General features: G+C 49.9%; 1 protein-coding gene across 2 annotated transcripts; it reads right to left on the minus strand.

The window, feature by feature from the left end:
• Positions 1 to 6,317: 6,317 nt before the first annotated feature.
• METTL1 (methyltransferase 1, tRNA methylguanosine) lies at positions 6,318 to 47,237 on the minus strand. Of its 2 annotated transcripts, none has more exons than XM_075334483.1 (6): positions 47,190 to 47,237; positions 43,187 to 43,353; positions 40,110 to 40,294; positions 25,674 to 25,787; positions 15,953 to 16,054; positions 6,318 to 6,909 (listed from the first exon to the last, which is right to left on the minus strand). In XM_075334483.1, the coding sequence occupies exons 2-6, from the start codon at positions 43,332 to 43,334 to the stop codon at positions 6,775 to 6,777; spliced, it is 684 nt and encodes a 227-aa protein (XP_075190598.1). In that variant the 5' UTR covers positions 43,335 to 43,353; positions 47,190 to 47,237; the 3' UTR covers positions 6,318 to 6,774. The 2 variants fall into 2 exon arrangements, with proteins under 2 accessions (XP_075190598.1, XP_075190597.1); XM_075334482.1 differs by having other exon boundaries at positions 47,050 to 47,231.
• Between the last annotated feature and the right edge of the window lie 24,681 nt (positions 47,238 to 71,918).

Raw genomic sequence — 71,918 nt, forward strand, 5'->3', positions numbered from 1 at the left:
TGGAGCGACGAGGATGGCGCGACGGCAGTCGGACCTGATCTTGCGTAACACTCTGGGCAGCAGTGCCAGAGGAGGAAACACATAAGGCAGTTGGAACTGCGACCAATCCTGAACTAATGCGTCCGCCGCCAGAGCTCTGTGATCTTGAGACCGTGCCATGAATGCCGGGACCTTGTTGTTGTGCCGTGACGCCATTAGGTCGACGTCCGGCATCCCCCAGCGGCAACAGATCTCTTGAAACACGTCCGGGTGAAGGGACCATTCCCCTGCGTCCATGCCCTGGCGACTGAGAAAGTCTGCTTCCCAGTTTTCTACGCCCGGGATGTGAACTGCGGATATGGTGGAGGCTGTGGCTTCCACCCACAGCAGAATCCGCCGGACTTCCTGGAAGGCTTGCCGACTGTGTGTTCCGCCTTGGTGGTTGATGTATGCCACCGCGGTGGAGTTGTCCGACTGAATTCGGATCTGCTTGCCTTCCAGCCACGGCTGGAACGCCTTCAGGGCAAGATACACTGCCCTTATCTCCAGAACATTGATCTGTAGGGAGGACTCCGGCTGAGTCCAGGTACCCTGAGCTCTGTGGTGGAGAAAGACCGCTCCCCACCCTGACAGACTCGCGTCCGTCGTGACCACCGCCCAGGATGGGGGTAGGAAAGATTTCCCCTTCGACAATGAAGTGGGAAGAAGCCACCACCGAAGGGAGGCTTTGGCTGCCTGAGAAAGGGAGATGTTCCTGTCGAGGGACGTCGACTTCCTGTCCCATTTGCGGAGAATGTCCCACTGAAGTGGACGCAGATGAAACTGCGCAAAAGGAACTGCCTCCATTGCTGCCACCATCTTCCCTAGGAAATGCATGAGGCGCCTCAAGGGGTGTGACTGGCCTTGAAGGAGAGATTGCACCCCTGTCTGTAGTGAACGCTGTTTGTTCAGCGGAAGCTTCACTATCGCTGAGAGAGTATGAAACTCCATGCCAAGATATGTCAGTGATTGGGCCGGTGTCAGATTTGACTTTGGGAAATTGATGATCCACCCGAATCTCTGGAGTGTCTCCAGAGCAATGTCCAGGCTGTGTTGGCATGCCATTCGAGAGGGTGCCTTGACAAGCAGATCGTCTAAGTAAGGGATCACCGAGTGTCCCTGAGAGTGTAGGACTGCTACCACTGTTGCCATGACCTTGGTGAAAACCCGTGGGGCTGTCGCCAGGCCGAAAGGCAGTGCCACGAACTGAAGGTGTTCGTCCCCTATGGCGAAACGCAGGAAGCGCTGATGCTCTGGTGCAATCGGTACGTGGAGATAAGCATCTTTGATGTCGATTGATGCTAGGAAATCTCCTTAGGACATTGAGGCAATGACGGAGCGGAGCGATTCCATCCGGAACCGCCTGGTTTTTACGTGTTTGTTGAGCAGTTTTAGGTCCAGAACAGGATGGAAAGATCCGTCCTTTTTTGGCACCACAAACAAGTTGGAGTAAAAACCGTGACCCTGTTGCTGAAGAGGAACAGGGATCACCACTCCTTCTGCCTTCAGAGTGCTGACTGCCTGAAGAAGAGCATCGGCTCGCTCGGGGGGCGGAGATGTTCTGAAGAAACGAGTCGGAGGACGAGAGCTGAACTCTATCCTGTAACCGTGAGACAGAATGTCTCTCACCCAACGGTCTTGTACCTGTGGCAGCCAGGCGTCGCAAAAGCGGGAGAGCCTGCCACCGACCGAGGATGCGGTTTGAAGAGGCCGAAAGTCATGAGGAAGCCGCTTTGTGAGCGGTTCCTCCGGCGGTCTTTTTAGGACGTGACTTAGACCGCCATGAATCGGAGTCCCTCTGACCCTTCTGTGGCCTGTTGGACGAGGAGAATTGAGACCTGGCCGCGGGCCGAAAGGACCGAAACCTCGCTTGTACCTTCCGTTGTTGAGGTCTGTTTGGTTTGGACTGGGGTAAGGATGAGTCCTTTCCCTTGGATTGCTTAATGATTTCATCCAATCGCTCACCAAACAGGCGGTCGCCAGAAAGTGGCAAACCGGTTAAGAACTTTTTGGAAGCAGAGTATGCCTTCCATTCACGTAGCCACAAGGCCCTGCGGACTGCCACCGAATTGGCGGACGCTACCGCCGTACGGCTCGCAGAGTCCAGGACAGCATTAATAGCGTAGGACGCAAATGCCGACGCCTGAGAGGTTAAGGACACCACTTGTGGAGCAGAGACACGTGTGACTGCATCAATGTGCGAGTGACAAGCTGAGATAGCTTGGAGTGCCCATACGGCTGCGAATGCCGGAGCAAAGGAAGCGCCGATAGCTTCATAGATGGATTTCAGCCAGAGTTCCATCTGTCTGTCAGTGGCATCTTTGAGTGAAGCCCCATCTTCCACTGCAACTATGGATCTGGCCGCCAGTCTGGAGACTGGAGGATCCACCTTGGGACACTGAGCCCAACCCTTGACAACGTCAGGGGGGAAGGGATAACGTGTGTCCTTAAGGCGCTTAGAAAAGCGCTTATCTGGACAAGCTCGGTGTTTCTGTACCGCCTCTCTGAAGTCGGAGTGATCCAGAAACGTACTCATTGTACGTTTGGGAAACCTAAAACGGAATTTCTCCTGCTGAGAAGCTGACTCCTCAATTGGAGGAGCTGGGGGAGAAAGATCCAACACCTGATTGATGGACGCTATAAGGTCATTCACTATGGCGTCTCCCTCAGGTGTATCTAGGTTGAGAGCGACCTCAGGATCAGAATCCTGATCTGCCACCTCCGCTTCATCCTCTAGAGAGTCCTCCTGCTGAGACCCTGAGCAGTGTGATGAGGTCGAGGGAAGCTCCCAGCGAGCCCGCTTAGGTGGTCTGGGACTGCGGTCCGTGTCGGAGACCTCACCTTGGGACCTATGAGTCACCCCAGGAGCACTTTGCCGCTCCAACCGAGGGGGGCCTGGGGTCAATGATTCCACAGTGCCCGGGGCCTGTGTTACCGTTCTGGACTGCAAAGCTTCTAGTATCCTAGCAGACCATTTATCCATAGACTCAGAAAGTTTGTCAGCGAATACTGCAAACTCCGTCCCTGTCACCTGGACAGTGGTAGCAGGTGGTTCCACTTGGGCCACCAGTGGCAGAGGCTCCGGCTGAGTAAGTGCCGCAGGGGCCGAGCATTGTACACAATGAGGGTGGGTGGAACCTGTCGGTAGCATAGCCGCACATGAGGTACAGGTTGCAAAGTAAGCCTGTGCTTTGGCACCCTTGCTATTTGCGGACGACATGCTGTTGTCTCCTCAGAGTACAATCCGGGAGGGTATATAGCCAAAAATCAACAGTGCTACCGTACAGAGTATATGTATAGCCTATAAGCATATATATATATATAAACTTTGGCACCCCGGGGGGCCAGCACCTAGTAACAGGTGCGGCTTACCGACCGCCCAAAGCGGTTGTGTGACCACCAGATCCCTGCCTGGGCCTCCCAGAGCCGTGTCTCTCCTCTCCAGCTTCTGAAGTGCTGACAGGAATGGCTGTCAGCGTTCTGTGAGGAGGAGGGGGCCGTGGGCGTGCCCTAAAAAGTGCGGGAATCTGGTGCCCCACTGTGCTCAGTGAGGGGGGAGGAGGATACAAAGTATGCTCCAGCCCTCAGCGCTGACGTCCAGTGCAGCGTCCCTCCCTTCCCCTGACTGGCAGGCCGGGGGGCGGGAGTATGTGGTACTAGGCCGCAGAAGCCGGGGACTAAAGTTATAAGCGCGGCCGGCAAACAAGCGCGGCCAGCGCGGTAGTCCCGGCGCACAAACACACCCAGCAGCTGCTGCAGCGTGTATAACACAAGCGCGTCCAGCGCGGTAGTCCCGGCGCACCAACACACCCAGCAGTGCTGCAGCGTGTATAACACGGGCGCTCCATGCGCAGTCCCCAAGGGGACACAGAGTACCTCACAGAAGCAGGGCCTTGTCCCTGACGATACCCGGCTCCTGTCCAGCAGATTCCCCAGGGGCTGCGGAGGGAGCACGGTCCCAGTGTCTGGAGACCGATTAGGATCCCACTTCACCCAGAGCCCTTAAGGGATGGGGAAGGAAAACAGCATGTGGCTCTTGCCTATGCACCCGCAATGGGTACCTCAACCTTAACAACACCGCCGACCAGAGTGGGGTGAGAAGGGAGCATGCTGGGGGCCCTGTTATGGGCCCTCTTTTCTTCCATCCGATATAGTCAGCAGCTGCTGCTGACTAAATTGTGGAGCTATGCGTGCATGTGTGCCTCCTTCGCACAAAGCATAAAAACTGAGGAGCCCGTGATGCACGGGGGGGTGTATAGGCAGAAGGGGAGGGGCTTTACACTTTTAAGTGTAATACTTTGTGTGGCCTCCGGAGGCAGAAGCTATACACCCCAATTGTCTGGGTCTCCCAATGGAGCGACAAAGAAATAATAAAATAGATAATTGACATAACTGACAATGCGTTGTGTGACATGTCCAATATTCCAGCTTCTTTCTTCTGCGAATGCCTCAAAGCTGGCATTCTCTCAACATCAGGTGGGAAGAATGCCAGCTTCCAGTCATTTTTCCAGTCAGGAAAAAGAAGAAGCCAGACTGCTGGACTGATGTCATGCATCGCAAGTTCACAATGTAAGTTATTTATTTGATTTTTTTACTGCTAATTACCATTGTTTCAGTCCAGTTGTGGCTTTATACAGCAGGGAGGAGCATTCCTTGCTGTACTAAGTGAACATTGGAGCGATTGATCTGTCAATGGCCCTTTAAACATATTGTACGGCTCTCGCGGAATTATATTTCAAAATATGTGGCGTTTACGGCTCTCTTAGCCAAAAAGGTTCCTGACCCCTGCTCTAAGGGATGGTGAAGGAAAACGGCATGTGGCTCCAGCCTCTGTACCCGCAATGGGTACCTCAACCTTAACAGCACCGCCGACTTAGTGGGGTGAGAAGGGAGCATGCCGGGGGCCCTGTGGGGGCCTTCTTTTCTTCCAACCGATAAAATCAGCAGCTGCTGCTGACTAAAATGGAGATGCCTGAGTGGATGTGTGCCTCCTTCCACACAAACGGACTTGAGTAAACTAAAATTAGGAGAGAGAAGGCGCAATAGGGTATTACCCGATTTACTGGGTAAAAGGTATGAGGAAATGATGCACTCACCTGGTCAGGTTGTGCCAGTCACAACCCCTTTAAAGGCATAGGCGAGTGCTAAGGTGGTCCAGCAGCAGCCCTGTTGTACAAGCAAGACGTCAAATTCGGGACTGGAGAAAACAGGTTTAACACCGCGCTTGAAGACCACGGACATCAGTGTTGAACACACAATTCTTTTATTTTACTTCATTCCTACGCGTTTCGGAGACTACAGCTGCCTCCTTCTTCAGGGAAAAGAATTTTACAGAGACCAAGGAGGAGCCCTTAAAAAGGATATACAGAAAAAAAGAGGAAGAAAAAAAAAAAAGGGAGAAAGGAAGAGGGATCCCTGGCTATGACGTCAGTTCACCGTGTGCTGCAGAGCAATGACTCATTGCCACGTGGAGTAAAGCCGCATTACATGGCCCTTACAAGAATTAAATAAAATATACATTGATACATTTAGCTCAAACAGAAAAATCATAATCAACAATCAAAACAATGAAAAAAAAACAGACAAAATAAATTTAAAGTGAAAACGTGAAAAAAAAGGGGGGGGGGATATATATACAGTTATTAATGATCTTTGACCCGAACTCGGGGTAGAGAGGCCGTGAAATTGACCTTTTTTTCACGTTTTCACTTTAAATTTATTTTGTCTGTTTTTTTTCATTGTTTTGATTGTTGATTATGATTTTTCTGTTTGAGCTAAATGTATCAATGTATATTTTATTTAATTCTTGTAAGGGCCATGTAATGCGGCTTTACGCCACGTGGCAATGAGTCATTGCTCTGCAGCACACGGTGAACCGACGTCATAGCCAGGGATCCCTCTTCCTTTCTCCCTTTTTTTTTTCTTCCTCTTTTTTTCTGTATATCCTTTTTAAGGGCTCCTCCTTGGTCTCTGTAAAATTCTTTTCCCTGAAGAAGGAGGCAGCTGTGGTCTCCGAAACGCGTAGGAATGAAGTAAAATAAAAGAATTGTGTGTTCAACACTGATGTCCGTGGTCTTCAAGCGCGGTGTTAAACCTGTTTTCTCCAGTCCCGAATTTGACGTCCTTCCACACAAAGCATAAAACTGAGGAGCCCGTGATCCACGGGAGGGTGTATAGGCAGAGGGGAGGGGTTACACTTTTTAGTGTAATACTTTGTGTGGCCTCCGGAGGCAGAAGCTATACACCCAATTGTCTGGGTCTCCCAATGGAGCGACAAAGAAAGTTAACTTACTAATAAATAACCATTTCACAACTGGTTTATTAAAAGAACATCACGACATCTGACCAGATGCATATATATAAGAAAGAAAAAAAAAATAATATGACATTGCAGGTATAGCGCTGGCTATAATCACTGTCCATCTTTAAGGAACGCTACACAATTACTTTATGTGTCATCAAATATATAAAAAGTAAAGAATCCGTAAAAAAAATCTGGGAGACTGGAAAATTCCTAAATACAATTATGTTTTTCCTTTGCGGAACCTCAAGCCACACATCTGAGTCACAGAAGATCCCAAGAAGATAAGACTTGGGACAGCAGAGTGTGACAGGCTCCTATGTGCGGTGGCAAATTCATCATTCTCCAGCTTGGCCCAAAATATTTAGTTCTTCTGCCGGCAAAGCATGAGCAGCTGAACTTTAAAGGAGTCTTATTAGTCTGTTAAGGAAGACTGATCTATTCTTACAGCACAGCTAAGAATCTTGACTTCTAAAAGTGCTGTTTTCTACGCGGCAGAACACAGCCAGGAAGTTCTGGCCTTTGTTTCGCTGAACCTTCTTTCCTTCTTCCGTCGACGTGCCCAGTTTATCAACGATGATATCATCTGCCTGCAAAAATGGCATAAGAAGAAGGTTTACATGTCAGTAGGAGTTCATGGTGGGATCATCACAAACATTGGGCATAATCCTGACCTTTAATCAGTGCTCATAAATTTTATATTTATATGAAGTGTCACAATGAGGTTTTCCTTAGAAGCTGTTGGTTTTATAAAACGCCATTTAATTTCCAAATGTATCTGTATTACCTCCATATCCGAGGATAGAGGCTGAAATGACTAAAAATGTCCACCTTTACTACAGATGATTAATTTGCAGAACCCTGGTCCAGTGGCCAAGTCAGCAGTGCACGGTGGGTGCGGGAAAGTAGTCCTGTGATCTGCCTCATATCTGACAGGATCAGCAGTGCCTCTCCAGATTTGTAGAGCCTAAAGGCCACTTTACACACCGAGATAAATCTTTGTCAGATCTGTGGTTGCAGTGAAATCATGGACATATTGTTCCATTTGTACACAGCCACAAACCTGGCACTGATTGTCCACAATTTCACTGCAACCACAGATCTGCCGCAGATTTATCTTTGTGTGTAAAGTGGCCTTAAGGCTACATGCGCACGCTGCTTTTTTGGCTGCAGTTTTGTCAGCAGAACTTTCTGACATTTGACTTCCCAGCAAAGTCTATGAGAAGTCAGATTTGTCATGCGCACATTGCAGTTTATTTGTCAGCGTTTTTTTGTCAAAAGTTTGTGACAAAAAAAATGCAGCATGTTCATTCTTCCTGCGTTTTTGTCAACATTTGTCACCCATTGAAATCAATGAGGGCATCAAAAACGCAGGAAAAATGCATGCTAATCAAAAGTGGTGCATTTTACCTGCCTTTTACCTGCGTTTTTGGTACCAAAAACGCAGGTGATTTGTCAGGAAGTGAGGTCAGGCAAGTGGTCCCGTCCCGTCCTCCATGTGTTCCCCGAAGTACCGCTGTCCCCAGGGAAGATCATGTGGAGGACGAAGAATATCAGCAGCGGCGGCAGCAAGAGGGAAAAATCAATATTTTCAGCTGCCAATGTCCATCCCCCTCTCGCTGCCGCCGCCGCTGATAGTACCGTCCGCCACGTGTTCCCCAAAGTACCGCTGTCCCCAGCGTGCACGCACAGGGGAGATGATGTGGAGGACGGGACTATCAGCGGCGGTGGCAGCGAGAGGGGGATGGACATTGGCAGCTGAAAACATTGATTTTTCCCTCTCGCTGCTGCCGCCGCCGCTGATAGTCCCGTCCTCCACGTATTCCCCAAAGTACCACTGTCCCCAGCATGCACGCACAGGGGAGATGATGTGGAGGACGGGACTATCAGCGGCAGCGAGAGGGAGAAATCAATGTTTTCAGCTGCCAATGTCCATCCCCCTCTCGCTGCCGCCGCTGATAGTCCCGTCCTCCACGTGTTCCCCGAAGTACCGCTGTCCCCGCACAGGGGAGATGATGGACCCCTCTCACTGCCACCGCCACCGCTGAAAGTCCCGTCCTCCACGCTCCTGTCAGCTCCACGCAGTAACGCGATCAGCTGAGCTGTCACTGAGGTTACTCGCGGCCACCGCTGGATTCAGCGGTGGCCGCGGGTAACCTCAGTGACAGCTCAGCTGATCGCGTGGCTGTCGTCAGTTGCTGTGTGGAGGCGACAGGAGCGGCGGTGTGTGCTGCTTCTCCGGTCACCTCCATGCAGCAGAGCTGGAAGCGACGCTGGACCATCCTGGATTACACCGGACATGGAGGGCTTTGTCGGGGTTAATAAATTGGTGATGAGGGAATGTGTGTGTTTTTTATTTCTAATAAAGGATTTTTCGGGTGGGTGTTTATTTACTGTAATTTACAGATTAATAATGGAGGGTGTCTCGGGGAGACGCCTGACATGATTAATCTATGACTTATTGGCAGCTATGGGCTGCCAATAACTCCTTATTACCCCGATTTGCCAACGCACCAGGGCAAATTGGGAAGAGCCGGGTACAGTCCCAGAACTGTCGCATCTAATGGATGCGGCCATTCTGGGCGGCTGCTGACTGATATTGTTAGGCTGGGGGGCTCCCCATAACGTGGAGCTCCCCATCCTGAGAATACCAGCCTTCAGCCGTATGGCTTTATCTGGCTGGCATTAAAATTGGGGGGGACCGCACGCCAGGTTTTTTTAATTATTTATTTATTTCTAATTTTTTTTTTTTCAATTCAACAAGCTTTATGGGCTTGTTTGAACTGAAAAATACATGAAACAATTGTTGACAAAACTGCAGCCAAAAAAGCACCAAAAAAGCAGCAAAAACGCACCAAAAAAGCACCTACACTTTTTGTGACATTTCCAGGCTCTCTCTGACAAGGTGCAGTTTTGGCTGCAGTCTGTGAATACGAAAGAAGGGAATTTTGTTTACTTACCGTAAATTCCTTTTCTTCTAGCTCCAATTGGGAGACCCAGACAATTGGGTGTATAGCTACTGCCTCCGGAGGCCACACAAAGTATTACACTTAAAAGTGTAAGGCCCCTCCCCTTCTGGCTATACACCCCCCGTGGGATCACGGGCTCCTCAGTTTTAGTGCAAAAGCAAGAAGGAGGAAAGCCAATAACTGTTTTAAATACAAATTCAACCCGAGAAACAGCCTCGGAGAACTGAACTGTTCAACATGAACAACATGTGCCCCTGAAAAAAACAAACTTCCTAAGAAAACAGGGCGGGTGCTGGGTCTCCCAATTGGAGCTAGAAGAAAAGGAATTTACGGTAAGTAAACAAAATTCCCTTCTTTGTCGCTCCTAATTGGGAGACCCAGACAATTGGGACGTCCAAAAGCAGTCCCTGGGTGGGTAAAAGAATACCTCGTGATAGGGCCGTCAAACAGCCCTTTCCTACAGGTGAGCCACCGCCGCCTGAAGGACTTGTCTACCTAGGCCGGCATCCGCCGAAGCGTAGGTATGCACCTGATAATGCTTGGTAAAAGTGTGCAGACTCGACCAGGTAGCCGCCTGGCACACCTGCTGAGCCGTAGCCTGGTGCCGTAATGCCCAGGACGCACCCACGGCTCTGGTAGAATGGGCCTTCAGCCCTGATGGAATCGGAAGCCCAGCCGAACGGTAGGTGTGAAGAATTGGTTCCTTGATCCACCGCGCAAGGGTGGATTTGGAAGCTTGCGACCCTTTACGCTGACCAGCGACAAGGACAAAGAGTGCATCCGAGCGGCGCAGAGACGCCGTGCGGGAAATGTAGATCCTGAGTGCTCTCACCAGATCCAATAAATGCAAACCCTTTTCAAATTGGTGAACTGGATGCGGACACAGACGGTAAAGTGATATCTTGATTGAGATGAAAGGAAGATACCACCTTGGGAAGAAATTCTGGAATTGGACGCAGAACTACCTTGTCCTGGTGAAACACCAGGAATGGAGATCTGCATGATAACGCCGCCAGCTCGGACACTCTCCGAAGAGACGTGACCGCCACTAGAAAGGCCACTTTCTGTGAAAGACGAGAAAGGGAAACCTCCTTCATAGGCTCGAAAGGCGGCTTCTGGAGAGCAATTAGAACCTTGTTCAGGTCCCAGTGCTCCAACGGCCGCTTGTAAGGGGGGACGATATGACAAACCCCTTGCAGGAACGTGCGTACCTGAGGAAGTCGCGCCAGGCGTTTCTGAAAAAATACGGATAGCGCGGAGACTTGACCTTTAAGGGAGCCAAGCGACAAACCTTTTTCCAACCCAGACTGCAGGAAGGAAAGAAAAGTAGGCAATGCAAAAGGCCAGGGAGAAACTCCCTGAGCAGAGCACCAAGATAGGAATATCCTCCACGTCCTGTGGTAGATCTTGGCGGAGGATGGCTTCCTAGCCTGTCTCATGGTGGCAACCACTTCATGAGATAAACCTGAGGCCGCTAGGATCCAGGACTCAATGGCCACACAGTCAGGTTCAGGGCAGCAGAATTCAGATGGAAAAACGGCCCTTGAGACAGCAAGTCTGGACGGTCTGGTAGTGCCCACGGATGGCCTACCGTGAGGTGCCACAGATCCGGGTACCACGACCTCCTTGGCCAGTCTGGAGCGACGAGAATGGCGCGGCGGCAGTCGGACCTGATTTTGCGGAGCACTCTGGGCAACAATGCCAGAGGTGGGAACACATACGGTAGCCGGAACTGCGACCAGTCTTGAACTAAGGCGTCTGCCGCCAGAGCTCGGTGATCGTGAGACCGTGCCATGAAAACCGGGACTTTGTTGTTGTGCCGTGACGCCATCAGGTCGACGTCCGGCATCCCCCAGCGGCGACAGATCTCCTGAAACACGTCCGGGTGAAGGGACCATTCCCCTGCGTCCATGCCCTGGCGACTGAGAAAGTCTGCTTCCCAGTTTTCTACGCCTGGGATGTGGACTGCGGATATGGTGGATGCCGTGTCTTCCACCCACGTCAGAATCCGCCGGACTTCCTGGAAGGCTTGCCGACTGCGTGTTCCCCCTTGGTGGTTGATGTATGCCACCGCTGTGGAGTTGTCCGACTGAATTCGGATCTGCTTGCCTTCCAGCCACTGTTGGAAGGCTTGTAGGGCAAGATAGACTGCTCTGATTTCCAGAACATTGATCTGAAGGGTGGACTCTTTCCGAGTCCACGTACCTTGAGCCCTGTGGTGGAGAAACACTGCTCCCCACCCTGATAGACTCGCATCTGTCGTGACCACCGCCCAGGATGGGGGTAGGAACGACTTTCCTTTTGACAATGAGGTGGGAAGAAGCCACCACCTGAGAGATTCCTTGGCTGCCTGAGAGAGGGAGACCTCCCTGTCGAGGGACGTCGACTTCCCGTCCCATTGGCGGAGAATGTCCCATTGTAATGGACGCAGATGAAACTGCGCAAAAGGAACTGCTTCCATTGCTGCTACCATCTTCCCTAGGAAGTGCATGAGGCGCCTCAAGGGGTGCGACTGGCCCTGCAGGAGAGATTGCACCCCTGTCTGTAGCGAGCACTGTTTGTCCAGTGGAAGTTTCACTATCGCTGAGAGAGTATGAAACTCCATGCAAAGATATATTAGTGATTGGGTCGGGGTTAGATTTGACTTTGAAAAGTGGATGATCCACCCGAAACTCTGGAGAGTCTTCAGTGCCACGTTCAGGCTGTGTTGGCATGCCTCTTGAGAGGGTGCCTTGATAAGTAGATCGTCTAAATACGGGATCACAGAGTGACCTTGCGAGTGCAGGACTGCTACTACTGCTGCCATGACCTTGGTGAAGACCCGAGGGGCTGTCGCCAGCCCGAAAGGTAGAGCTACGAACTGCAGGTGTTCGCTTCCTATAACGAAGCGTAGAAAACGCTGATGCTCTGGTGCAATCGGCACGTGGAGATAAGCATCCTTGATGTCTATTGATGCTAGGAAATCTCCTTGAGACATTGAGGCGATAACGGAGCGGAGAGATTCCATCCGGAACCTCCTGGTTTTTACGCGTTTGTTGAGCAGCTTTAGATCCAGGACGGGACGGAACGACCCGTCTTTCTTTGGCACCACAAACAAATTGGAGTAAAAACCGTAGCCTTGTTCCTGAAGAGGAACGGAAGTCACCACTCCTTCCGCCTTTAGAGCGGACACCGCTTGCAGCAGAGCATCGGCTCGGTCGGGCGGTGGAGAAGTTCTGAAGAAACGAGTTGGAGGACGAGAGCTGAACTCTATCCTGTACCCGTGAGACAGAATGTCTCTCACCCAACGGTCTTTGACCTGTGACAGCCAAATGTCGCCAAAGCGGGAGAGCCTGCCACCGACCGAGGATGCGGAGAGAGGAGACTGAAAGTCATGAGGAAGCCGTCTTGGTAACGGTTCTTCCGGCTGGCTTTTTTGGGCGTGATTGAGTCCGCCAAGAATCTGAGCTCCTCTGACCCTTTTGAGTCCTTTTGGACGAGTAGAATTGGGACCTGCCTGAGCCTCGAAAGGACCGAAAACCAGACTGTCCCCTCCTCTGTTGGGGTTTGTTTTGTCTGGGTTGCGGTAAGGCTGAATCCTTACCCTTGGAGTGTTTAATGATTTCATCCAAACGCTCACCAAACAATCGGTCACGAGAAAAAGGCAAACTGGTTAAGCACTTCTTGGAAGAAGAATCTGCCTTCCATTCTCTCAACCACAGGACTCTGCGTAAAACCACGGAGTTGGCTGACGCCACCGCCGTACGGCTCGTAGAGTCTAGGACAGCATTAATCGCGTAAGACGCGAATGCAGACATTTGAGAGGTCAATGGTGCCACCTGCGGAGCAGATGTACGTGTGACCGTGTCGACCTGTGTAAGGCCAGCTGAAATAGCTTGGAGTGCCCATACGGCTGCGAATGCTGGCGCCAACGACGCTCCAATAGCTTCATAGATGGATTTTAACCAGAGCTCCATCTGTCTGTCAGTGGCATCTTTAAGTGCCGCCCCATCTTCCACTGCAACTAGAGATCTGGCTGCAAGCCTGGAGATTGGAGGGTCCACCTTGGGACACTGTGTCCAGCCCTTGACCACGTCAGGGGGAAAAGGATAGCGCGTATCTTTAAGCCGTTTGGAGAAACGCTTATCTGGATAAGCGTGGTGTTTCTGGATTGCGTCTCTAAAGTCAGAGTGGTCCAGAAAAGTGCTTAATTTACGCTTGGGATACCTGAAATGGAATTTCTCCTGCTGTGAAGCTGCCTCCTCCGCAGGAGGAGCTTGTGGAGAAATATCTAACATCTTATTGATGGACGCTATAAGATCATTCACTATGGCGTCACCATCCGGGGTATCTAGATTGAGAGCGGCCCCAGTATCAGAATCCTGATCAGTTACATCCGCCTCATCACACAGAGAGTCGTCCCGCTGGGACCCTGACCAGTGTGATGAAGTTGAGGGTCGCTCATAGCGAGCCCGCTTAGGTTGTCTGGGACTGTCGTCCGAGTCAGAGCCGTCACCCTGGGGTGCATGTGACACCCCCGGAGCTAGGAAGTGTTCCAGCTGAGGGGGACCAGGGGGCAATGTACCAACAGTGCCCATGGTCTGAGTTACTGGTCTAGACTGCAATGTTTCAAGAATTTTAGACATAGTCATAGACAATCTGTCAGCAAAAGCTGCAAACTCCGTCCCTGTCACCTGGACAGCATTCACAGGTGGTTCTCCCTGGGTCACCTCTAGCAGAGGCCCCGGCTGAGCAATTGCCACAGGGGCCGAGCACTGCACACAATGGGGGTCAGTGGAACCTGCCGGTAGAGCAGCCCCACATGCGGTACAGGCAGCACATAAAGTCCGTGCCTTGGCACTTTTGCTTTTTGCGGACGACATGCTGTTGTCTCCTTGAGAAATCTAAGGAGGGTATATAGCAGAAAATCACCAGCGACCGTACAGTGTAAAGTATTGCCAGCACAAAATACAAAGTACACTATGGCACAAGTGGGGGAGAGCCCTTGAGGGCTGCTTACCGCCCGCTGAAAAGCGGGTGTGAGGTCGTAGAATCCCTTGTCTGGGTCTCCCAGCCTCCCCTCTGCAGCTCAGCGTGCAGGCAGGAATGGCTGCCGGCGTCCTGTGAAGAGGGGCGGACCGTGGGCGTGCCACAAACAAAAGTGCGGGAAACTGCGTCCCACTGTGCCTAGTGTGAGGGCTGGAGTATGTAAAACAGACTCCAGCTCTTAGCGCTGCTGGTCTGTACAGCGTCCCGCCCTCCTCCTGACTGGCAGGTCTGGGGGCGGGAACGATACGAACTAGGCCGCAAAAGCCGGGGACTGTAGTAATCTAGCGCGGCCGTCATATATGCACGGCCAGCGCGGAAGTCCCCGGCGCACCACAAATCCCAGCCGCGACGCAGTAAACACTGACCCCAGCGGCCGGATCGGCCGATCGTACTAAGTCTCCTCACTCAGCAGAGCTGTAGTGAGTAACGGCACAAGCGCAGCAGCGCTGTTTACCCCGGCGCACTAACACACCCAGCAATGCTGCAGTGTGCGTGCGGTAAGCACGGGGACACGGAGTACCTTAATGAAGCAGGGTCCTGTCCCTGAGGAAACTCCGCTCCGTATCCAGCAGATCCTCCAGGGGCTGTGGATGGAGCACGGTCTCAGTGCCCGGAGACCGGTCAAGTCCCACTTCACCCAGAGCCCTAATGGGGATGGGGAAGGAATCAGCATGTGGGCTCCAGCCTCCGTACCCGCAATGGGTACCTCAACCTTAACAAACACCGCCGACCGCAAGTGGGGTGAGAAGGGAGCATGCTGGGGGCCCCTGTATGGGCCCTCTTTTCTTCCATCCGACATAGTCAGCAGCTGCTGCTGACTAAACAGTGGAGCTATGCGTGCATGTCTGACCTCCTTCGCACAAAGCATAAAACTGAGGAGCCCGTGATCCCACGGGGGGGTGTATAGCCAGAAGGGGAGGGGCCTTACACTTTTAAGTGTAATACTTTGTGTGGCCTCCGGAGGCAGTAGCTATACACCCAATTGTCTGGGTCTCCCAATTAGGAGCGACAAAGAAAAGAAGCAGCGTGCGCATGTAGCCTAAAAAGGGTAATTTGTCAGCCTACTAATGGAAAGAAGCGTCAGGGACTCCAGGAGGTAAAGAGGCGGCTCACAAGGCAGCTCTTTAGCAGTCCGGCTACCGATGTTGCTCCTGGATCAGCGACCTGCAAATTAATTAATCTGTATTCACTACTTTACACTTAGAAAGTACAGCTCTAGAAGAGGAAACCGGTATGGAAATTCAGATTTACATTTTCCCAATTATAATATATATCTTACATGGGTGCTGACTACTGTTGGTATAAAAAAAGGGGTTGTCTTAAGAGGACAGCACCTCATATGGGTACAAGAACATCGTGAGGGTAAATCCTGACTTCAGAAGTCAACTGTAACTGCTTCGTCTTGACAGCCATGTCCAGGAGGACAACGGAAGTCAAAACTTCTGCTATGGATCAACAAGGGGAGCGACGAAGTAGCATGTAGTGGAAAAATAATTATGAGAAGTGTATGGTGGACTAATGGCTCAGAAAACAATAAAGAAACTAATCTTTGTTTTACAAGATAAAAATAGAACAGTAAATGCTGCGTGTGACTGATGGTGCATTACACAGCCAAAAGTGCAGGACGTCATCTCACCAGTTTTTCTTTTGAAACCCTCTCAAAAAGAGGATGTTCTGTAAAGTGCGTCACCATCCACTCGTGAACTTCTTCCACATCTGTAATTGTGTACACCAGCCCCTGCAACACACCGACACAGTACAACATTATGACTCACTACCCATGTCATGTAAAGCACATCCTCTACACCTGAACATGTGATACAACGTCTAGTTACTGGATGCAGCAATGTCTGTAGTAAGTGCTCATGTAGCTACACGTTGCCACATCAGAGTCATCCCCAGATGATCATCTGGAGCAGAAAATCCCTAAATGTTGCTGACATTTCAAGAAACTTTAAAACCACTTTTAACCCTGTCTCGTCATGTGAGGTCAATGAACTTCAGACATATCAAGAGAGAGTGTATAGAGTGGATCTAAGCCCAATGCAACTGTGGCAGGCACTGGCTTCTATAAGAGCTGATACCCATCTGCTAGTGCCAGATTAGTAGAAAACCTGCATGTCCTCTATTCAACATTTTAAGATGCCATAGTTGTAATTGACCAAAGCATGTAAGGTGTTAATCTGCAGATATAAGGCAGTCTCGCCTTTTGCCCCTCCTCTCTCCCTTCAAAGAAGGGAATTTTGTTTACTTACCGTAAATTCCTTTTCTTCTAGCTCTAATTGGGAGACCCAGACAATTGGGTGTATAGGCTATGCCTCCGGAGGCCGCACAAAGTATTACACTTAAAAGTGTTAAGCCCCTCCCCTTCTGCCTATACACCCCCCGTGCTCCTCAGTTTTGGTGCAAAAGCAAGAAGGAGGAAAAAGAATTATAAACTGGTTTAAAGTAACTTCAATCCGAAGGAATATCGGAGAACTGAAACCATTCAACATGAACAACATGTGTACACAAAAAAACAGGGGCGGGTACTGGGTCTCCCAATTAGAGCTAGAAGAAAAGGAATTTACGGTAAGTAAACAAAATTCCCTTCTTCTTTGTCGCTCTATTGGGAGACCCAGACAATTGGGACGTCCAAAAGCAGTCCCTGGGTGGGTAAAATAATACCTCGTAAGAGAGCCGTAAAAACGGCCTCTTCCTACAGGTGGGCAACCGCCGCCTGAAGGACTCGTCTACCTAGGCTGGCATCCGCCGAAGCATAGGTATGCACCTGATAGTGCTTCGTGAAAGTGTGCAGGCTCGACCAGGTAGCCGCCTGACACACCTGCTGAGCCGTAGCCTGGTGCCTCAAAGCCCAGGACGCGCCCACGGCTCTGGTAGAATGGGCCTTCAGCCCTGAGGGAACCGGAAGCCCAGAAGATCGGTAAGCTTCGATAATTGGCTCCTTGATCCACCGAGCCAGGGTTGATTTGGAAGCCTGTGACCCTTTACGCTGGCCAGCGACAAGGACAAAAAGTGCATCCGAGCGGCGCAGGGGCGCCGTACGAGAAATGTAGAGTCTGAGTGCTCTCACCAGATCTAACAAGTGCAAATCCTTTTCACATTGGTGAACTGGATGAGGACAAAAAGAAGGTAAGGAGATATCCTGATTGAGATGAAAGGGGGATACCACCTTAGGGAGAAATTCCGGAACCGGACGCAGAACCACCTTGTCCTGGTGAAACACCAGGAAAGGGGCTTTGCATGACAGCGCTGCTAGCTCAGACACTCTCCGAAGTGAAGTGACTGCTACTAGAAAAACCACTTTTTGCGAAAGGCGTGAGAGAGAAATATCCCTCATTGGCTCGAATGGTGGTTTCTGAAGAACCATCAGCACCCTGTTCAGATCCCAGGGTTCTAACGGCCGCTTGTAAGGAGGAACGATGTGACGAACCCCCTGCAGGAACGTGCGTACCTGTGGAAGTCTGGCTAGGCGCTTCTGGAAACAACACAGAGAGCGCTGAGACTTGTCCCTTAAGGGAGCCGAGCGACAAACCCTTTTCCAGTCCAGATTGAAGGAAGGACAGAAAAGTGGGCAAGGCCAAAGGCCAGGGAGAAAAACCCCCAGCAGAGCATCATGACAGGAAAATTTTCCACGTCCTGTGGTAGATCTTGGCGGACGTTGGTTTCCTAGCCTGTCTCATAGTGGCAATGACCTCTTGAGATAATCCTGAAGACGCTAAGATCCAGGACTCAATGGCCACAGTGTCAGGTTGAGGGCCGCAGAATTCAAATGGAAAAACGGCCCTTGATACAGCAAGTCTGGTCGGTCTGGTAGTGCCCACGTTTGGCCGACCGTGAGATGCCACAGATCCGGGTACCACGACCTCCTCGGCCAGTCTGGAGTGACGAGGATGGCGCGGCGGCAGTCGGCCCTGATCGTGCGTAACACTCTGGGCAACAGTGCCAGCGGAGGAAACACATAAGAGAGTTGAAACTGCGACCAATCCCGAACTAAGGCGTCTGCCGCCAGAGCTCTGTGATCGTGAGATCGTGCCATGAATGCCGTGACCTTGTTGTTGTGCCGGGACGCCATTAGGTCGACTTCCGGCCTCCCCCAGCGGCAACAGATCTCCTGAAACACGTCCGGGTGAAGGGACCATTCCCCTGCGTCCATGCCCTGGCGACTGAGAAAGTCTGCTTCCCAGTTTTCGACGCCCGGGATGTGAACTGCGGAGATGGTGGAGGCCGTGGCTTCCACCCACATCAAAATCCGCCGGACTTCCTGGAAGGCTTGCCGACTGCGTGTTCCGCCTTGGTGGTTGATGTAAGCCACCACTGTGGAGTTGTCCGACTGAATTCGGATCTGCTTGCCTTCCAGCCACTGCTGGAACACTTTTAGGGCAAGATACACTGCCCTGATCTCCAGAACATTGATCTGAAGCGAGGACTCTTGCTGAGTCCACGTACCCTGAGCCCTGTGGTGGAGAAAGACCGCTCCCCACCCTGACAGACTCGCGTCCGTCGTGACCACCTCCCAGGATGGGGGTAGGAAGGATTTCCCATGCGATAAAGAAGTGGGAAGAAAGCCACCCCCGAAGGGAAGCTTTGGTTAGGATGTCCCAATGAAGAGGACGCAGGTGAAACTGCGCGAAAGGGACTGTCTCCATTGCTGCCACCATCTTCCCCAGGAAGTGCATGAGGCCCCTCAAGGTGTGTGCCTGACCTTGAAGGAGAGATTGTACCCCTTTCTGTAGTGAACGCTGCTTGATCAGCGGAAGCTTCACTATCGCTGATAGGGTATGAAACTCCATGCCAAGATATGTCAGCGATTGGGCTGGTGTCAGATTTGACTTTGGAAAATTGATGATCCACCCGAAACTCTGGAGAGCCTCCAGAGAAGCGTCGGGGCTGTGTTGGCATGCCTCTTGAGAGGGTGCCTTGATCAGCAGATCGTCCAAGTAAGGGATCACCGAGTGACCCTGAGAGTGGAGGACCGCTACTACGGGAGCCCTAACCTTGGTGAAAACCCGTGGGGCTGTAGCCAGGCCGAACTGCAGTGCCACGAACTGCAGGTGTTCGTCTCCTATGGTGAAGCGCAAGAAGCGTTGGTGCTCTGGAGCAACCGGTACGTGGAGATAAGCATCTTCGATATCGATCGATGCAAGGAAATCTCCTGGGGACATTGAGGCGATGACGGAGCGGAGGGATTCCATCCGGAACCACCTGGTCTTTACGTGTTTGTTGAGCAGTTACGGGTCCAGGACAGGACGGAAAGACCCGTCCTTCTTTGTAACCACAAACAGGTTGGTGGAAAAAACCTTGACCCTGTTGCTGAAGAGGAACAGGGACCACCACTCCTTCTGCCCTCAGAGTGCCCAGCGCCTGCAGAAGAGCCTTGGCTCGCTCGGGAGGCGGGGATGACCTGAAGAATCGAGTCGGGGGACGAGAGGCGAACTCTAACTTGTAACCGTGAGACAGAATGTCTCTCGCCCAACGGTCTTTTACCCTTGGCAGCCAGGTGTCGCAAAAGTGGGAGAGCCTGCCACCGACCGAGGATGCGGATTGAGGAGACCGAAAGCCATGAAGAAGCCGCTTTGGTAGCGGCACCTCCGGTGGTCTTTCAGGACGTGACTTAGACCGCCATGAATTGGAGTGCCCTTGATCTTTCTGAGGCCTTTTGGACGAGGAGAATTGGGACCTGCCCGCGCCCCGAAAGGACCGAAACCTCGACTGCCCCTTCCTCTGTTGGGGTATGTTCGGTTTGGGCTGGGGTAAGGATGTATCCTTTCCCTTGGATTGTTTGACGATTTCATCCAAACGTTCGCCAAACAATCGGTCGCCAGAAATTGGCAAACTGGTTAAGCACTTTTTTGGAAGCAGAATCTGCCTTCCATTTCCGTAGCCACAAGGCCCTGTGGAGTACCACCGAATTGGCGGATGCAACCGCCGTACGGCTCGCAGAGACCAGGACAGCATTAATAGCGTAAGACGCAAATGCCGACGTCTGTGTGGCTGCGTCAATTTGCGCTTGACCTGCTGATAGCTTGTAGCACCCATACGGCTGCAAATGCTGGGGCAAAAGAAGCGCCGATAGCTTCATAGCTGGATTTCAACCAGAGCTCCATCTGCCTGTGAGTGGCATCTTTGAGTGAAGCCCCATCTTCCACTGCAAGTATGGATCTAGCCGCCAGGCTAGGATCCACCTTGGGACACTGAGTCCAACCTTTGACTACGTCAGGGGAACAGGATAACGTGTATCCTTAAGGCGCTTAGAAAAAAAAAACAAAAAAAAAAAACGCTTATCCGGACAGGCACGGTGATTCTGGACTGCCTCTCTGAAATCAGAGTGGTCCAGAAACATGCTCAGTGTACGCTTGGGAAACCTGAAACGGAATTTCTCCTGCTGAGAAGCTGACTCCTCCACTGGAGGAACTGAGGGAGAAATATCCAGCATTTGATTGATGGACGCAATAAGATCGTTCAATATGGCGTCCCAGTCAGGCGTATCAAGATTGAGAGCGGCCTCAGGATCAGAATCCTGATCAACTGTCTCCGCTTCATCAACCAGAGGTTCCCCGCTGAGACCCTGACCAATATGAAGATGTCGAGGGGATTTCCCAGCGAGCTCGCTTAGTCGGTCAGGGGCTGGGGTCTGTATCAGAGACCTCACTCTGGGATCTATGAGACACCCCGGGGGGGACCTTGCTGGTCCAACTGAGGGGGGCCAGGGAGCAATGATTCAACAGTGCCCCTGTGCTGAGATACCGGTCTGGATTGCTCAGTGGATCCTGCCGGTAGCGGGGTCGTACATGCGGCGCAGGCAGCATAGTAAGCCTGTGTTTGGCACTCCTGCCTTTTATGGGCGCCATGCTGTTGTCTTCCCTGAGCAACACAATATATATATCCAGAATCAACTGTGCACCATAAAGTGTAAAGTATATCTTATAAACATATAATTTAAAATTACACTCCTGCAGAAATGTGGCTAGCACCACAGACGCTGCATGCCCCCCGCTTAAAGCGGTTGTGAGGCCACCAGGGTCCCTGCCTGGGTCTGTCAGAATTTGTCCCCCTCTGCAGCGTCCGAGGAGCTGACAGGAATGTCCTGAGGAGAGGAGGGAGCCGTGGGCGTGACCCAGAAAGTGCGGGAGCTGGTGCCTGCACTGTGCACAGTGAGGGGAGTGGAGTATGCAAAGCATGCTCCAGCCCTCAGTGCTGCTCGTTCTGTGCAGCGTCCCGCCCTTCCCCTGCTTGTCAGGGCTGTGGGCAGGAGGAAGAAAGACTAGGCAGCAAAAAGCCGGGGACTCGAGTAATAAACGCGGCCGCCGTAAAAGCGCGGCCGCGTGGAAGTCCCCGGCGCACTACAAGTCCCAGCCGCGCCTCAGTGTTAAACATGGCGGCGGCGGTCAGCGCGGTAGTCTCCCTACATAAACACACTCAGCGATGCTGAGTGTGTAATGGCACATTAACCCGGTCAGCGCCGCGGTCCCCGGTGCACTAGCACACCCAGCAATGCTGGAGTGTTGCTGTGCGCTGTCCCCACAGGGATACAGAGTACCTCCAAGTAGCAGGGCCATGTCCCTGAACGATACCCGGCTCCTATCCAGCAGTCTCCCAGGAGTTGTGGATGAAGCACGGTCTCAGTGCCTGGAGACCGATAGGATCCCACTTCCACCAGAGCCCTGGGGGATGGGGAAGGAAAACAGCATGTGGGCTCCAGCCTCCGTACCCGCAATGGATACCTCAACCTTACAACACCGCCGACAAGAGTGGAGTGAGAAGGGAGCATGCTGGGGGCCCTATATGGGCCCACTTTTCTTCCATCCGACATGGTCAGCAGCTGCTGCTGACCAATCTGTGGAGCTGTGCGTGCATGACTGACCTCCTTCGCACAAAGCAAAAAAACTGAGGAGCCCGTGGGAGCACGGGGGGTGTATAGGCAGAAGGGGAGGGGCTTAACACTTTTAAGTGTAATACTTTGTGCGGCCTCCGGAGGCATAGCCTATACACCCAATTGTCTGGGTCTCCCAATAGAGCGACAAAGAAATGAGATTTCTCATTGCTGACAAGTTGTTTCAGCACCAACGAACATAATGATCGCCTGTTATCCTAGTACTCCTAATGAGGGAGCTTAGAGGGGTCCTCGGAGACTGAGATAAAATGGCATCTCTGGTGTAATTCAAACTGAGGGAGAGAGCTGCACACTGCATCAAATTGGTCTGCATGGCTGTCGTCCCAGAAGGACGCCTCTTCTAAAGGTGAAGTACAAGAAAGCCGGCAAACCGTTTGCTGAACACAAGTAGGTTAAGGACATGGATTACTGGAACCATGACCTGTGGTCTGACGAGACCAAGATAAACTTACTTGGTTCAGATATTGTCAAGTGTGTGTGGCAGCAACCAGGTGAGGACAAGTGTGTCTTGCCTACAGTCAATCGTGGTGGTGGGAGTTTCCTGGTTTGGGGCTGCATGAGTGCTGACGGCTGTGGGGAGCCACAATTCTTTGAGAGAACCATGAATGCCAACATGTACTGTGACATACTGAAGCCAAGCATGGTCCTCTCACTACATAAACTGGGCCGCAGGGCTGTATTCCAACATGATAACGACTACAAACACCCCTCCAAAACTACCACTTGACCTAAACCCTATTGCGCATCTGTGGGGCATCCTCACATGGAAGGTCTCTAACATCCACCAGCTCCATGATGTCGTCATGAAGGATGAAAGAGGATCCAGTGACTCCTGTGAGGCTCTAGTGAACTCAATTGCCCAAGAGAGTTAAGACAGTACTTCAAAATAATGGTGACCAAACAAAATATTAAACAGTTTGAGCACAATTTGTCCATTTTCACTTAGGGGTATACTCACTTTTGTTGCCAGTGGTTTTGACATTAACGACCGTGTTATGAGATATTTAGAGGGCACAGCAAATTTACACTGTTATACAAGCTGCACACTGACTACTTTACATTGTATCAAAGTGTCATATCTTCAGTGCTGTCCCATGAAAAGATATAATAAAATATTGACAAAAATGTTAGGGGTGTGCTTATGTTTGATATACTGTACAGTTATATCTCTGATTAATAAATACAAAAATATAAGAAGAAGAAAAAAAAAAGCAGAACGTTAAGTTTAAAGCACAACCCTTTGGAATTAAAGCCGCTTTTATGTCTCTGCTTCCATATTAAAAAAAAAAAAAAGTGATCAATAAACCGTATTAATGCAAAAAATTAAAACCTCAGATCCCCCCCCCCAAAAAAAACCCCACATTTAATTTTCCATATACAGTGGAACCTTGGTTATCGAGTAACCCAGTAAGCGAGTATTTCGCTATAGGAGCAAAGCTTGCTGTAAATTTGTAACTCAGTTTACGAGCAAGCCTTGCCGCAGGAGCAAATACTCACCGCACACACTTCCGGTTCCGTACTTCCACCGCGCTCTAACCCGCTCTTGCAGTCCACACAAACATATTATGCTCACCTTACCTTCCATTCCATCGCCGGCCTCCCGGTTCTTGTAGTTCGCCGCTGCAGGATGTGTATCGGGTAACCATCACGACGATAGAGGAACTTCTGCTGTCAGCTGCTACTCAAAGGCAGCGCGCTGACTAATCGGAGGAAGGCGGCTCCTGCCTTTGACGTCAGCGCGCTGGCAGCGGAAGTCCCGGATCAGTTGCGATGGTTACCCGATACACAGACTGTATCGGCGACCTGCAACAACCAGGAGGTCGGCGATGGAACGGAAGGTAAGGTGAGCATAATATGTGTGTGTGTGCGTGTTTGTGCATGTGTGGAATGGCACAACAGGGGATCAGGATGGGACATTGAACAAGTTGTGGAATGAATTGTCTGCATTCCAATGATTTCCTACAGGAAATCTTGCTTTGCTAGACGAGTAACTTGGTTTACAAGCACACTCCCAGAACAGATTGTTCTCGTTAAGGCTGCTTTCACACATCCGGTTTTTGCAGTTTGGCTCAATCACCTATGCAACGGATGCGGCGGAAAAAACGGATCCGTTGCATAAGTTTTTCCATGCGGCCAATCCATAGGCTTACCTTGTAAATCGCGCCGCATTGTGCCGGATCCGGAACGATGCTTTTCTTTTCGCCGCACAAAAAAGTTTCATGCAACATTCCACCTGGCCGCCGCATGGGCTAAATATGTCGCATCTGGCAAAAAACGGACGCAACGCAAGGCCATGCGGCACAATACGGCGCTAATGCAAGTCTATGCGGAAAAAAAACGCAACCAGCGGCAAAAAAAACTGTTGCGTTTTTTCTGCAAAGCGCCGTATTGTGCCGCACTGCAAAAACCGGGTGTGTGAAAGCAGCCTTACCAAGGTTCCACTGTATTTAATAAAGCTAAAAGAGTTTTCACTACTATTTCACCCCCTTCCATATGTCTTATACAGTTTTTCAAAGGGCCAGTCATTGGTGGGAATAGGCTACCTTTCAATGAGTGAGAGCAGTCTGATCACGCATGCTCAGATCAGACCTCACTCTCCTCCTCTACTTGGATCCTGCCAACGCTTTAGAGTGCGGTCCCTTCACCTAAGTATGGTGATATACTTTCTAATTACAAACAGTACATCCCAGCGCCTTTCAGCGGAAGGGCCAGCGCTCAACAGAATCAGCTGAAACAGATCAGGCTTCATGCTCCTCCTCTGTTTGGATCCTTTCTAGCGTCTGCCCGTTCTGCTGAAAAGCGCTATGAAATGCTTCCTTCTAATACGCAGCCCTTTTCAGCTGAAGAGTCGACATTCCAAACCATCCAAGCAGAGGAGGAGCACAAAGTCTGATCGGAGCATGCGTACTCAGACTGCGGTCACTCACTGAAGGGTAGCCTGCCCCCACCAATGATGGGCTCTTCTCAATTTGTCCAATTCTGCTTCCCAGATCTGGAGCACTGGTGCCTCAATAACAAGGGGAATATATATAACCCACACAACTATATTAGAAAACTGACTGTTAGGAAAAGATAGGACACATGAAAGGGGGGCAAATAGTGGAAAATCCCTTTAACGTGTCAGTTAAAAAAACATGAATACCCTAAAATCAGAACCTATAAAGCCAGGACAGAATTGCAGCGTTTTGTTTCATTATAATATATTTTAGTGGCAATTGGGACGTGCTTGTATACATTGGGTGAAACCAAGTCAGAGAAGGCTACACTGACAATACACAGAAACTGCATCCTCATGCCTCACTTAGCAATAAATTCTGAAGAAGGACCTAAAACTGCATCTGATGTCCTAAAAGTAGATAAAAAGGATCCAAACCAAACCTCGGAGTCAAAACATATTAGGCATCTGCATGTTCCTCTAGTGCTGCTTAGACACACAAGCCCCTCTGTCTTGTGCCCGACTTACCCCAACACGCAGCACAAAGGCATATTCTGCCAGAAGCATGGAGCTGATAATCCTCCACTTGTGTTTTGTCTTCTTAAAATGAGGGTCCGGAAATAGGAAGAACATCTTACTGAGCTAGAAAAGGGGGAAAAAAAAATATACGTATAAGAAAAAAAAAACCAAACAAACAATATTTGTATTGTCAATTCCAAACCTGAGCTGCCTTCACACTCAGGATTGTGACATTGAAAACTGTCGCCAACCTTTATGTCACAGTTGAGTAGATCGCCTAAACTGTGCGAGAATTCCTCCTACACCAGATTATAGACTAACAGCCCAGTGGATAGCCTCCAACTGATCACTGAAGGGTAAAGACTAACTTTCTGGAACAAATACACTATATATGAAGACGAGCACAATACGGTCTTATCTGTGAAGATGATGAAAAATAATCAGAGGTAAAGGCTTGTTCATCTGGATGGGTTGACTAGGACATAACCGAAATGGCACAAATGACGGCTGCAGCAGCCCCAACAGTGTGGAAAGGCAGACCATGGAAGAGAAATGGTTAAAAGCCGTGCTGCCGTTATAGAAGATGAATGCAGATTCCTGGGAAAGTGATTTATTCAACGCATGTAGGAGTGGATACTCTTTCAGGACAATGCCACTTACACACTGCACAATACGAAGGGTATACATAGCAAGAGACAACTTCAAAAGAAGGGAATTTTGTTTACTTACCGTAAATTCCTTTTCTTCTAGCTCTAATTGGGAGACCCAGACAATTGGGGTGTATAGCTACTGCCTCCGGAGGCCACACAAAGTATTACACTTAAAAGTGTAAGGCCCCTCCCCTTCTGCCTATACACCCCCCGTGGGATCACGGGCTCCTCAGTTTTAGTGCAAAAGCAAGAAGGAGGAAAGCCAATAAACTGGTTTAAGCAAATTCAATCCGAAGGAATATCGGAGAACTGAAACCATTCAACATGAACAACATGTGTACACAAAAAAACAGGGGCGGGTGCTGGGTCTCCCAATTAGAGCTAGAAGAAAAGGAATTTACGGTAAGTAAACAAAATTCCCTTCTTCTTTGTCGCTCTATTGGGAGACCCAGACAATTGGGATGTCCAAAAGCAATCCCTGGGTGGGTAAAATAATACCTCGTGATAGGGCCGTAAAACGGCCCTTTCCTACATGGGGGCAATCGCCGCCTGAAGGACTCGTCTACCTAGGATGGCGTCCGCCGAAGCGTAGGTATGCACCTGATAATGCTTGGTAAAAGTGTGCAGACTCGACCAGGTAGCCGCCTGGCACACCTGCTGAGCCGTAGCCTGGTGCCGTAATGCCCAGGACGCACCCACGGCTCTGGTAGAATGGGCCTTCAGCCCTGAGGGAACCGGAAGCCCAGCAGAACGGTAGGCTTCAAGAATTGGTTCCTTGATCCACCGAGCCAGGGTGGATTTGGAAGCTTGCAACCCCTTACGCTGACCAGCGACAAGGACAAAGAGTGCATCCGAGCGGCGCAGGGGCGCCGTGCGGGAAATGTAGATTCTGAGTGCTCTCACCAGATCCAACAAATGCAAATCCCTTTCACATTGATGAACTGGATGAGGACACAAAGAAGGTAAGGAGATATCCTGATTAAGATGAAAGGGGGATACCACCTTAGGGAGAAACTCCGGAATCGGGCGCAGAACCACCTTGTCCTGGTGAAACACCAGGAAGGGAGATTTGCATGACAGCGCTGCTAGCTCGGACACTCTCCGAAGAGACGTGACCGCTACTAGAAAGGCCACTTTCTGTGAAAGGCGAGAAAGGGAAACATCCCTCATAGGCTCGAAAGGCGGCTTCTGGAGAGCAATTAGAACCCTGTTCAGATCCCAGGGCTCTAACGGCCGCTTGTAAGGAGGGACGATATGACAAACCCCTTGCAGGAACGTGCGTACCTGTGGGAGTCTGGCCAGGCGCTTCTGAAAAAATACAGATAGCGCAGAGACTTGTCCTTTAAGGGAGCCGAGCGACAAACCTTTTTCCAACCCGGATTGCAGGAAGGAAAGAAAAGTAGGCAATGCAAATGGCCAGGGAGAAACTTCCTGAGCAGAGCACCAAGCTAAGAATATCTTCCACGTCCTGTGGTAGATCTTGGCAGAGGTTGGTTTCCTAGCCTGTCTCATGGTAGCAATGACCTCTTGAGATAATCCTGAAGACGCTAGGATCCAGGACTCAATGGCCACACAGTCAGGTTCAGGGCCGCAGAATTCAGATGGAAAAAAAGGCCCTTGAGACAGCAAGTCTGGCCGGTCTGGTAGTGCCCACGGTTGTCCTACCGTGAGATGCCACAGATCCGGGTACCACGACCTCCTTGGCCAATCTGGAGTGACGAGGATGGCGCGGCGGCAGTCGGACCTGATCTTGCGTAGCACTCTGGGCAACAGCGCCAGAGGTGGAAACACATAAGGGAGCCGGAACTGCGACCAATCTTGAACTAAGGCGTCCGCCGCCAGAGCTCTGTGATCGTGAGACCGTGCCATGAAAGCTGGGACCTTGTTGTTGTGCCGGGACGCCATTAGGTCGACGTCCGGCATCCCCCAGCGGCGACAGATCTCCTGAAACACGTCCGGGTGAAGAGACCATTCCCCTGCGTCCATACCCTGGCGACTGAGGAAGTCTGCTTCCCAGTTTTCTACGCCCGGGATGTGAACTGCGGATATGGTGGATGCCCTGTCTTCCACCCACGTCAGAATCCGCCGGACTTCCTGGAAGGCTTGCCGACTGCGTGTCCCCCCTTGGTGGTTGATGTATGCCACCGCTGTGGAGTTGTCCGACTGAATTCGGATCTGCTTGCCTTCCAGCCACTGCTGGAAGGCTTGTAGGGCAAAATACACTGCTCTGATTTCCAGAACATTGATCTGAAGGGTGGACTCCTGCTGAGTCCACGTACCATGAGCCCTGTGGTGGAGAAAAACTGCTCCCCACCCTGATAGACTCGCGTCTGTCGTGACCACCGCCCAGGATGGGGGTAGGAAGGACTTTCCTTTTGACAATGAGGTGGGAAGAAGCCACCACCGAAGAGATTCCTTGGCCGCCTGAGAAAGAGAGACGTTCCTGTCGAGGGACGTCGACTTCCCGTCCCATTGGCGGAGAATGTCCCATTGTAGTGGACGCGGATGAAACTGCGCGAAAGGGACTGCCTCCATTGCTGCTACCATCTTCCCTAGGAAGTGCATGAGGCGTCTCAAGGGGTGCGACTGGCCTTGAAGGAGAGATTGCACCCCTGTCTGAAGTGAACGCTGTTTGTCCAGCGGAAGTTTCACTATCGCTGAGAGAGTATGAAACTCCATGCCAAGACATGTTAGCGATTGGGTCGGGGTCAGAATTGACTTTGAAAAGTTGATGATCCACCCGAAACTCTGGAGAGTCTCCAGCGCAACGTTCAGGCTGTGTTGGCATGCCTCTTGAGAGGGTGCCTTGACAAGTAGATCGTCCAAGTAAGGGATCACAGAGTGACCCTGAGAGTGCAGGACTGCTACTACTGCTGCCATGACCTTGGTGAAGACCCGTGGGGCTGTCGCCAGACCGAAAGGCAGGGCTACGAACTTAAGGTGTTCGTCTCCTATAACGAAGCGTAGAAAAACGCTGGTGCTCTGGAGCAATCGGCACGTGGAGATAAGCATCCTTGATGTCTATTGATGCTAGGAAATCTTCTTGAGACATTGAGGCGATGACGGAGCAGAGGGATTCCATCCGGAACCGCCTGGTTTTCACATGCTTGTTGAGCAGTTTTAGGTCCAGAACAGGACGGAAAGACCCGTCCTTTTTTGGCACCACAAACAAATTGGAGTAAAAACCGTGACCTTGCTCCTGAAGAGGAACAGGGATCACCACTCCTTCTGCCTTTAAAGAGCACACCGCCTGCAGAAGAGCACCGGCTCGGTCGGGAGGTGGAGAAGTTCTGAAGAATCGAGTCGGAGGACGAGAACTGAACTCTATCCTGTACCCATGAGACAGAATGTCTCTCACCCAACGGTCTTTGACCTGTGGCAGCCAAATGTCCCCAAAGCGGGAGAGCCTGCCACCGACCGAGGATGCGGAGAGAGGAGGCCGAAAGTCATGAGGAAGCCGCCTTGGTAGCGGTTCCTCCGGCTGCCTTCTTTGGGCGTGACTGAGCCCGCCAAGAATCTGAGCTCCTCTGATCCTTTTGAGTCCTTTTGGACGAGGAGAATTGGGACCTGCCCGAGCCTCGAAAGGACCGAAACCTCAACTGTCCCCTCCTCTGTTGGGGTTTGTTAGGTTTGGGCTGGGGTAAGGAAGAATCCTTAGACTTGGACTGTTTAATGATTTCATCCAATCTCTCACCAAACAGTCTGTCACCAGAAAATGGCAAACTGGTTAAGCACTTTTTGGAAGCAGAATCTGCCTTCCATTCCCTTAACCACAAGGCTCTGCGTAAAACCACGGAGTTGGCGGACGCCACTGCCGTACGGCTCGTAGAGTCCAGGACAGCATTAATAGCGTAAGACGCAAATGCAGACATTTGAGAGGTTAAGGACGCTAATTGCGGAACAGATGTACGTGTGACAGTGTCAATCTGCGCAAGACCAGCTGAAATAGCTTGGAGTGCCCGTACGGCTGCGAATGCCGGAGCAAACGACGCACCGATAGCTTCATAGATGGATTTCAACCAGAGCTCCATCTGTCTGACAGTGGCATCTTTAAGTGAAGCCCCATCGTCCACTGCAACTATGGATCTAGTCGCAAGCCTGGAGATTGGAGGATCCACCTTTGGACACTGGGTCCAGCTCTTGACCACGTCAGGGGGAAAGGGATAACGTGTATCCTTAAGACGTTTGGAGAAACGCTTATCTGGATAAGCGTGGTGTTTCTGAACTGCTTCTCTGAAGTCAGAGTGGTCAAGAAAAGTACTCAATTTACGCTTGGGATACTGAAATGGAATTTCTCCTGCTGTGAAGCTGACTCCTCCACTGGAGGAGCTGAGGGAGAAATATCTAACATTCTATTGATGGACGCTATAAGATCATTCACTATGGCGTCACCATCAGGTGTATCCAGATTGAGAGCGGTCTCAGGATCAGAATCCTGATCAGCTACGTCTGCCTCATCATACAGAGAGTCCTCCTGCTGGGACCCTGACCAGTGTGATGAAGTCGAGGGCCGCTCCCAGCGAGCTCGCTTAGGCTGTCAGGGACTGTCGTCCGTGTCAGAGCCTTCACCCTGGGATGCATGGGACCCCCCGGAGCACGGATTTGTGCCAAATGAGGGGGACCAGGGAGCATTGAATCAACAGTGCCCATGGTCTGAGTTACCGGTCTGGACTGCAAAGTCTCTAGGATTTTAGACATAGTCACAGACAATCTATCAGCAAAAACTGCAAACTCCGTCCCTGTCACCTGGACAGTGTTCACAGGTGGTTCTCCTTGGGCCACCACTAGCAGAGACCCCGGCTGAGCAAGTGCTACAGGGGAGCATTGCACACAATGGGGGTCAGTGAAATCTGCCGGTAGAACAGCCTCACATGCAGTACAAGCAGCATAGACAGCCTGTGCCTTGGCACCCTTGCTTTTTGCGGACGACATGCTGTTGTCTAGCCATCTAGGAGGGTATATAGCCAAGAATAGCGACCGTACAGTGCAATGTATAGCATACAAGCATAAAGTACAAATGAACACTTCGGCATTAGTGGGGTCAGCACTTCAGGTGCTGCTTACCGCCCGCTCAAAAGCGGGTGTGTGGTCGCCAGAATCCTGTGACTGGGTGTCCCAGAGCTTGTCTCCCTTCTCCAGCTCAGACTGCAAACAGGAATGGCTGCCGGCGTCCTGTGAAGAGGGGCGGGCCGTGGGCGTGCCCCAGACAAAGTGCGGGAAACTGGCGTCCCACTGTGTCCAGTGAGGGGGCTGGAGTATGCTAAGCAGACTCCAGCCCTCGGCGCTGACGTTCTGAACAGCGTCCCGCCCCTCCCCTGACTGGCAGGCCCGGGGGCGGGAACGAAACGAAACTAAGCCGCAAAGCCGGGGACTCGAGTAATAAGCACGGCCGTCCTATGTGCACGGCCAGCGCGGAAGTCCCCGGCGCACCACAAGTCCCAGCCGCGCCACAGTGTAAAAACAGCCAGCAGCGGCCGGCGCGGCAGTTCCTAATACATAAACTCACTCAGCTAAGCTGCAGTGAGTAATAGCACAAGCGCTCCGCGCTGTTGTCCCCGGCGCACTAACACACCCAGCAATGCTGGTGTGTGTGTGCGCGATTTGTACGGGGACACAGAGTACCTTAATGTAGCAGGGCCCTGTCCCTGACGATACTCCGCTCCATATCCAGCAGGTTCTCCGGGTCTGTGGATGGAGCACGGTCTCAGTGCCTGGAGACCGGTAAGATTCCACTTCACCCAGAGCCCTGAGGGGGATGGGGAAGGAAAGCAGCATGTGGGCTCCAGCCTCCGTACCCGCAATGGATACCTCAACCTTAACAAACACCGCCGACAAGAGTGGGGTGAGAAGGGAGCATGCTGGGGGCCCTATATGGGCCCTCTTTTCTTCCATCCGACATAGTCAGCAGCTGCTGCTGACTAAAACAGTGGAGCTATGCGTGGATGTCTGACCTCCTTCGCACAAAGCATGAAAACTGAGGAGCCCGTGATCCCACGGGGGGTGTATAGGCAGAAGGGGAGGGGCCTTACACTTTTAAGTGTAATACTTTGTGTGGCCTCCGGAGGCAGTAGCTATACACCCCAATTGTCTGGGTCTCCCAATAGAGCGACAAAGAAATGTATACGAGGACACTGACCGTTGGACGGGCTAATCACTATAAGGCTAAGTTCACATTTCCGCTAAAATGTATCAGTCGAAATCCGCTGCTATGGTAAACAACGGAATCCGTTTAGCGGATTCCATTGTGTCCCATAGACTTGCATTAGTGGCGGACATTTTTTGACTGACCGCCGGGCGGGGAGCAACGCAGAATGTAACGTTTTTCGGGCCGTCGAAAACAACGCACCGCGCAGGAATCCGTCTCCATCCGTCACACTTGCAATGTATGTCTATGGTGCTGGATTCCGTCGTAATCCGTCTTACGACGGAATCCAGTGCTGGATTCCGTCATGCTCTACTGCACGCCCACTGGGCTGTCCCAAACACAAACGGATCATGATTGATCCGTCAAAAAACGGACGCACAGCGGATGTAACGGACGCAACTGATCCGTTTTTTCACAGGCTTCCTGTGAAAGGAATCCTGTGAAAAACACATCAGTTGCATCAGTTGACATCTAAAAAACAACTGATCCGTTGCTGACGGACCTGACGGATTGAAAACAACGGAAGTGTGAACTTAGTCTAAGGCTACTTTCACACTTGCGTTGAACGGTATCCGTTGCATTGCGTTGTGTAACGGATGTGTTGCATATAGTGGCACAACGGATGCTGCAAAACAACGCAATTAGTTTTGATTTTTTTTTTTTTTTTTTAACCAGCGGCAGACTATTGTGAACGATCAGCTGATCGCTCCCTGCAGTCGGCCGCCGGGGGATCAGCTGATCGCTCCCTGCAGCCGGCCGCCGGGGGATCAGCTGAGCGCTCCCAGTAGCCGGCCGCCGGGTGATCAGCTGAGCGCTCCCTGCAGCCGGCCGCCGGGTGATCAGCTGAGCGCTCCCTGCAGCCGGCCGCCGGGTGATCAGCTGAGCGCTCCCTGCAGCCGGCCGCCGGGTGATCAGCTGAGCGCTCCCTGCAGCCGGCCGCCGGGTGATCAGCTGAGCGCTCCCTGCAGCCGGCCGCCGGGTGATCAGCTGAGCGCTCCCTGCAGCCGGCCGCCGGGTGATCAGCTGAGCGCTGTGACTTGCCGGCGCCCGGGCATGCCGGTGGGCGGGCGCTCAGCTGAGCGCTGTGACTTGCCGGCGGCCGGGCATGCTGGCGGCCGGTCGCTCAGCTGAACGTTCGGCCACCGCGAGCCAAAATAAAGTTTGATTTAAAAAAAAAAAAAAAAAAAAAAAAAAAAAAAAAGCATGCGCAGTGAAATCCAGAGGATTCCGCTGCTCAAAATAACGTTACATGCTGCGTTCCTCCCGCTGGGCGGAAGCAACGGAGCGTCGCCCAGCGGAAGCAACGCAGGTCCTTTTGGTACAATCCGTCACCCATACAAGTCTATGGGAAATTGCGGAATCCGTTAACGGATTCCGCTGTTTTCCAAAAGGGCGGATTGTAACGGAAGGAAATAAACGCAAGTGTGAAAGTACCCTAAGGCCAAGTTCACACTTCAGTTGTTTTGCATCAGTCACAATCCGTAGCCTTGAGTAATTACAGTATCCTGCAAAATATTTTGCAGGAATCCTGTTTTCCCCCATAGGCTTCTAATGTTGACGGATTGTGACTGATGATGCTGCGTTGCATCCGCTGCGTCGCGGTCAGTTGTTTTTTAACTGACCGCCGGGCGGGTGCAACGCAGCATGTAACGTTTTTTGAGCAGCGCGATCCGTAGGATTATGCTGCGCATGCTCTCTGGCTCCCCACCCCCGTAACCAGGATAAACATCGGGTAACCAAGCAATGCGCTTTGGTTAGTTACCCGATATTTACAGTGGTTACGGGTGCAGGGAGCCCGCGCTAAGCTGGTATCCAAGATAAATATCGGGTAACCAAGCAAAAAGTGCTTTGCTTTTAGTTACCCGATATTTACCCTGGATACAGTGTGCAAGGAGGCCGACACTTCACCACTCGGCTCCGCCCCCTCCCGCACTCCGCATGTACACACGCATGTAGACACACACACACACACTTGTCCCCAGCCATGCAGACCGCGGCACTGACGTCCTCAGCTCCGCCCCCGAACTCCGCCCCCAAACTCCGCCCCCAGCACACAACGGAGTCCGACAAAGAAATTCTGTTCTTTGTCACCGTTGTCATCCGTTGCACAACGCATCAGTCACATGCGTCAAGCCACGCATGTGACTGATGCAAAACAACTGAAGTGTGAACTTAGCCTTACATGAGACAATATACAACAGACTCAAAACAAAGATGGTCTAGATTACATTATCTACACATTAAAGTTGCCCCTTGCTATATATACACCCCTCATATAGTGCAGGATGTAAATGTGATTGTCCTGAAGGAGGAGTAGCCAAAATGCGTTGAATAAATCACTCAATAAAACTGCAGCATGCGCACAGCAAATCTGAACTCTCATACACTTTGCTGGGAAGTCAGACGTTGCTGACAACAAAACTGCACCAAAAAAACGCAACAAAAACATGGCATAAAATGCAGCGAGTGCATGTAGCCTTAGCATAAGCACATTACAGTCCCTCCTGGACCTCTGCAAAACCAAGGGCTGACACAGAAAGCAGGATAACTGGGGAAAGGACGGTATAAGAGGACATCAAACTGAAGAAACACCACCCTATATCTGATGTGCATGTCGGGGGCTGTTCATGCGGCCGGTGACTGAGCTCAGACCACAGTATATCTGGGGAAACGGCTTCAGTGTGCTGGAGGCTCAAAGAGGACTTGTTAAATCTATAGAGTGAGCTCAAAAGGGTCGGTTCAGGCCCATTGACATGGACACTCCTAAGAAAGTCTCTGTGAGAACTGTTTGGAGGATGACACAAAAAGGCGCTCGGGAAAGAACGGCTTCACAATTTAATTTTTTTTTTTAGATACTACTGCACAACTCTCCGCTCGCCCTGGCACCTGCACATCGCCTGGGTACTATTACAATTTTTCAGTTTTCCAAGAATCTTATAAACCCCCTTGGAGGCAGGTATAGATGCTGGGTTACATAGTATTGCTTGTATTCCTTTCCACTGATGTATGCTATCATTGTGTATAACCTGCCTTCAAAGTAAGTGTTGCATGTTTTCAATACATTCTTTTTTTGGCCAGCATAGCCATCTGATATTTTTTGCAAATGTGTCAACAGGGGTAAATAATGCCCATCTTTACAATAATATATCTCCACCTCACTATCATGAATAACACAACTCTGCAGACTTAAAGGGATTCTCTACCTTTGTGGACAATATTCTTTTTCTTACTGAAATGCATGCCCCTGGGGTGAAAATCAATTTTGCTATTGGTTTTAAATAAAAATGTTGCACCTTCTGCCTCCCATAGAATCTGCATTACTGGCTGAAGAATGACATAACGGGGTTGGTCACAGTGTGTTTATTTTATCAGTTGTGCTGGAGGCAGGATTGTGAGGCACTTTCTATTATACAAGAAGGTCAGGTTCTCCCCCTGCTCTGGTTAGTGCTGTCGTTCTCATAGAGTGCACAGTTCTCTAGTCCATGAAATTGAGGAGCATGTGACCAGACCTGCCCATCAGCCTCCTCCACTCCTCCAATAGAAAAGTAGTTTCCTTGCGTGAGGTTTTCTATTGGTGGAGGCTGATGGGCAGGTCTGGTCACATGCTCCTCCACCAGCAGATATTTTATGGACTAGGAAACTGTGCAGTCTATGAGGAAGGCAACCCTAACAAGAGCAGGAAGAAATCCTATCCGACCTACAACCCAGTAAGCTCATTGTGCAGCCATCAATAGACAGTGTAATACAGCGGCTACAGGAAACAGATTCTTAATTAATTCCATTTGCATTCATTTAAAAAGAAAAAAAAAAAAAAAGTCCCAAAAGGTGGTGAATCCCATTCAGGCTGCTTTCACACATCCGGTTTTTGCAGTGCGGCTCAATCCGGCTCAAAAACATATGCAACAGATGCGGTGAAAAAAACGGATCCATTGCATAAGTTTTTCCATGCTGCCCGTCCGTTATTTGATGGATGTGTCTTTATACTGAGCATCTGCAGTTCAAAAAAACGCATCCGGCGTCCATAGGCTTGCATTGTAAATTACGCCGCATCGCGCTGGATCCGGCACAAAAAAACGTGCCAGGCAACGTTCCATCCAGCCGTCGCATGGGCTAAATATGCCGCATACGGCGGACGCAACGCAAGGCCATGCGGCACAATACGGCGCTAATGCAAGTCTATGCGGGAAAAACGCAACCGGCGACAAAAAAAAAACGGTTGCGTTTTTTCTGCAAAGCGCCGTATTGTGCCGCTCAGCAAAAAACGGATGTGTGAAAGCAGCCTAAGCCGGCAGCGCTGGGACATTTCAGTTCTGAATCATAATACATCACATAAAGATCAGTAAAACAAAAGCAATTCATTTATTATAATAATCGACACCTACTGGAGCTTTTCTGACTTCCCATTATAAAGCCATAGGCATCACTATAGCGATAGTCCCCCTTTACAGATAATGCAGAGGCCACTCTTCTGGGAAGGCTTTGTAAGAGACTTTAGGCTGTGGCAATTTTCGCCCAGTTGTGAGGTCAGGCGCTGATGCTGGAGGAGAGGACCTGGCTGCCAGTCACTCGCTAATGCTGGAGGAGAGGACCTGGCTGCCAGTCACTCGCTGATGCTGGAGGAGAGGACCTGGCTGCCAGTCACTCGCTGATGCTGGAGGAGAGGACCTGGCTGCCAGTCACTCGCTGATGCTGGAGGAGAGGACCTGGCTGCCAGTCACTCGCTGATGCTGGAGGAGAGGACCTGGCTGCCAGTCACTCGCTAATGCTGGAGGAGAGGACCTGGCTGCCAGTCACTCGCTAATGCTGGAGGAGAGGACCTGGCTGCCAGTCACTCGCTGATGCTGGAGGAGAGGACCTGGCTGCCAGTCACTCGCTGATGCTGGAGGAGAGGACCTGGCTGCCAGTCACTCGCTGATGCTGGAGGAGAGGACCTGGCTGCCAGTCACTCGCTGATGCTGGAGGAGAGGACCTGGCTGCCAGTCACTCGCTGATGCTGGAGGAGAGGACCTGGCTGCCAGTCACTCGCTGATGCTGGAGGAGAGGACCTGGCTGCCAGTCACTCGCTGATGCTGGAGGAGAGGACCTGGCTGCCAGTCACTCGCTGATGCTGGAGGAGAGGACCTGGCTGCCAGTCACTCGCTGATGCTGGAGGAGAGGACCTGGCTGCCAGTCACTCGCTGATGCTGGAGGAGAGGACCTGGCTGCCAGTCACTCGCTGATGCTGGAGGAGAGGACCTGGCTGCCAGTCACTCGCTGATGCTGGAGGAGAGGACCTGGCTGCCAGTCACTCGCTGATGCTGGAGGAGAGGACCTGGCTGCCAGTCACTCGCTGATGCTGGAGGAGAGGACCTGGCTGCCAGTCACTCGCTGATGCTGGAGGAGAGGACCTGGCTGCCAGTCACTCGCTGATGCTGGAGGAGAGGACCTGGCTGCCAGTCACTCGCTGATGCTGGAGGAGAGGACCTGGCTGCCAGTCACTCGCTGATGCTGGAGGAGAGGACCTGGCTGCCAGTCACTCGCTGATGCTGGAGGAGAGGACCTGGCTGCCAGTCACTATTCATAGGTGTTTGATGGGAATGCGGTCAGGGCTGTGTGCAGCCAGTGAGGTTCTTCTACATGAATCTCCACCGACCATGCCTTTATGGGCCTAGCTCACTGCGGCACAGACATGCTGGAACAGAAGGGGGATCTCACTGAACCGTGCAACAAAGATGAAAACAAAATCAAAAATTTCTCAAATATGTTGAAGCAATAATATTTTGTTCAGTTGAACTAGGGAGCCAAAGTTAAAGGGAACCTGTCAGGTCAGAAAAGCGTTCTGACCTACAAGCAGGAGACTGTGTGAGCTGCTAACCCCTTCCTACCCATCCCTGTATTATATTGTGTAATATGAAAGTAATAAAATAATGTTTTATCACCTTCATATGTCCTATGTAAATGACAGGGTCTCTAGCCCCATGGGCATCGCATCGCCCTGTGGGCGTCTACCTGATTTCCATGGTGTCACACCCCTGTGATACCATAGATTTACATCAGTGACGTACCGTCGTTACTTCAGAATCTCGCGCATGCGTGCTTACCATTCTCGGCGCCTCATCCTGGTGCTTGCTTTGCGGCTTCTGACGTGCACTGCGCATGACCTGAACTGGAGGCGTATTCTGAGCATGTGCAGTGCGCGTCAGAAACCGAAATCAAGCACCAGGATGAGGCGACGAGAATAGTAAGCGCGCGAGATTCTGAATCACATCGCTGATGTAAATCCATGGTATCACACCCACAGGGGCATGATACCATGGAAAGCATGTAGACGCCCACAGGGGTGCGACACCATGGAAAGCAGGTAGACGCTCACAGGGCAATGCGACGCCCATGGGGCTAGAGACCCTGGTCATTTACATAGGACATATGAAAGTAATAAAACATTATTTTATTACTTTCATATTACAGAATATAACGACACAGGGATGGGTAGGAAGGGGTTAGCAGCTCACAGAGGCTCTTGCTTGTAGGTCAGAACGCTTTTCTGACCTGACAGGTTCCCATTAACCCCTTGGAAAACTACACCACAGTATTATCACCCCTCCACCAAACTACAGTTGGCACAGGTAACATTGTCCTGGCATTCACCAAACCCACACTCAACACTCACACTGCCAAATAGAGGAGCGCGATTCAGCACATCACAAAACTCGTCTCCACCGCTCCAGATTTCAGTGGCATTACGCTTTAGGCTATGTGCGCACGTTGCGTACTGGCCCTGCAGAAATTTCTACAGCGATCTGAACAGCACACATGCGCTTCAAATCGCTGCAGAAAGAGTCCGTAGTGAAGGAAAAAAAAAAAGCCGATTCCATGCGCTCTAAGTGCAGCCCCTCCCATAGACAGAGCGGGGGCTGCATGCAGAGCGCAGGAAAGAAGCGACATGTCACTTCTTAGAAAGCGCACTTCGGGCAGCAGCCGAAGCGCTGCGCTCTAAGATGCCACGTGCGCACGTCTCCTGCATAATCTTCATTGATTATGCTGGGGACGCAGGACGCATGCAGTTACGCTGCGGTGCAGATCGCAGCGTAACTGCATGCAAATACGCAACGTGCGCACATGGCCTTACACCACTCCATCTGATGCTGTGCATTAGGATGCAAGATGTACATGTGGCTGTTCGGCCATACAAGCCCATGCCTTGAAGTTCCCGGGCAAAGCCATTCTGCTGATGATAATGCCAGGGGAGGTTTGGTGTTATGGCAGTTATCCAGTCAGTTGAGCGTTGGTGACTTTTTTTGCACCATGCTCCTCAAAACTTAAGATACCCCGCATCGCAGCTTTACGTGGTCTGCCACCGGGGGCTGAGTTGCTGTGGATCCTAGACGCTTCCACACTTCAATACCACCATTCATTCCACCAAATAACTCACAGCAATAATGCCACCCTATCACAGCACCGCTCAATTCAGTGAGCTCTTTAGAATGAGACATGCTTTCACATGGGTATGTATGGCTGAGTGGCTGACGCAGTGGGACAGAAGGAAAAACCTGAATTCAATGATTAAATAACTGCATCCCAAACGTTTTTTCCCTTGTAGTGTACTAGATATTTTCTGAAGATCAGTAGCAAGGTTTTATCACACAAAAGAGGCGATTGTGTAAAAGCTACCTGTGCTTTCCTGAAGAAGTTGGGCAGGTATTTCATGGCGTTACTCCTGATGCAGGCAATATTTTGGTACTGGCCAGGGTGGCACACTCTTAAGGACTTGATCCGGTCTTGCACATAGTCTGATACTTTGACCCGTATCTCCAGTCCAAGCATGAGAGTATTTGGGAACAATGGAGACAACTCAACTGCAAATCAAGCAAAGAGGTAGAAATCCAGCAGTTACTGATGAGCATACACTGCACGACAATAAGCCAACAACACATACATCTAAATAGCAAATTATTTACAGTTTGTTGATATGTGGGCGACCCAGGGGTTAGATGCCCATTAATCTACTATAAACTTATATCCTAAAGAAACAAAATCAGGGCACAAGGCAATAACTAATCTGTTGCACTTTGAGATCCCTATAACACTTAATGACCACGATTCAGGTATATACAGGAATAATATAGAAGGCAATTAGGTAATATCCTTTATAAATCTTCAAAAGCATAACTTTATATTAAAGGGACCCTGTCTCCAGATTTTGGCCTCCTAAACAAAAACTAGTACCTTAGCAGCGCCTGTGCTGCACTCTATAAAAGTGCACGTTAACCCCCCTCCCCCATAGACCCCAAAAATACCTTTATAAGATCTCCCGGCCTGTATGTAAATTGTGTGATCCAGTCCGATGGGCATCCTAATCTGCACCCCCTATCCCTCCTTTCGCCCTCCTCCTGTGCAGATTGATGTGGATGACGCCTCGGATGCCATCCACATAGGCGGGCAAAATCTCCATATTCCCGGCTCGCGCACTGGCAAGTTCTCTGCACAGGCGCGAGATATTTGCCCGGCGACGTGGATGAAGCCGGGGACGTCACAGTTGGGTTGCCCATAGACTTCCATTACACTCGGTACCTGAATTGAGCCCGTCCGAGCAACAAATTGCTTGTTACGAGTACAGAGCACCCAAGCACAGTAGTGCTAAACATTACTTCAAACTAAAAAAAAAAATAAAACACAAGCATCACAGCTGCCTCGAGACAAAAATATAAAAGTGATGGCTCTTGGAAGAAGAGGAAAAAAGGAAAAAACACAAAAGTGGAAATTGGCCTTGACGGGAAAGAGTTAAAAAAATTCACCCAGCAAAAACAAGCCTTTATTATCAGAGAAAAAAAGAAAAAAAAGAAGTTGTGCTTCTTGGAAGGGGAGAGAAAAGTAAAGGCCCAAATCAAGAATTGGTCCAGGTGAGAAGGGGTTAAGATGTGAGGAATGTGAGTGCTTTCACTTTATATCTCCGGTACTCAGGCAGATCTACAAGAAATGTCCCAATATGACTTGTGGGAATACGGGCACTGTATGCGGGTGCTAGATTTAGGCTGGGGCCACATGGGGCACTACTGTGATGCTCGCATGAGACTCGGCTCGCGCTGGCAGCACAGCAGGAGCCGAGTGTTATGCTAGTGTGCCTGCATCTGAGGTCCGACTGTGCGAGCAGACCTCAGCTGCGGGGGGCGGGCCGGCGATGTGGAGGGGCGGACCAGCACTGCAGAGGGGCGGTGCAGCGCTGGGGAGGGGAGGGAGGGATTTCTCTCCCTCTCTTCTCCGTAGTCGGCTATTGTGATTCTCGCTATACACACGTGGTATACTGGAGTACCGCGAGTGCAGTGCGATTTTTTTCTCGCCCCATTCACTTGAATGGGTGCGAGAGAAAAGGGTCTCACCTTACAATCACAGCATGCTGCGATTGTTTTCTCGGTCCGATTTGGTCATTTGATCATGTGCGCTGACACACAGCCTAGAATTGGTCCGAGGGGAATGCAATGTTTTATCGCACTCCACTCGCACCGATTTTCTCGCCGTGTGGCTCAGGCCTTAAAGGCAAAAAGCTCTCCAGTACGACCCATAATACCAGCAGTAGATGCCTGGACTGAAGATAGGAAAGGCGTCTGCATACGCTTGGCTCTATAAGGCCCGCATGGTGTGGCTGGTGCCTGTGACCGGCCACATGTGGGGGTGAAGAGCACGTGAGCTAAACATAACAATGAGCTGTTGCCTGTAACTGATGCATTTGTTTGTCCCCGCTGTGGGCATTGTATGCAAGTGACCGCATCATTCACCACGACCAGGGTGCAGAGAAGTCTCTTTATAGGTAGCAGCCATTCTCCCCAGCACAAGTTATGACGCCCGTGCACTGTGCCAGTTCCTTTCTCCTAAAAAACAGCTGTATTGTGCTTGCGGTGTCAGAAGTCATGGAAATACCCATCATTGCAGTGGATGAGGGTCCCATCAAAGGACTCCGCCTCTTATCTGGAGAATGGACCCCGGCTCGTCACTGTCAGTGGAGAGATGGTCCGGAGGAGTGCCACTTATTTGAGAATCCCACGTGTGCACTGAAAGCAACGACACCCCTTTATTTCAGATTGATGAAAGACCCAACTTATTGGTGAGACCCACATTTACTACTCATTTATAGCACAGCCTGCAGATATGCAATAAATGTACAAGCTGGGAATAGCCCTTTAGGTGATAATTGCTCACAGGCAAGGAAGATGCTTATTATATAATCCCTTATATATTGGGTAAAAGCAAGTGGAGTTTAAAGTGAACCCATTCCTGGGTTTTTGCCCCCTAATATGAGGTCATTATAATGTAGGGGCAGAGACTCCGATTCCAGCGATGTCACTTACTGGTTGGCGCACTGTAGTTATAATAAATAAAAAATGTATAATTATTATATCAGCTGCAGATTATCACTAGTAAACCTGCAGCCAGTTAGTTTTCTATATTCATGAGCTCAGTATAACCCTGCCCTCAGCACTGATTGTCAGCTTTCTGCCTATGCACCGTGTACACAGAAAGCTGCCAATCAGGCGTGTGGGGGTGGGGTTATACAGAGCTCATGAATATAGAGACCTAATACCGGGATTTTATCAAAATGACAACATGCAGCCCAATAAGTGACAACACTACAACCAGGGTCTCTGCCCTTATGATACTACTGTCAATAGGGGCAACAAAAATGTAGTGACCGATTCCCTTTAAATTTATGAGGATTTCACAAAATGGCAAAATAAACTAAATGATAACGGTACCGAGTAATCCACCATATCCACAGCCAATATCTGCGAATTCCACTGCATACTCTTGCTCCTTCACCTCCGCCAAGTCCTTTACGTCGTCATGAGACTTGTCTAAGGATTTAGGCTTGAAATATTCAGGATAATACTGCGACCAGTCCATTTCTTCTGGCCTAATAGGGCTGTAAGATAACAGAAAAAGCAGGCGGATTAGACTTCTAGACAGGGCGTTCCCTCCCCCTATGAGCCAGATCCGCTGTGGCTGAGCCGGGGTACTTGCCAAACGGCTGAAAATGATGCTGCATTTCTAAGGAGCTTTACCAAATCTCACTGCAAGACTACAGCAACCTTTAGTAAACGGTGTGCGATTTTTGCCTCTTCGCTTTTGGCAGTTCAGCAAGAGCCATGGCACAACCAACAACAGAATATTCCCTAAGGCCACGTTCACACTGAGTAATTGGTGAGTTTTTTACCTTAGTATTAAAAAGCGAAAACCAGGAGTGGGTGATAAATACATCAGTGGTGCCGTGTTTCTATTACACTTTTCCTCTGATTCTTCCACTCCTGGTTTTGACTACAAATACTTAGGAAAAAAACGCAACGTGTGAACGTGGCCTAAAAAGAAAGTCGCAGACCTACACGGACAGATGGTCATCAGAAGGGCCACCATGTAAAACAAGAATCAGACCAGTCTACTGTTTACTATCAATATTAACCCCTTAGTGCAAAGTCACATACATATCCGTCACCACTGGGTGGAAAGAAGCCAAGCTCCCTCTATACGTGGTAGATGCTGGCCACTTTACATAGCCAGCATCTATCTCTACAGCAGCGAATGGAGCTGAGCTCTGATCACTACTGCTGACCATATAGATACTGATGTCAATCTCTGAGAACAGCATGTTCAGGGAGCGGCGGCTGGTGTGCATAGTGGCTGACATAGGCCACAAGGACATGGTCACAGGGCACTGGTGGGTTACTACGCCAACCGAGAGTCTGCGGAAGGTACCAAAGTCATTGTCATCTTGGATTTTCTATGAAGCTCAGTGGGCTGACCTTAATAGGGCGCCATGATTTTCATTATACTGCAATAGTGAGGTATTCAAGAGTATATAAGAGATCAAGTGTTCAAGACTCTGAAGGCTGTATGTGCACGCTACAGTTTTGTTCTCACAAAAACTGCATCTTCATTATGTGTGTGTGAAATATATATATATATATATATATATATATATATATATATATATATATATATATATATATATATATATATATATATATATATATATATATCCCTGCTTGCAATGATGGTGCATTTTTGATGCATTTTTTTCAGTAGAAACAAGCCAAAAGCGCAAGAGGATAGATCATGCTGCAGATTTTTGTGATAAATAAATTGCAGACAAAACACTGCAGCGTGCGCACGGCAAATCTTAGTTTTCATTGATTTTGCTGTTAAGTGAAAAGTCAGAACTTTCTGACAACAAAACTGTTCCAAAAAAGCGACAAAAACTTCAGCGTGTGCACATAGCCTTAAGGGAAAAAAAAAGAAAAAAAGTTTAAAAAAATATAAAAATTCAAATCACCCTCATTTTCTCATTAAAAATATACTTGCAGTATCAGGGATCGGGAGTGGCGTTGCCTATTCGTGGTCTGGTCGACCGGCCGCTTATTGACTGTCACATATCAGGGACCAGGTGTGACCTTGCCAGGCTGGAGTTGTCTATGTGCGGTATTGGGGACCGACCAGCCGCTTTGTGGTTGTCACCAAACAGAGATCATATAAAATATATATCATGGTCCAAGGACACAAACTAAGTAAGCGCATGGAAACGCCAGGTCATGCACCCGGTGCTCGATACTGAAAGTATGCCTTAAAAATAAGGGGGGAAAAATTTATATCACGGTATTATTAAAAGTCCAGTCTATCAAAATAAAAAAAAAAATAAAATAACACATAACCCATATGGTAACTGCTGCAAAATGGAGGAAAAAAAAACACCAAAAAAGTAAGACACCGCAGTTGGGTTTTCTCATCACCTCAAATCCCTAAAAAATGCAACAAAAAGTGATCAGACGCTGTGCTCCCATCCTAGTGTCAGTGCACTCCTCACCATGCTAATAATCCAGCAGTCACACAGCCCCATCACCAAAAAGTGATCAGATGCTGTGCTCCCATCCTGATGTCAGTGCACTCCTCACCGTGCTAATAATCCAGCAGTCACACAGCCCCATCACCAAAAAGTGATCAGACGCTGTAATCCCATCCTGAAGTCAGTGCACCCCTCACCGTGCTAATAATCCAGCAGTCACACAGCCAATCACCAAAAATTGATCAGACGCTGTGCTCCCCCATCCTGATGTCAGTGCACCCTTCACCGTGCTAAGGATCCAGCAGTCACACAGCCCCATCACCATACAGTGATCAGACGCTGTGCTCCCATCCTGATGTCAGTGCACCCTTCACCGTGCTAAGGATCCAGCAGTCACACAGCCCCATCGCCATACAGTGATCAGACGCTGTGCTCCCATCCTGATGTCAGTGCACCCTTCACCGTGCTAATGATCCAGCAGTCACACAGCCCCATCGCCATACAGTGATCAGACGCTGTGCTCCCATCCTGATGTCAGTGCACCCTTCACCGTGCTAATGATCCAGCAGTCACACAGCCCCATCGCCATACAGTGATCAGACGCTGTGCTCCCATCCTGATGTCAGTGCACCCTTCACCGTGCTAATGATCCAGCAGTCACACAGCCCCATCGCCATACAGTGATCAGATGCTGTGCTCCCATCCTGATGTCAGTGCACCCTTCACCGTGCTAATGATCCAGCAGTCACACAGCCCCATCGCCATACAGTGATCAGACGCTGTGCTCCAATCCTGATGTCAGTGCACTCCTCACCGTGCTAATGATCCAGCAGTCACACAGCCCCATCGCCATACAGTGATCAGACGCTGTGCTCCCATCCTGATGTCAGTGCACCCTTCACCGTGCTAATGATCCAGCAGTCACACAGCCCCATCGCCATACAGTGATCAGACGCTGTGCTCCCATCCTGATGTCAGTGCACTCCTCACCGTGCTAATGATCCAGCAGTCACACAGCCCCATCACCATACAGTGATCAGACGCTGTGCTCCCATCCTAGTGTCAGTGCACCCTTCACCGTGCTAATGATCCAGCAGTCACACAGCCCCATCGCCATACAGTGATCAGACGCTGTGCTCCCATCCTGATGTCAGTGCACTCCTCACCGTGCTAATAACCCAGCAGTCACACAGCCCCATCGCCATACAGTGATCAGACGCTGTGCTCCCATCCTGATGTCAGTGCACTCCTCACCGTGCTAATGATCCAGCAGTCACACAGCCCCATCGCCATACAGTGATCAGACGCTGTGCTCCCATCCTGATGTCAGTGCACTCCTCACCGTGCTAATAACCCAGCAGTCACACAGCCCCATCACCATACAGTGATCAGACGCTGTGCTCCCATCCTGGAATCAGTGCACTCCTCACCGTGCTAATGATCCAGCAGTCACAGCCCCATCACCAAAATTGGAGATTTTTTTTTTGCCAAACTTTTCTATTTTTTCACTACTTTTCAATCTTTGCACCCCCACTCTTCAGTATGTTATATGGTAAATGTAATGATTCCATTCACATTTACCACTTGGCCGTAAAACATAAACCCTCATACGGCAGTGTGGACAGAAAAACTAAAGAAAAAGTGACGGCTTGTGGAGAAAAGGGAGGAAAATGCAAATATAACAATGAAAACTGTCCACGAAGGCAGAGAATGGCAGTGTGCGTGATGAGGGCTCCGGTCAGGAGACGTTACCGTATCCCTGTGCGGAGTGTACGGTGCACTTACTACTGGAAGGTGTGATCAGCCATGGGGTTGGAGTGCGCCCTCTGCCGGTAGTAGCGCTTCTGGGGCAGAGGCACGCTCCTCCCCGGAGCTGCCGCACTGGGACCCGCCAGGGTCTCGGACATTGCGCCGGTCGCACTCACTCTCCTGCAAGCGGACAACGTGCTGCCCGCACTCACTTCCCTGCTTGTCGCACAGATGATGTCAGTCTCATCACGTGACCTGTAGCAAACGGCTTTCTAATGCGGCCATCTTTGATGTTGGCAATTTCCAGTAGTAAGAATGGTGTGATTAACAGTTGGGCAACATGGAAACAGTGCTCTAATAGACATGTAGAAAGATTAAGATATATTCGGTAATAAAACAAAAAGATATAAAGATTTATCTTGTTTCTAATATACAGCCAATAACAAAGTAACCCATGTTAACAGGTTAAATGACCGCAACATATTTATAGGGGGGGAAAAATGTAAAAAGTGAGTGTGTAAGGCCTCTTTCACACGTCCGTGTCCTCACGTACTGGAGACACGGGCACACGCAGATTCATTTAAATCAGTGGGTCTGCGCTCACGTGCATTATCTGCCATGGACCGTGTGTCCGTGTGGAGCATACGTGTGCCCGTGTTCTCCACACGTAGACATGTCCGTTTTTCTCCGGCATCACGGGTGTCACACGGAACGCAAACGGACCACACGGAGGTGTTCCATGTGACACGCACCGAAGAAAACACACGTGTCTGAGAAAATACTAAAAAAACTTTACTCACCTTCTCCAGAACTGCTGTCTCTGCCACTGCTGTCACTTGCTGCTGACTGTCGCTCATTATGCTCATTGCATATTCACTTCACTGCGGCCGGAAGCAGCAGCAGCGGGGAGTCAGCAGGACCGGAGACCAAAGATCAGCACCACAGACAGCGAAGCTAGGGACAGGTGAGCAGAAAGTTCCCGTTCTCCGTGTGTTATCACGGATAACACACGGAGTACACACGTGTGCTATAAAAGCGGCACACGGAGGACAATACGCTCCTTTGACACGTCCGTGAAAAACGTGCGTGGTTTTTCATGGACGTGTGAAAGAGGCCTAATGTTGTGTACAGCTTAAGGCCTCTTTCACACGTCTGTGTCTCCGATACGTGTTTAGTCCGTATCCTCACATACCGGAAAAGCGGGCACACGTAGACCCATTAATATCAATGGGTCTGCGCTCACGTGCGTATTCTGCCATGGACCGTGTGTACGTGTGGAGCATACATGTGCCCGTGTGCTCCATATGTAGACATGTCCGTTTTTCTCCGGCATCACGGGTGTCACACGGAACGCAAACGGACCACACAGAGGTGTTCCGTGTGACACACATCGGAGAAAACACACGTGTCTGTAAAAAAAATAACAAAACTTTACTCACCTTCTCCAGCCCTCCAGTCTCTGCCGCTGCTGTCACTTGCTTCTGACCGCCGCTCATTATACTCATTGCATATTCACTTCACTGCGGGCCGGAAGCAGCAGCAGCGTGGAGTTGGCAGGACCGGAGACCGAAAATCAGCACCACGGACAGCGACGCCAGGGACAGGTGAGCAGAAAGTTCCCGTTCTCCGTGTGTTATCACGGATAACACACGGAGTACACACGTGTGCTATAAAAGCGGCACACGGAGGACAATACGCACCTTTGACACGTCTGTGAAAAACGTGTGTGATTTTCACAGACATATGAAAGAGGCCTAAGGTTATTCACATTCATCACCATCCACCGGATAGGAGACAATGTTGTGATCGGGGAGAAGGTGAGGCTCAGACCGATCCTGGGCTGGGGGTTCTGACATCTCCGCACCATCTCCCATTGCCACTGAATGCAGAGGTCACACACGTGGCATCCACTCGATCCCAATTCAGACCACCATTCTCAGGACCGGGGGTCCGACTGATTTACTATCGATACACATTGGGTATTTGCACCAAAATTCCACAGAAAATTCCACTTCCCAGTAACTGACCCTATTCACATTATGATTGCGCACGTCATTCTGATATTCCTGGACAGTCTGTAAAATTCTTGTACTTTTTACCACTGTCTGTTAATTTATTTATTTTTTAAGCTGGATAAATTATTATAATTATAATAATTAATCATGTTGTGAGTAGATAAACATATTGCCCAAGTTTCCCCCTTCAAGACACCAATGTTATTGTTATGATGTGTAATGTGATAAGTGGTAATGAGGTGCAATGTGAATTGTAACGTGTTGTGCCACACAGTAGGGTAAGTGAGAATTAAAGGGTTATTCCCGCCTCTAAGGTCCTATCCCAATATGTAGTAGGTGTAGTAATAATAATAATAATAATAATAATAATATTACCAAATACAGTGGAACCTTGGATTACGAGCATAATTCGTTTCGGGAGTGTGCTCTTAAACCAAGTTACTCTTATATCAAAGCAAATTTTCCCATAGGAAATAATTGAAACACAGACAATTCGTTCCGCAACCCAATATTTATTGTATTTATACAAACGTAATACAATATAATGTACTATATTCATATAAAATTATTACAGTACACTAATACAAAATACTGTACAGTACAGTAAAAAACATGTAAAACAAATTAAACTGCACATTAGCTTCCAATAGAATTGTTGGTGTGCGAGAGGTACAATATATAGAGAAAAAATGGTGTATAACTACGGCAACCTTTATTTTAGTATGATACACAAAAAATATCTATTTTCCTCAAAATAAGGGTAGAACGAAGATAAATGTGGGGTAGGAATACTGCACATGCAATTAGATTACAGTACAAGCAATGTGCTGTACTGGTTAGCAGAAAGAAAGTACAATACTGTATCCACAAATGGAAATTGATAGACATGCTATATAGTATATACTGTACTGTACAATGGTATACTGGATACAGTATACTGTATATGTACAGAAAGTTACCTCCAGAGCAGGTCAGAGCGCGGTAAAAGGACAGAACCACAGAAGTGCACAGTGAGTATTTGCTCTTAATCCAAATTATTGCTCTTAAACCAAGTTACAAATTTTTTAAAAACTTTGCTTGTCTTGCAAAACACTCTCAAACCAAGTTACTCTTAATCCAAGGTTCCACTGTACCTCCAATTAGAAATGTAGTATAGTTCTCCTGGTATAGCCACATGTCTTACCTCATGTGCAGAGCATTGCAGCTTAGGGATCCATGATTACACCCACAAGAAACTAACTGTCACAATATGAGTGTTCGTAATGATGGATATCCTAGCTGCAATGCACTGCACATGAGGTAAGAGACATGGCTATGTGACGCCCTGGGCAAGCCAGGGGTCACAGGTCATTGCACCACCACACCCTACACCCCAGTTAGGCACATCAGCTAACCCAAAAATCCTTGTTGCCTTCCTCCAGAGGCTGATGTTCACACCAGGGGGTGGGCCAGGCGGTTGGCTCCGCCCACCGAGGAGTTCACAGCCCTGGAGGCAGGAAGAACCAGGCAGTTAGCTCAGGGAGAGCTTGAGTGTGGAGCTGAGATAGAAGTGGAAGTTCAAAGTAGAAGGAAGTGAAGTGGTAGAGGAGCTGAGGAGTTTGTAAAGCCTGAAGTTAGTCCGGGTGTGTGCCCCGGACTGAGAGACAGCAAGGTCAGCAGACGGCGGTGACTGTCCGCAGGGGTGACTGCTCGGAAGTTCCTGGAAGGACCGCGGACGGGTGGTGACCCGGCGGTCTGGAGCAGTGTACAAAGGACAGTCAGCACCAGGGCAGGGGCCTCTCGGACCCCGGCAAGGCTAGGAGTCGCCATAATTTGCCAAATCCGTCAGTGAAGGGGACGGCTGTCTCCCAACAACCAAGTCCCGATTGAAGGCAACAGCCCAACCATTAAAGCAGAGACACCGCCACCGCCAGGGCACCAGTTTCTGAGGGCCAGCGCCTGCGGGCAAAGAGTAGAGCTCCTCCGGTCCAGCTTGAAGCCGGGGAGCGGGTTACCGGTGGGAACCCATCGCAACCATCAACAACATAGGTGCAGGACAGAGGGACATCACCGTCACCTACTGGGGAAAGCAAGTGCAGCCGTCCGTGGGAACCGTCTTTCCAGCCGTGTGTTTTACCGAGAACTGTGTCATCGTCTCAGGCTGAGTGAGTACCACAGTGCCGCAAGGCACAGCGCTGCCCCCGCGTCCCTGCGCCCACCAAGCCCTGCATCTCCCACCTCATCACTGGGCCCCGGGATCACCAACCCCTACCCACGGAGGGGCAACACAACAACTTGCTGCTTCACACCATCACTCCTGGGATCCCCACACCGAGCAGCGGTGGTGCTAACAAATCACCACAACCGTGGGTGGCGTCACGGACAATAGACTATATCCCAAAACCCAATCCCCTTTCACTCACGGGCGAGGAGCGCCGCTCGAGAACCCCCGGGATCCGGCCCACCGCTCGAGCCACCACTGAGCAGCAGCAGCCGGACCCGAGCAGAGGGGTGAGCGCAGTGTTGACACCCTCCTCCCCGCCCGCGACAGCTATATCAGGAGAACTATGCTACATTTCTAATTGGAGGTATTTGCTATTATTATTATTACACCTACTAACAAATTGAGATGGGATATTGGACATGGGAATACCCTTTAATGTACAGAGAGGGAGGGGCTAGGCTAAAGGGACAGTGACGGTTTCCTGTCAGGTGGGCATATAAGGCCCAGCTTGCAGTAGTGATGGACCTAAGGTCTGACTAGTGAGCAGAGATGCATGATGTGGGTGTCCCAGGGAGAAGAGACCAAGGCTGTGGATAGCGAGATCCTGGAGAGTGAGCGTTCACTGAGATACAGAGTGATCTATTGGAGATGGGTCAAAAGAGTGACCAAAAGACAGAGGGATCAACAGGAGACGTGTCTTAGGAAAGGATGCCTAGCAGTATGGCCCAAAGGTTATAACTCAGAGGGGTAATGGGTCAGGAGGGAACAGAAGTGTGAGACAAAGTGAGTACACTGGGGTGGGAGTATCCTTAACATCAGAGACCTAGAGACTAAGTTTGTCCATATTGGCAGTTCCTTTAAGAGGAGGACAAGATGTGGAACCACAGGTGGAAGCTATAACTTTTACGGACTATACAGTGGTGCTAAGATGGGTTAGGTAAAGCAAGTGAGACAAATAGAGGCCAGAAGTCAGCACAGCGCTCACAGCTGCTCAAGTGTCCGAATGCGGGGAGACAGACGCTGGTCGCTGATTGGTCGCTAGTCCCATTTGTCATAACAATGTCATGTAGGCCCCAGGAACGCGACTTAAGACATCACTGGAACCTCTAATTCAAGTCAGTATTCACACAGCAGTTTCTGCTATTTCATGTATTCCCCTTACATAGTCACTGGTGTGCATACCTTATCTCCCCATAGTGATGTTTTTTAGGTTTTTGCACCCAGTTAAGACTTAGAATGGTGTTCCAAACGTTATTACTTATTTATTTATTACTGGAACCTCGGCTGCACTGGAGGCTTTTTTAATTTTATGGGGGCGAACAAGGGGAATTAGAAGGAGTTGCCCAATTAGTGTACAACCCCATTAATTATACATCGCTGGAATCAGGCTCTCTGTCTCTCCATTGTGCTGCTATCAGATTCCACTGCTATCAGATTCCACTGCTATCAGATTCCATTGCTATCAGATTCTATTTAAATAGGTTATCTGGTTTAAAGGTCTGCAGTCTCTCTGTGTGACCTGTGACTCCTTACATTGTGCGCACTGTGAGAATTTGCGTATGTCAGAGCTGGGAACGGTCAAGTGTATTGAGCAAGGCCGCACCCTGTCTAGTGGTTGCAGCCTCGCTCCATGCCCACGTGTTGGGTTTTGACTGGTAGTATCTATGGCGCCCCTGGGCTTCAGGCGCCACAGGGTATTACACCACTTTTAAGGGGTAACATCTATCCCGGGTTAAGAGGGGATTAACCGCTGGTGCCTTCACAAAACTACACATACACAACAGTAAGGTGCTTTCCCACAGGAGTGTAGACTAGGGCAGACAGGGTAGTGAGCCATCACAAAGCATGGGACTTCCTCAGTCGCTAGGACAACCACTGGGGGGCGAGCACCACTTGGGATAAGTGACCACCGACTATCCGGAATCGGCTGGAGCTTATCATGGCAGAGAATGGTACTCTGGGGCAGTGCCTGAACTACCAGTGAGTAAAAGACCTGGAACCGCAGCCCATGTCTCTGCCTCTCGTTTACCGGCGCCATCGCCCAGCGCTGCGGCACCAACGGGGACTACCAGCACCCCGTCCATCCTCCGTCAGCTTCCCCGGGGTAATCCCGCTCTGCCTGTGGGGAGCGACACCATCCGAGTTGCGACCTTCACCATCAGCCCTGGAGAGCAGCACCCGCAGCAGCGGCATCACAATCTAAAAAGACTTTTCTCACAGTCTCTACCGCCCTCTCCCTCCGTCCTTCCTCCCGACCACCGTTTTTCCTCCCCTCCTGTATGTCTCAGGGTCACGAAACCGGATCAGGCCAGCCCGTGATGACGCAGAGGATCTGCACCCCCGGCCCGGTGACGTGTCGGGTGAAAACCCCTCGACCCTGGGGTGTTATATTTGGCGTCACAAACAGGATATTCGTGCCCGCAACAATCGGGTACTGTGCGCCTATTGAACTTTCTGTTTATGGACTGTGTGAGGCATATTAGCAAAATCAGCAGACGCCATTAACTGCCAAGAGCGGGAACAGAGGGAGTGTGTCGTCATAGGTGGAGCCCACAGAAAAGGGAGCGAAAAGGAGTTTCACTGCAGAACCAGTCAGAGAGCAAATACCACAAGTAATATGCCCACTGAGGAGGAATATCTAGCAATTGATGCGGGGATCAGGTTGTTCCAGCCCTTGCAACCATGACAACTATGATACCAAACTCCTTCAGTAAGGAAGAAGATCAGAATTTGCCAACACTGCATCCGCAGGGTGAAGGTGCAGACAGGCACTGCGACCTGTCCGTAACACCCCACTTGGCTGCAGCAGAAAAGATGAAGCCTTCAGTCTACCTGAGTCCTGGAGGGATTCGTTCTTGGCAGTTCTATCACCCGGAGCACCGTGATAAAAAGAAGCCAGAGGTAGTCGCGATCCAACCGCTGCCAAAGAGTACTATAGAAGATTATCCTGGAGCAGTCCCTGAGAGGAAGTCTACCCCTGGTACGGTGGACTTTTGATACCTGTCTGCCGTCGCTGTAAGAGGGTTGGACATTTTACTCAAGGATGTCTTATAAGTAACCGGCGCCAGTGGGCTGGGATCAGCCCTCTGGAACCACCAGCGGCCAAGTAAGAATAATTGTTGATGCTTTTGACATGCAGAATGTTTTTTTTCTCTGCTAATTATTTTCTTTGAAAAATTGATATGGCCTGCTGACCTGTTTGAAAAAGTTGAAATGTTTGAAATGCTTTATTTTCTGGGTCTCCCATAAAGGGAAGAAATATTGTTTGGTTTAATGCATAACAAAATGTGGTAATCCTTGTAAAATGTTGCAGCCCTGGAGTGCTGCCATTTGCCACTGCGAAATGTGGCGCCCCAGGGCTTCAGGCGCCACAAGGGTATTACACCATTTTTAAGGGGTAATATCTATCCTGGGTTAGGAGGGGGTTAACCAACTCACTAGAGCAGATTTTCCTGGGGACAGCTTGGGATAACATCACGCATAGACAACAGGAGTCAAGTGTTTCTCTCTCTTCGTGGGACCCGTGGCTTGGAGCTGGAGGTTCGGCCCGGGTTCCAGAAAGCAAACAGGGGAGACTTCACTAGAAAGACTTCCACGGGCACCGGCAATGACCACCGACTATCCGGGATCGGCTGGAGCCCATCGTGGAAGAGAATAGTACTCTGGGGCAGTGGCTGAACTACCAGTGAGTAAAAGACATGGAACAACCGTCCCTGTCTCTGCCTTTCCTTTACCAGCACCGTCGCACAGCGCTGCGGCGCCAACGGGGACTACCACCACCCCCGTCCGTCCTCAGTCATCCTCCCCGGGGTAATCCCACTCCACCTGTGGAGAGCGACACCATCCCGGCTGCGATGTTCACCATCAGCCTCGGAGAGCAGCATTGGCAGCAGCTGTCCATCTCTGGCCGTGGACCACAGGTGGCGTCATGATCTAAAAAGACTTTCCTCACGGTCGCTACCACCCCCATCCTCCATGCTTCCTCCCGTCCACCACCTTTCCTCCCCTCCTGTACGTCTCGGGGTCACAAAACTGGATAAGGCCAGCCCGTGATGACGCAGAGGATCTGCACCCCCGGCCTGGCGATGTGTCGGGTGAAAACCCCTCCACCCCGGGGTGTTACATATCCATTTCATATACTTGACCTCCGTTTCCAGCTGTAACACCGTTGAATCCTTGCAGTGCACAGTGAATATGCTGGGAGGATTCACAAGACTGCAGTCACATAGAGTGCAGACTTTTCATTCTAGACTGGTCATCCAGCTTTTCCACCCTGCTCAGTACTTCTTCTGGCATGATCAAGTCATTTTTTGTAATAAGCTTTTTTCTGCATCTTTTCCCCAGGTGTCTGCACTGAGATACAGAATAGCACATTTTTTTCTTGCACATTGTTTTTAATGACCTTTTTAGTGTATTAAAAATGCAATTGTGATTTTTCATGCTTATTTTAATAAAGGTATGCACATAACATTAAAAAAAAAACCTCCACAGCTCCAGAGCATTGTTAAATACAGTCATCTTGAGTTTTCATAAAGTAGCGCCCACTTTGCTTGAATCATTAAAGCACCACTCCAGAGGGTGTGGGGGGGGGGGGGGGGGTTAGTTTCAGTGTTGCAATGGTGCTTTGAATCTAAGTCCCCTGCAAGTCTGAAAACCCTCCATTGAAATCAATGGGTTTTGAAAAAAAAAACAACTACACAAAAATGCCATCTGTGTTTCTCCAAGTGCTGTACATTTTTTACTGTTCATTGGGTAGAAGTTTAGAATTTGTTTTTCCATGCAAGAAACTACTTGCTTTCTTGTATGCAAAAAAAACCCCAAAACAAACGCACATCTGGATGAGGCCTAAAAAAACTAGAGCAGCTTCTAGGAGTGGTGTGGATTTTTAATGAGTTGGGTTTTTGTCAGTCATTGCAATGTAAAAATCCATGAATTTTTGAGGATTTTACAACTGGTTTTATACTGTTTGTGTACCTGCCTGGCTATAAAGTGGTTGTACACTACTAGTACCACTCCTCTCCCGCATTGGGTCCATTATTGTCAACTTGACTTTTTATTTTTTCTGGACAGCTTATCAAAAAAGAGATTAAATAGCCTCTTCCTTCCCTCCATCCTCAGTATATTTCTAAAGGGCCACACTGGTATGAATGCTTACAATATTTACCGTATTTAACACTAAGTAACCAAATAACCATAAAGAACAAAAAAGGGTGGAAACTACCTGTGCTGCCGTGGAGGGTTCTTAGAAACCGAATTACCGGTAAGACTATTTCTATTTTCTCTAATCCCCTGCACGACAGCACCACTGGAGAAATACTAGAGAATAGGCCTAGAGGCACAATTGGCTGGACATCAAATATTTTTTCGACATCCAATCGAATCTATAGTGCTGCTTAGCAAACGTATGGGCCGAAGACCAGGTGGCAGCTCTGCAGATCAGCTCGATAGATACACAAGCTCATTTAGCCCAGGAGACAGACCTTAGCTCTTGTGGAATGAGCTCTCAGTAATTCCAGAGGAGACAGATCTTGGTGTGCCGCCCCCATGTCAGCAGCCGAGCTGCTCGGATCTGGATCCGCAGTGGCTCGAGGGGCGTCCGGACCCGGGGGTCTCGCGGCCACTCGAATGAAGAGGGGTATTTACAGGGGGGTTGGTATATTGAGAGTTCGTGACGCCACCCGTGGTGGGAGTACCCGGTGGCGATGGAGCGGGCAGCCAGGTGTTTAACCCCTCCACGGGTAGGGGGGAATGCCCCGGGACTCGGTGATTGTGATGGGGATGTGCCGTTGGGGAGGTAAGGGTCACTTGTGTACTCACTCAGTCCAATAACGCTGACACCGACAACTTTAGTAAATCAAAGTTCTGGACACCACTGCTGCTGAAGGGTAGCACGTTTGGGTCCCGTTTCTGCTGGTGTTGCCTGTTGATCTGTGACCTTTCCCTCGGCACCTTGTTTCTTTCTAGTTGGTCCCTGTAGCTTGAAACTAGTCGGGTCCCACTCCCCAGTGTGGCTAACTGAGGGAGCTTGCTCTCAGGGTTCACACTTGGGATTTCCTGGACCGTATGTGTGGAAACTCCTATCCCCCTCGTTGCGCTAGTACCCCAATTTTGGAGCGGGTGGAGAGCAGATCTTGAAGTCTCCGTTCTCGTCGGGTGAATTGTCAGGTTGCCTGGAGCTACTCCCTGACCTAGGGTCCACGTACCCCATCATGCCCTGGTCCCAGCCCGGTGATGGTATAAGGCCGCCGGCTGTCCTCCACGACAATGCCGTGCCCCTTGTCATGATTCCCTGCGACCGGGGGTCCAGCTCCTACCAGGCCCAGACCAACGTCTGCTACTTAATACTTCCAAGGAGCCCAGCTCCTGACCTCCTCTCTCTTTCACCTCCAACACTACACTCTCCCTTTCTCTGACTGACTCCAGACCTCCCCTTAACCAACCCCCCACGTGGGCAACCCTATTCCCCTCAGGCCATCAACTGGTGTGTCTGGTGGATGTGGTGCAGAGTGTTCCTAGGATTTTGATTAGTTGGTTTTTGCAACACCAATGGTTAGGGACCTGTTACCAAGGAGGAGGTGGATATTGCACAGAAGGGCAGATTGCACAATACCCTGTGACAACCTTATAGGCCAGGGCGTCACATTGGGTTCTATATGATTCAATGATCAATTTCTTGATCCAATTTGCCAGAGAACTTTTTGAAGTTCTCTTTCCCTTATTTGGTCCGCTGTACTGGGTAAAAAGGTTATGATCCTTTCTCTGAGACTCTGTTCTAGATAATAGAGAATAGTTTCCTGGACATCCAATAAATGAAATTCCTCTTCTCTGCTGCCTATTGGGTTTTCAAAAGAATAGGGGAGGACAATTTCTTGGGACATAAGAAAATCTGTTATACTTTGGGTATAAGGATGTTATGGGTCTAGGGGAATCACCAGAATATCTTCCATGATTCTCATATAGGGTTCTATAATGTAGAGGGTCTGGATCTCACCTACTTTTCTCGCCGATATTATGGCTACTAAGAAAGCCACTTTCCAGGATAACCTATCTGAATTTGGGATATTGGTTGGAAAGGAAGCATAGTCAGACCTTTTAGTGCAACATTTAGGTCCCAAGAACCACATTAGATTTCTTAGCATGCATTCTAGAAGTTGGTGAAGCTGGTGTCATTAATCTTTTTATCCATCAGTGATTTGCCAAGTTTTTGTCAAAAAAGGAACTTAAGGTTGACACCTCAGTTGTACTTCAAGGGTACTAGATTTTAACACTTTTGACAGACCATCTTGTAAGCAGTCCACTATCCTTTGCTATGTCCAGATGAAATGGATCCAGCGGAGTAAAACCACACCATAGAATTAAGTTTTTCCAAATTTTACCATAAATGGCATTTGTGATCTATTTTCTGTGGGTTTTATTGCATGTTATGTGTGATACTGTCTGAGAGTCCTCTGTCAATCAGGATTGAGGCATCAGAAGTCAGGGAACCAGGCACAGACTCTGGGGGATTGGATAATATAGCTGACCTAAATGTAGAAGGTTGTGGTTCAAAGGAAGGATATAGTGAATCCTCCACCTTTAAGTTGTTCAGCACCAAATATGCACCTCCTGGCAGAAAACCGCACCTAAAAGGCACCAAAACAGTTTTTGTGCTTTTTTTGCCCAGAGATGCATATTTGATGCTGACATTTTTACACCATATTCCTGCACCCAATCTACACCTCCTGACAAAAAAAATCAATTAGAAAAAAAAAAAAAAAAAAAAAATCGCATCACTAACACATCAAAACTGCATGGTAGTTTGATGTGGGATTAAATGTATAGATTGGGTGCAGGAATATGATGTAGAAATTTCAGCACCAAATCTGCATCTCTTGGCTATTCCCCCCCCAGCTTTCTGGCAGGAGATACAGGTTTGTGAACTCTGTGACCTCACCTGAGGTGGGGTCACTCAGTTCAGTGTGGTCACCTGAGGTCAGTTTACCTGCGGTCAAAGGTGGAGGTCAGTGGGAACCTCCAGTTGTGACCGCAAATAATCTGAGTGACATCACTGTGGCTCAGTCTCTTCCTGAAGCCCCCAGTGTGAAGCCATGTTCTATGGCCACATGCTGTGCTTTCAGTATGTATCTAGCAGAGCTGGAATCATGATGGGACCTCGTGTGGATTACGTTGGACGTGAGGTGTTTTGATGGTTAATAAAGGGGTGAAAGATGGTGTTTTTTGTATTTTATTTCAAATAAATTATTTTTTCGGTGTTTGTGTTTATTTCTGTTCACTTACAGATTAGTGATGGGGGTTCTCAGACACTTTCCATTACTAATCTAGGTCATAGTGGCAGCTATGAGCTATCATTTATCCCTTATTACCCCGATTGCCACCTCACCAGGGCAATCGGGATGAGGTGGGTTAATTTCTGCGATTGTTGCATCTAATAGATGCTATAATCCTGGGCGGCTGCCGGCTGCTATTTTTATTTTTTTTTTTAAATTCTTTATTTTAAATTCTTTATTTTAAAGCCAAACTCGTATCAAACAATACATCTCCTGCTCCCAACTGGGACGCAGGTATTATTACAGAAATGACGGTAGAATATATACAAACAATAAGCACACATATGCAATTCCCATCCCCGCTACTACTCAAGTCTGGCCCAGTTTACATATTTTATAAGCCGACCCAACCTAATGTAAGTAGGGAGAAGAGCGAAGAAAAAGAAATCAAGCCTGAAAAAAGATTGAAGGATTGTAGAGAAAGAAAGAAATAAAGAGAGGGGTAGGAGAAGAGAGCAGGAGAGAAGATCAGGGAGTAGTGTAGAGAGGAAGAAAGAGAGGGGGAGAAAGAATGCGAGAAAAAAAAAAAAAAAAAAAAAAAAAAAAAAAGGGGGGGTGGAGGAGGAAAAATCACGAATCCTGAGGTTCAGAGAACAAGTCCGCGTACTCCGCCGAGTAGGTGAACTCCATCCAAGGGAACCATGTCCTATAAAAGTCTTCCTGGCGATCATTAATAGAGGATGTCAAATCCTCCATATACATCAGATCGTTAATCCGCGAAACCCACTGTGTCACCGTGGGGGGGGTATTAGACTTCCAACCAAGCGGAATGCAAGACCTGGCAGACATGACCAGAAATCTAAGCAAAGATCTCCTATATTTAGAGACCGGGAGTTCGGATAGCTGTAGAATGAATAGCTCCGGACCCATTTTTTCAGTAGTACCGGTCACTCGTCTGATTACCTCCCCCACTTCTGACCAAAACCGCTGCAGAGAAGGGCAAGACCAAAAAATGTGCACAAAATCACCCTCCCCCTGACCGCATCTCCAACAAACCGGGTCAACTGAGGGAAACATTCTATGTAGTCTGGTCGGGACCCTGTACCACCTGGCCAACAATTTGTAATTAGCTTCCAACAGTCTGGAACTGATCGAAGTTCTATGTGCTAGCTGGAGGATGTTGTTTCTTTGTGAGTCGGATAAGCTAATCCCCAGGTCCCTCTCCCACTGCAAAAGGTAAGCCGGGGGGGGCAAATCCCCCGGATCTGATAACATGTTGTATACCAAGGATAGAGAGTGCCGCAAGACTCCCCCTCCCAGGCACAACTTTTCAAATCCCGTTGGAGGTCCGGCATATCGACTGAAGTGAGGGAGGGAGTGCATGTAGTGCCTCATCTGCATAGCCCTCCAATCCCCCAAGGGGCCCGGAGGCAAGAAGCCCCGTATATCCGCTAGAGAAAACCAATCCCCCTCTCTACCCAGATGACAAGCTCTGAATTTGCCCCCCTGAACCCACCCCCTGAAGACCGGGTCCAAGAGACCAGGACGGAATTCCGGGTCGCCTAACACGGGTGTCATAGGGGAAGGCACTGGCAAAAGGAGTCGTCTGACCTCCCTTCTCGAACAACATTCAACAGTGGCGCCGATGGTAGGATGAGATCTCAGAGCAGGCAGGGAGAGGTTCAAAAGCCAGGGGATGGCCGGTAGAGATGTATTTCCGAGAAGCTCTGTTCTAGGGCCACCCACGGCTTTGTGCTGGAATGGCGGCACCAGTCCAATACCCTAACCATATGCGTGGCCAAATAGTACTTTTTAAGGTCTGGGATACCCAGGCCACCCCTAATCTTAGGTCTGCACAAAAGAGACCGGGAGAGTCTCGCCGGTTTGTTGGCCCAGATAAATTTGATCTGTAAAGAGGCCAGTTCCTTGAAGAAAGAGCTAGGGATCCTAATCGGCAAGGATTGAAAGAGGTATAAGAGACGTGGCAGGATATTCATCTTCAGTATTGCACATCTCCCGAACCATGTGAAGTAGCCCTTCCCCCAGTTAGCGCAGTCTTTTCTAATTGATTGCAGGAGCGGGTGAAAATTCAACTTGTAAATTTGACTAGAGTCCGCAGCCAACTGGACGCCCAAATACTTCAAGGACTGGCTAGCCCACCTAAACTCGAACGCGGATTGTAGCGATGTGACTTGCTCAGGAGGAAGAGATATATTTAGGGCCTCCGATTTTGACATATTAATTCTAAAGTTAGATAGAGAGGAGTATGTTTCCAACTCTCTCAGAAGATTAGGGAGGGAAACCCGAGGGTTGGTAATGAAAAAAAGCAAATCGTCCGCATAAGCCGCGATTTTATAAGTAGAACCAGAGATGTTAGGGCCCGAAATGTTAATGTTGCCTCTGATCCGACTGAGCAGGGGTTCCAGAGTCAATATGAAAATCAAGGGCGAGAGAGGACAACCCTGTCTTGTTCCATTGCGAATGGGGAATCTCTCTGAAAGGAGACCGTTCACTCTGACTGCTGCCGAAGGGTTGCTGTACAGGGAACATATCCAAGCAAGCATCCTACTCCCCAACCCCACAGCCCTCAGGACCTCCTCCATAAAAATCCAGTTAACTCTGTCGAACGCTTTTTCTGCGTCGGTCGACAGAAGCATCAAAGGCAGCCCATCGGATTTAGCCTTGTGTATTATGTTCAACGCCTTAGTCGTGTTGTCCCTTGCTTCCCTACCCGTCATGAACCCGGCCTGGTCAGGGTGAACAATCTCCCCAAGCAAAGGGGTGAGTCTATCCGAAAGAATCCTAGTGAAGAGCTTCAGGTCTGTGTTGAGGAGGGAAATGGGTCGGTAACTAGAGCACAACGAAGGATCTTTGCCCTCTTTAGGGATGACAACTATATTAGCAGCTAGGGTATCCCTTGGCAAGGGAGCAGCTCCAGAATGTGGGCCATGGTTGAATGCTGAGAGAAATGGGGAAATCAAAATGGAATCCAACTTTTTGTAATAGAGCAGAGGGAAACCATCCGGGCCAGGAGCCTTGCCTGTGGGGGATTTTTTAAGTGCAGACCAGTATTCCTCCTCCGAGATGGGTCTTTCCAGATCGGCCGCAGCCTCCGGCTTGAGATGTCCCAAGCCGGAGTCCGCGATGTACATCCGTATACGGCTACGCAACTCCGTCCTGGCCCTCTCAGACCGCCCCTCATCAATTGCATAGAGGGCAGTAAAGAAATCTTTAAAAGCGGAGGCAATGTCTTTCGGCAAAGTAGCCCACCTATCTCCCGCGATGTGCACCTTAGAGACATATCCTCTCGCTCTCTGAGTCCTCAGAGCTCTAGCCAGGGTCCTGCCACTCTTATTGCCAAATTCATAGAAATGCCGTCTACACCTAGCCAATGTTCCCCTAGCTTTACAGCATAGTAGGGTCCTCAGTTCCTCCCTCTTCTTGACCAAAATGGCCCCCACATCCCCTCCCAGAGACCCCTTGTGAATTCCCTCCAGCTCTCTAATGTCTGCCAAAAGGGATGTAGCCCTAGCTTCTCTTTCTCTCTTCAAGCGTGCCCCATGTTTGATAAACAGACCCCTCACCACACATTTGTGTGCCTCCCAGACTATGCCCGGGGACACCTCCCCCCCCCACTGCCACTGAAATATTCCCTCAAGGCATCCCTTATTTCCTGCATTGTCACCGGTTCATCGAGTAGCGAAGTGTTCAGGGTCCATTGACTCTGCCTACCGATGGGGTAGCCGAGGGATAGAGTTATTGTGATCAAGGCGTGATCAGAGAATGATATGCACTCGATTGAGGAAGCCACCAGAGAATGTAGATCCCCATGTTTAAGGAAAATGAGGTCTAACCTGGAGTAGCAATCATGCGCTTCCGAGTAAAATGAAAAATCTTTGTCTGATGGGTGCATCAATCGCCAAGTGTCTATTAGTTGATGATCATGTAAACCCCGTCGCAAGCGACGTAGTGCCGAATGTGGCACACTGGACACCCCTTTGGAGCTATCCCTCGGCGGCTCCAACACAACATTTAAGTCACCCCCAAAGACCAGAGTACCCTCAGAGAATTCCTCTATCTGCTCAAGGTAACGCAGCAATGTAGGGCATTGACCCGAATTTGGCAAGTAGACCGCCACAAAAGTGAAAGTCTGTGTAGCAATGCGTCCCTTAAGCATCAGAAGCCTTCCCTGATCATCCGATCGAGAGTCCAACAGTTCCCATGGGAGCGTACTGGACATTAAGATGCTCGTGCCCCTGGATCTAGAGTCAGGGGAGGGTGAATGATGCACTACAGGATACCTTCTATCAGCAAGTTTGTATGGTTTTGCCTCACAGTAGTGTGTTTCTTGGAGGAAAGCGACCTGAATTCTGTTTTTCCATAGTAGGTTCAGGAGAATAGACCGTTTCTCCGGGCTGTGAAGACCCTTAACATTCAGTGAGCCCACCCGAAGCTCGGCTTGTTTCTGCCTCGTCATACTCCGTCACTGACCTCTGGAAAAACGAACAACAAATTACACCCCAGCAAAAAAAAAAAAAAAAAAAAAAAAAACCCGGGGGGAAGGAAAGGAGGGGGGAGACGGATGAGTGGAAGAGGGAGAGTAGAGAGAATGTAGATAAGCGAAAGCAGAGACCCTTTAGCAGGGGAAAGAGAAAGAAGTAGAAGAGCAAAAAGTGGAAAGGCAGAGAGTGGAAAAGCAGCAGTTTTGCCGCACGCAGTACCAGGGACCAGCCCAGAAACTGCTTAGGGATAGTTAGGGACAAGAACTGACATGTGGCCAGAGCTCCAACCCGCGCCTCACTTATGTATGCTTAGTGACCCGGACCCCGATCAAACGAGGAGGGTCTGTCAACTTAACTTCCCGCGGTCCCACCCACCCAAGACGGAAATGCAAACCCCCCCCCCCCGACCCCCCCACCAACGACCCAACGTCAACAGATTAAAGTTACATTGAACGTAAGTCAGTACGCTGTGGTCTGTTGGGCCCATCGAACGGCCAGAACCCTTGCCAGCGGAGCAAGGAGGTCAGGGGGCACCCCCAACCATACTCCTCTCCCGACCACCCAGCCATCACATTGGTCACTTCCCCGACCCATCAACAACCGAGAGATTTCATGACCTTCCAAGATCATCACAGTGGGAGGGTTGGACGTCATCCCTCCTCCTTCGCCGTCCAGTTGGGGCCTGAGGTTCCCACTCCATCCAGTCCGGGATTGAGCAGTCTGGTATTCCAAGAAAGTCATACAACTTTGAAAGCTCAGAGTGCCTCCTCAATGGGAACACGGTGTCCCCCTTGCGGACAATTAGATGAAAGGGGTGGCCCCATCTGTACGAGGCGCCTGCCTCTTTGATTTTGAGCAAAAGGGGGTGAAGCAAACGTCTCATATATAGTGTGCGGCCAGAGACATCCGGGAATAGCTTCACCACAGCCCCATCTACTTCCACAGAGCCACGCGACCAGGCTCCCTGAAGAATCCTCTCTCTGTCCCCATAGTAATGCAAGCGACATAATACGTCTCTGGGGAAGGAAGCAGATCTGGGGCCGGGCCTTGCGACCCTATGAATTCTGTCAAAGAGATAGGCGGCCTCAGGTGGGCGATCAGTGACTTGATTGAATATAGATAAGACTTTGGTGCGCAGCATATCTTGGGGCCAGTCCTCCGGAATTCCCTTCAGCCTTATATTATTTCTTCTGCCCCTATTTTCTTGATCGTCCAATAGCAGAGCAAGCTCCCTAATGCGGGCATTAGAAGACTCACAGTCCCGTTCAATCCTTTCCATTCTAACCTCCAGGGACTCCTGTGCTTGCTCTGTTGCCTCTATTCTATCTTCCAGCACCACCATTTCCTCTCTCAGGGTAGTCAGCGCCACCTGCTGGGAGGATTCTATTCTGGCCACCACATCCTCCAGATCTTTTTTGCTGGGGAGGGCCAATATAAGCTCTCTCAAAGCCTGCAAGTCATCCCGAGAGGGGCCAGGGGGCTGGTCGCCTGTCATCAAGGGGTCTTCTGCTTGCCCCAGAGAAGGGGGTGTACCTGGGGTGCAGAGGGACAAAGGGAATCCCAGCACTGGTGATCCCCCGGATGTCGAGGCCTCCTCTGTCTCCTCAGTGACAAGCTGTGTGGCCGGGCCTGTGGGTCCCCCCCTCCTCCACGCCTCTATACCTTGTTCTGCAGCCACCGGTCTCACTACTGTGGCGTTCGCTCGTTTCTCCCCTTCACCAGATGCCCGAGCTGCAGAGGCTGTGGGCGGGCGCCGGGTCGCACCAGGGGAATCCCCAGCCGGGGAACGCTGCAGAGACGCCGGCGCCATCTTGTCCTGGGCCGCCGGCGGGAGCTCCCGGCCCGGCCCCGCCAGGTATCTGGAGAGGCTCCCCTGGGACTTCCGGCTCCCTCCGGGGGATGCGGAGGTGGGGGCACCACCCGGTCTTTTCTTGGGGGCCATCCTGGATGCGGAGGGACCACGGTAATCTGTAGAATTAAGCTGTGGGCGCAGGAGCTCTGGAGGTAAGCTTCCTCACGCCACCATGTCTAGGACACGCCCCCCGGCTGCTATTTTTAGGCTGGGGGGCACAATAAGCATGGGTCTCCCCAAACTGAGAATTCCAGCCCCCAGCTGTTGGCTTCATATTGGCTGGGTATGAAAATTGGGCCGGGACTGCACGCTGCTTTTTAAAATAATTTATTTAAATAGTTTAAAAAAAAGCTGCTTGTGGTCCCTCTTATTTAGATACACAGCCAAGATAGGCGCACAGCTGGGTGCTGCAGCCGGTAGCCGTATGCTGTATCTGTGCTAGGTGTCATAATATGTGGGACTGTAGCATCCCACGGGGCCTTAGGGTACTTGTCACTGGGCCAGTGGTTCCTTGGGGTAGCTGTGACTGGCCTGACCCGGTTCCGTAACTTCGTCAGCTACATGAAAAACGAACAACAAACAAACAAATGTCCAGTACAGATGGGGATGGAAGGAGGGTGACGGGCCCCTGGGAAGCGTATCACCGGTTGCAGTGGTGACTGGGGTCTCGGCCTCCTCCACCGCCAACCCTTCCTGCGACTAGTCCTCGCCCAAGGGTAGTACTGGATGGGGAACGGGGACGCTTCGCAGCGGCACTCGTGGCATGCGGCCAGGAATTATCCGCTGCTGCACAGTCTCTCTCCGGTGCAGGTATTAGGTGCATCCAGGATGGTATCGCTCCCCACAAGGTGGAGCGGGGAAACCCGAGAGGTTGGTGAGAATGGGTGCCGCAGTCCACGGGAGCACCTGAGTGCAGGGCGGCGGCAGTTACTCACAGAGCCACCAGGTGCGGGTTCCAGTCACTTTATTTACTGGCTCAGGTGGTATTACACCCGGAGTGCTGGTCCTCACGATCAGAGACTCCGGTCGCTCCCAGGCAGGTCAGAGGCTGGATCTGGTTTGGTAATCTGTGGCCTCTCTCTTCCATGCACAACTCTGTACTTTCCCCCGGTCCTGGCTCGTACGGCTGGCAGCCTGGGCCTCTCGTGGGTCGGACCTCTGTCCAATCTACTAGGCTCCCTCTCTGCTGCCGCACCTTGGCCACCCGAACTAGGGCTCTGTACCTCTCTTATGCTCAGTCCCATGCTCTGGTGACTGCTCTCTTTTAGTCCACGATTACAGGTGCTGAGTCCCGTCTCTCTAGGTGTTACTGGCCCCGACTTGGCTGTGCTGTCTGTATGGTGTTACATCCAGACAGCTCTGTTCTGCCTCCTTATGGGGCCTCGCAGCATCCCTCAGGGAGCTACACACTGTGTGTCTGCTCTGTCTCGTGTCCAAGCTGTTCTCCGGTAAAGTGAAACTGTTTTCTACTCTTAACTGCTCATGCCCCCACCTTTGCATGTTGCTATGGCAACCACTCTTGGTCTAACTAGTGGAGGCCATTTGGCGTCTGCCAGGAACTGTGTGTGTAGAAACATTGTTAACCCTTTCCTAGTGACTGCTTCTCCCTGCTGTATGGTGGTGTGAGGTGTGTGTAAGCTTACCGGACCAACTTCTCCCTTACTAGGAAGGATATAACGATATACCCTGTAGCGACCAGTCTCAGGGGCGCTACATTCCCCCAGAGTGAAACGTAGCAGTCCGGGGCTGCAAGAAAAATTACACCGCAAAATTTTCATATATAAACAATTAACATGTCCACTTTTACCGGGACCAAGTAAAGGAAAGAAAGAAGCAGGATGAAAAAGAAGAAGAAGCAGGAGAAGAAAAGAAAGGAAAAAGAAACATTTGCATCAATCAAGCACCTTTGAAAACAAGTCCTTAAACATTCTGGAATGACAAGTCTTTCTGACTGGGAAGGATATAATGATATACCCTGTAGCGACCAGTCTCAGGGGTGCTACAGGGCACTATGCAAATTTATTTATTTATTTACTTTTACACCAATTTAGGCACACAGACAGCATCTGTCATTAGTTACAGTCAGACACGCTGTCACACAGGCTGGGGGCACTGTATGACTGCAATCAATCAGAGATGCCGGGACTGCCAGTGGGCGGGAGAAGAAGCGCATATGCACGAAGGATAATGAGTGGCCCTGAAGTGTTACAGCCACACAGAGACTGGTAAGTATAACACGCCTGCTCCAATCCCCCCATCCCTTACACTACCATTTTTAAGTGCCTGATTCGGGTCCATAGAGACTTATATAGGAACTGGCGTCCAGCCAGATTTTCAGGATCAATTCCAGGCCAGAACCGGGTTTTTTTTTTAAAACTCTGTTGAACCCGCCGATCCCTGGTATCTGCAGGTCTGCCCATCACTACTCAGAAGTAGATATAGTATAGTTCAGAGAATAACTTCGGCACACTGATATTTGCAAACAAGGAAAGTCCACTTGTGAATTAAATTAATACATTGAAAATATATATCGACTTTTTAGCTTACAGTCAGCCTTTATCAAGGTTTTGCTCTTGAGTTACTACTGGAGTAGCAAATTGAAACCCATAGCATAGTGAGTAGTGTTGAGCGAGTATGCTTGTCACTACTCGGTACTCGCACGAGTATCACTGTACTCAGGCTACTCGGCGGGGACCGAGTAATCTCGCGATACTCGTGCTGTACTCGTGGTCTTCAACCCAGCATGTTGGCGCTCTTTTGAGAGCCAGCCCTCATGCAGGGATTGGCTGGCAGACCACTGCAATGCCACAGCCCTGTTAGTTGTGGAATTGCAGTGATTGGCCGGCCTGCACAGCGTGACCGAGCCTTTATACCGGCGGGCGCGCTGTGCTCTGCACACAGCCATCCAGACAGTCAGTGCAGGGAGAGTGTTGCTGCTTCAGGGAAAGGTTTGCGGCCCTTTATAGTTATTTCCGTAGCAGGGCTGCAAACAGTGTGACCAGAAGTCCTTCTCAGGACTATAGTAGTTGTATACAGGCAGGCAGGGTATAGCCAGGTCGGAGTACAGGAGCAGAGTCCTTCTCAGGACTATTGTTGCTGTATACAGGCAGGGCAGCCAGGGTATAGCCAGGTCGGAATACAGGCTAGTGACCAGAAGAGTCCTTCTCAGGACTATTGTAGCTGTATACAGGCAGGCAGGCAGGGTATATAGCCATTCCTAGTGGTGACCGTATACCAGCCTTCATCACCATATCTGGGGCTGACAGTCTAAAACAGTCCTGATAGTGTCAGACTTCTCAGTAATTGTCGCTCCTAAAAACCTGTTATGTTCTTAGTGCGTCCGTGCGTGCATTTAAAAACCGCACGTGTGTGCCTGTCGGTGGCAGCGTACAGGTGCACTTGTGTGCGTTTTGCACAAACTAGTATATAACGCACAAGTCAAGTGAATAATACACGTCAGTCAGCAGTGGCTGATAGTGTCAGACTTCTCAGTAATTGTCGCTCCTAAAAACCTGTTAGGTTCTTAGTGCGTCCGTGCTTGCATTTAAAAACCGCACGTGTGTGCCTGTCGGTGGCAGCGTACAGGTGCACTTGTGTGCGTTTTGCACAAACTTGAATATAACGCACAAGTCTAGTGAATATAATACACGTCAGTCAGCAGTGTCTGATAGTGTCCAACTTCTCAGTAATTGTCGCTCCTAAAAACCTGTTAGGTTCTTAGTGCGTCCGTGCTTGCATTTAAAAACTGCACGTGTGTGCCTGTCGGTGGCAGCGTACAGGTACACGTTTTGCACAAACTAGTATATAACGCACAAGTCTAGTGAATAATACACGTCAGTCAGCAGTGTCTGATAGTGTCAAACTTCTCAGTAATTGTCGCTCCTAAAAACCTGTTAGGTTCTTAGTGCGTCCGTGCTTGCATTTGAAAACCGCACGTGTGTACCTGTCGGTGGCAGCGTACAGGTGCACTTGTGTGCGTTTTGCACAAACTTGAATATAACGCACAAGTCTAGTGAATATAATACACGTCAGTCAGCAGTGTCTGATAGTGTCCAACTTCTCAGTAATTGTCGCTCCTAAAAACCTGTTAGGTTCTTAGTGCGTCCGTGCTTGCATTTAAAAACCGCACGTGTGTGCCTGTCGGTGGCAGCGTACAGGTACACGTTTTGCACAAACTAGTATATAACGCACAAGTCTAGTGAATAATACACGTCAGTCAGCAGTGTCTGATAGTGTCAAACTTCTCAGTAATTGTCGCTCCTAAAAACCTGTTAGGTTCTTAGTGCATCCGTGCTTGCATTTAAAAACCGCACGTGTGTGCCTGTCGGTGGCAGCGTACAGGTACACGTTTTGCACAAACTAGTATATAACGCACAAGTCTAGTGAATAATACACGTCAGTCAGCAGTGTCTGATAGTGTCAAACTTCTCAGTAATTGTCGCTCCTAAAAACCTGTTAGGTTCTTAGTGCATCCGTGCTTGCATTTAAAAACCGCACGTGTGTGCCTGTCGGTGGCAGCGTACAGGTGCACTTGTGTGCGTTTTGCACAAACTTGGATATAACGCACAAGTCTAGTGAATATAATACACGTCAGTCAGCAGTGTCTGATAGTGTCAAACTTCTCAGTAATTGTCGCTCCTAAAAACCTGTTAGGTTCTTAGTGCGTCCGTGCTTGCATTTAAAAACCGCACGTGTGTACCTGTCGGTGGCAGCGTACAGGTGCACTTGTGTGCGTTTTGCACAAACTTGAATATAACGCACAAGTCTAGTGAATATAATACACGTCAGTCAGCAGTGTGTGATAGTGTCCAACTTCTCAGTAATTGTCGCTCCTAAAAACCTGTTAGGTTCTTAGTGCGTCCGTGCTTGCATTTAAAAACCGCACGTGTGTGCCTGTCGGTGGCAGCGTAAAGGTACACGTTTTGCACAAACTAGTATATAACGCACAAGTCTAGTGAATAATACACGTCAGTCAGCAGTGTCTGATAGTGTCAAACTTCTCAGTAATTGTCGCTCCTAAAAACCTGTTAGGTTCTTAGTGCATCCGTGCTTGCATTTAAAAAACGCACGTGTGTGCCTGTCGGTGGCAGCGTACAGGTACACGTTTTGCACAAACTAGTATATAACGCACAAGTCTAGTGAATAATACACGTCAGTCAGCAGTGTCTGATAGTGTCAAACTTCTCAGTAATTGTCGCTCCTAAAAACCTGTTAGGTTCTTAGTGCATCCGTGCTTGCATTTAAAAACCGCATGTGTGTGCCTGTCGGTGGCAGCGTACAGGTGCACTTGTGTGCGTTTTGCACAAACTTGGATATAACGCACAAGTCTAGTGAATACACGTCAGCACAGCATTGCAAAATGCGCAAGGGCGTTGGCAACGAACAAGGAAGTGGACGTGATGGTGGTGCAGGCAGAGGCCGAGGTCGTGGGCAAGCTCTAATTTCGCCACAACAAAGGGCCACATCTACTCGCTCGCACGTCCTGTCCCAAATTCTTGGGGACCGCAGCAGTACACCGCTCTTGAACCAAGACCAGTGTCAACAGGTTGTTAGTTGGATAGCGGATAATGCTTCCAGTCAGATTGGCACCACCACAAACACTCTGTCTTCCACATGGTCAAGTGTCAGTAGCTGTGATACTGCACCGCACATTTCAGAACCTGATCCTCCTTCCTACCACAAGGCTGAGTACACGTCCACGGACATTACTGATCCCACACTTGGACACTCGGAAGAGCTGTTCACGTTTCCATTCGCACATTCTGGCCTCTCGCCAGATCCTGTTGAAGTGGGTCTTGAGGAGATCGTATGTACAGATGCCCAAATATTTGAGCAGCCACGTTTTCACGAAGTTGGCAATGTGTCTCAACAAGGGGTGGACGATGATGAGACACAATTGTCAGGAAGTCAGGAGGAGGAGCAGGGTGTGGAAGAGGAAGACGACGTGGTGGATGATCCAGTAACTGACCCAACCTGGCAGGAGGATATGCAGAGCGAGGACAGCAGTGCACAGGGGGAGGGAGGCGTAGCATCCCAACAGGCAGTAAGAAGCAGGGTGGTGGCCCC

Source organism: Anomaloglossus baeobatrachus, chromosome 2, assembly GCF_048569485.1.
Source record: "Anomaloglossus baeobatrachus isolate aAnoBae1 chromosome 2, aAnoBae1.hap1, whole genome shotgun sequence".
Classification (NCBI taxonomy): domain Eukaryota; kingdom Metazoa; phylum Chordata; class Amphibia; order Anura; family Aromobatidae; genus Anomaloglossus; species Anomaloglossus baeobatrachus.

Bases quoted from the DNA above. Each gene is read 5' to 3' on its own strand.
- METTL1 (XM_075334482.1), bottom strand. From the start codon at position 47,171: ATGTCCGAGACCCTGGCGGGTCCCAGTGCGGCAGCTCCGGGGAGGAGC. The intron at 25,788-40,109 runs GTAGCTTTTACA...CCCCTTTTCTAG, and splicing joins ACTTCTTCAGGAAAGCACAG to CTCAGTAAGATGTTCTTCCT. The intron at 6,910-15,952 runs GTGAGATGACGT...CCATTTTTGCAG, and splicing joins GGGTTTCAAAAGAAAAACTG to GCAGATGATATCATCGTTGA.